Source organism: Aedes albopictus, chromosome 2 (genome assembly GCF_035046485.1).
Source record: "Aedes albopictus strain Foshan chromosome 2, AalbF5, whole genome shotgun sequence".
Lineage (NCBI taxonomy): Eukaryota > Metazoa > Arthropoda > Insecta > Diptera > Culicidae > Aedes > Aedes albopictus.
The window spans coordinates 7607401-7679489 of record NC_085137.1 but is presented as its reverse complement, the minus strand read 5'-3'; the positions used below and the strand labels follow the sequence as shown (position 1 = coordinate 7679489).

General features: G+C 41.2%; 3 protein-coding genes across 3 annotated transcripts; all 3 read right to left on the bottom strand.

The window, feature by feature from the left end:
• Positions 1-47567: 47567 nt before the first annotated feature.
• Positions 47568-52031, bottom strand: LOC134288827 (uncharacterized). Its single transcript, XM_062854715.1, has 2 exons — positions 48444-52031; positions 47568-48384 (listed from the first exon to the last, which is right to left on the bottom strand). The coding sequence occupies exon 1, from the start codon at positions 52012-52014 to the stop codon at positions 48961-48963; it is 3054 nt and encodes a 1017-aa protein (XP_062710699.1). The 5' UTR covers positions 52015-52031; the 3' UTR covers positions 47568-48384; positions 48444-48960.
• Positions 52032-52036: 5 nt separating this feature from the next.
• On the bottom strand, positions 52037-54368 carry LOC134285964 (uncharacterized). The gene is made up of 3 exons (XM_062847522.1): positions 54246-54368; positions 52141-54201; positions 52037-52087 (listed from the first exon to the last, which is right to left on the bottom strand). Exons 1-3 carry the CDS (start codon positions 54366-54368, stop codon positions 52037-52039), a joined length of 2235 nt encoding a protein of 744 aa, XP_062703506.1.
• A 508-nt stretch (positions 54369-54876) lies between these two features.
• Positions 54877-60473, bottom strand: LOC134285963 (uncharacterized). Its single transcript, XM_062847521.1, has 3 exons — positions 57217-60473; positions 55944-57160; positions 54877-55169 (listed from the first exon to the last, which is right to left on the bottom strand). Exons 1-3 carry the CDS (start codon positions 60471-60473, stop codon positions 54877-54879), a joined length of 4767 nt encoding a protein of 1588 aa, XP_062703505.1.
• Positions 60474-72089: the final 11616 nt, after the last annotated feature.

The following is a 72089-nucleotide window of genomic DNA, read 5'->3' as shown; positions in this document are numbered from 1 at the left end:
CCCCGGCTGTTGAGCCCGGCTCGTCGCATCACACCTTCCAGGGCGATGTTGAATAGTAGGCAGGAAAGTCCGTCACCTTGTCGTAGTCCCCGTCGAGATTCGAATGAACTGGATAGTTCACCCGAAATCCTTACGCTGTTCTGCACACCGTCCATCGTTGCTCTTATCAGTCTAGTTAGCTTCCCGGGAAAGCTGTTCTCGTCCATAATTTCCCATAGCTCTGTGCGGTCGATACTGCCGTATGCCGCTTTGAAGTCGATGAACAGGTGATGCGTTGGGACCTGGTATTCACGGCATTTCTGGAGGATTTGCCGTACGGTGAAGATCTGGTCCGTTGTCGACCGGCCGTCGATGAAACCGGCTTGGTAACTTCCCACGAACTCATTTACTTTAGGTGAGAGACGACGGAAGATGATCTGGGATAGCACTTTGTAGGTGGCATTCAAAATGGTGATCGATCGAAAGTTCTCACACATTAACTTGTCGCCTTTCTTGTGGATGGGACAGATTATCCCTTCCTTCCACTCCTCCGGTAGCTGTTCGGTTTCCCAGATCTTGACTACTAACTGGTGCAGACAGGCCGCCAACTTTTCCGGACCCATCTTGATGAGTTCTGCTGCGATACCGTCCTTACCAGCCGCTTTGTTGTTTTGAGTTGGTGGATGGCATCCTTATCTTCTCTCAGCGTGGGAGTTGGTTCGTTCCCGTCCTCTACTGCACCAACATAGTCATTTCCTCCGCTGCCTTGGTCCTCCGCGCCTACATTCTCTTCGCCATTCAGGTGCTCGTCGAAGTGCTGCTTCCACCTTTCGATCGCCTCACGTCCGTCCGTCAGGAGGCTCCCGTCCTTATCCCTGCAGATTTCGGCTTGCGGCGCGTAGCCTTTGCGGGATGCGTTGAGCTTCTGGTAGAACTTACGTGTTCTTGTGAACGGCACAGCAGTTCCATTTCCTCGCACTCCGCTTTTTCCAGGCGGCGCTTTTTCTCTCGGAAGAGACGGGTCTGCTGCTTCCGCTTCTGTCTGTATCGCTCCACATTCTGCCGGGTTCCATGCTGCAGCATTACCGCCCGCACTGCATCCTTTCCTCCAGAACCGCTCTGCACTCCTCGTCGAACCAATCGTTTCGTCGATTCCGTTCTACGTACCCGATAGTGCTCTCGGCTGCGTTGTTGATGGCTGCTTTGACTGTACTCTAGCAGTCCTCTAGAGGGGCTACATCGAGCACACCCTCGTCCGGCAACGCTGCCTCGAGATTCTGCGCGTATGCGGTGGCGACATCCGGTTGCTTCTGTCGCTCTAGATCGTACCGGGGCGGCCGCCGGTAACGTACGTTGTTCATAACGGAGAGTTTTGGAGGCAGTTTAACCATCACCAGGTAGTGATCAGAGTCGATATTAGCGCCACGATAGGTCCTGACGTCGATAATGTCGGAGAAGTGCCGCCCATCAATCAGAACGTGGTCGATTTGCGATTCCGTTTGTTGTGGTGATCTCCAGGTGTAACGATACGGGAGGCTGTGCTGGAAGAAGGTGCTACGAATGGCCATGTTCTTGGAGGCGGCGAAATCGATGAGCAAACAGCTCACAGTTCTTGCTCATTTCACCGAGACCGTGACGTCCCATGACGTGCTCATAGTTCGAGTTGTCGGAACCAACCTTCGCGTTGCACATGAGGATCATGATATCACCTTTTGGAATCATATCCCTGACAGTATTCAATTGACTGTAAAAGTTCTGTTTGTCTTGCAATTCGCCAGCATCGGTTGGTGCGTAACATTGGATCATGGTGGGGTTTCGAACCCGTGTTCTGAATCTGGCGAAAATTATCATCTCGTGTATAGGTACTTCATGAGCGCAGCGTGGGCGTGAGCGCTGACCAGGAAATCAACTCCACGGTGACGAGGAGCGTGTTCGTCTCGTATGCTAGAGTATAGCAGACTTTGGCCCGACGCCAATCTGTGTTCTCCAAAATTCGGCCAACGGACTTCGTTTAGTCCTTGTCAGTTTAGTCAGTTTACCCTGCTGAGTTAAGGTTAATACATTCCTGTCCGTTGTTTCGCTAAAAGCCATTGCTATATCTTTTTGCTTTCATCTAATAAACCATTGGATAAGGTAAGTTTGAATATTTTTAATTATTGGTCATTTTCCGTCTGACATGACGGAAATCAGCGCATATGACGAAGTAAATTTCCACCCTATATATGTTTGTACACACACTTGTTCTAATTTTTGTTATCGCTATATGGGTCTTTCTCCCATTCTACCATGCTACAGAACAATGATTGAACTTGAATTTTCAGTTTCACTTCAACTTCTCCCACTTCCTTTAGCTAATGCCAGAAGAAAACACTCAGTGCGTTAACTGTGTATTCTGATGTTGCCTTAACCCGGCTAGACAATCATCACCAAGAAGGCATCAGACAGAGAGTAATTTCAAGAGCCCTCAGTGAGAAAAGCATCTTCAACCCTAGGGCCGACACCATCCAGGTATGAAAAGCTGTTTTCTCTTTATCCCTTTTCATAAGGGTACTGCTAGTAGTGTCAAAGTGAAAGGGCTGTTCGCAGTAGGACTATCTTTCCATTTGAAGCCATATAATGAGCTCTAGTGAAGCTTACCTTGTAGTACATCATGAAACTAGTACGGTTCAGAAATGTATACAATATACATACTCTGCTTTGAATAGCGTGAGAACCTCATTGCATTAGAAAGAGCACACAGGCGTGTTTCGAAATTCTCATCATAATTTCCATCGAACGTGCCATTATTGCCAGCAACAGCATATCCTCATCCCAACCAAACACGCAAGATGGTGCAGCACTTCCCCACTGTGAAGAGTTTTGTAATCATTTGCACAACTTGCTAGAAAGTTAAAATAGCAAATTATGACCGCTCCAGTGCATCAGTAAATGTTCTGGTTTTTAACGCCCATTGTTAGCGGAATCGCGCGGGCGCCGAGGAAATGTTACAATGAACTGACTTTTTATGTGTGCTCGGTCTGTGTGTTTCTCATGGGCACTTGCACACACTTTTTTGCATTTTACTACAGATTTTTTTTTATTGCAAGCTTTTCCGCAACTCACTTCCGGTGATTGTACGATAGGGTGTGGCAATTTTGATAAATTCGAAAAAAAATGAAACAGCTTTTTCGTGTAGTAAATACTTTCCTTGTCACATTTTTAATTTAAGTTATTTACATAAACTTTACTTAAACAAATCTCTAACAAGACATTTTTCTAAAAGCTTTCTACGGAAACCATGCCGAGCTAATTTAATAGAGGCCTAAAATTTACATTGATACAACTCAAAATGAAACATTTTTGTATGTAATTTACATATCCAACAAAATAGTTAAGCTTGATCAAGAATAATTTGAAAACAAAGTGGCTGCACTCTAGACTTACTCCTATTCTCCAATGGAGATACAACCAGAGGAGAACAAAGTCTCACAAAAAAAAAAGTTGCATGCTATGCATTGTACTGTGCTTGCAACTGTTGAAAGCATTTACTAGTAGCCATTTTTTCCTGCTCTCTCATCATCGAACATTTTTTTCCGCCCCCGGTTTTTTCCCTCTCGTATCCCGACGCTGAACTGAAACTGAAAGCAAGCGAACCTGCAGCACGGTTTCCCGGAAACGAACGAGCTTTAAAGTGCATTCCACTTCATAGCCCCAGAAGAGTTTTTGTTGCTCCTTTCGCTGGAATACGCGCTTCGATGATGGCTCGGCTGTCCGAATTGAAGCGTTTCGGATACGTTCAATCAGCGCAGTGGGCGGGTGGGCCACTCCCAGTTGGTGGCAGTCACCGCCGTAATTAACTCACAAAAGTAAAATTTTACGCCCGGTTGAACGCCCTCTGACTCGTTTAACCACAGGAGGATACTGTTCTAGAGCCACCAGGACCCAGTTTTCCATTGAAGCGTAAAGTGGGCCTTTTCCCAAAAGAAGCTGGGATGAACTTTAACGGTCGTTTAACAGCGTTGATTAACCCATCAGATTACATTTAATTAATTTTGTCGGGGCATGTTGGGCCTAATTTAATTTCGTTCCATGTGTGGCAGCTTTTTGGAAAGAAACATATGAGCGAGAGTTCGGAAGGGTTAGTTGGATATGCTAAGTTTCCTCTTTTGAATTTGTGTGAATAATGTTCCCTAACATATCGACAGTATGAATTGCTTACACCCACGGGACACGATACACACTGGGGCAGGATGCCATTATCGACAGACAAAACCTCTAGCGCTCTGGATATGCATCCTAGAGGTTTGGCGTCTTCTACAAAAAGGCTTGGGGTAATGTGGACCAAATTTTGGTAACTCGATATTTGATCTAGATAAGTTAGAACTGATCTAGATCAGTTCTATCTTTTTACAGAAGCCTCGTATCAAAAAAAATTCTTCGACAAAGTTGTTTGTTGTTATGTTTTTGACATATCTTCCGAAGAAACTAATACTCCACAACTTACGTAGATGGCGCTATCTGATATTTAATCAAAAGTACTCAAAAAATAATAATTTTGACCATTTCTTCATGTGTTGATGTTTTATTAATCATTATTTGCATCGAATGTTCAAATATACATACTAATGGTTCTGGCTGATAAAAATTTTGAACATTTTTCAACTATTTTTCCATAAGTTTTCATCAAAGTAGTTGAAAAAGTATGTTCTATAAATCTATGAATAACTCATGAAGCAGCAGTTCCTGGCATGTGGTATTTTGTTCATGACTAGTCAAGAACCTGTATTATATCGTAAATAGCAAACGAAAGTGGGATAATGCTTATTTTGTTATTTGCACACTATTCAAATAATCCATGATTTTTAGAATAAAATGTAATTTCTATCCATTGTTTCTATAAAAGCCTTGTTTTCTAAATTATAATATTTAGTTGATACCTAAGAAGGGATATTACCATAAAAAATAAATATGTATGGATTGTATATACAGCTACATGTTTTTGTTAGAAGCATACTCTATGAGCCAATACATTGTTATGTTTCTCGCCATAACATTTCTGCAGTTCACATATTATGAACATTCGCCATGGTAGGGTACTGCAAGCACCTGATCTATTTCACTTTGTTCAGCGAGCTGTTTACAAGGTGTTAGTATCTGGAGCGACGAGAAAATAAATTCATGTTATCCGTTCCGGAATCATTGTGATATTCAAATATCGTTTATAGTCAACTTTACTAGCACAACATCAGTCGTCAAAATCACATTTCACTGAGATTCTACCGAAAAACAGTTTCGCCGGATCTCCACCACAGACTAAGTCTATGTAAACAGCTCGCCAAACTATCAGGTCACAGCGTTGTGATGTCATCTTGCAGTAATCATGTAAATATGGAATTTACTAAAATTTAAATATCTTGTGCTTTGTTCAATCAATTTCAAATATTTTTCCATAAATTAAAACCTAAATACAATACCATGCGATCATCTGAATGTAGGTTTTGCGTCAGATTGATAAAATTCAAGATATTGGCGAATTTTTGGGACGATCTCCTTGAATTTTAGCAATTTCCAAAAATATATGAAGAAATGTATTTATTTCAATAAGAAAAAAAAACAATTTACAAATTCTTCCTCAACGTTTATTTGACACATCATATGTAGGCGAGTTACAGTAAAAAAATCAGCTCAATCGGGGCATTGATAACAGAGAATGAGATGTGTGAAGTGAGCGACTTTGCTTAAAAATAGAACAAAAATCGATTTCAAATCATCAACCTTGTATGGAAAGTCGAAAAAATTACCGCTCTACTGTATTTTTTTTCCTTCACGTTTTCGAACTCAGGGCATGATTCTACACCAAAAATGATCATCAGCTTACCGAGTTCAGACATGCTGTAAACTAGTGTAATAATTATTCTAGAGATTTTTGGCTAAGGAATAGTATTAAAATCATCTTAAAAAAACATGCATTATTTGAATAGTGTGCAAATAACAAAATAAGCATTACCCCACTTTTGTTTGCTATTTACGATATAATACAGGTTCTCGACTAGTCATGAACAAAATACCACATGCCAGGACCTGCTGCTTCATGAGTTATTCATAAATTTGTAGAACATACTTTTTCAACTACTTTGATGAAAACTTATGAAAAAATTGTTGAAAAATGTTCAAAATTTTTATCAGCCAGAACCATTAGTATGTATATTTGAACATTCGATGCAAATCATGATTAATAAAACATCAACACATAGAGAAATGGTCAAAATTACTTTCTTGGAGTACTTTTGATTAAATATCAGATAGCGCACGGTGTCAAAATTTCGATTATTATCGAACATTCATGTACCTCGGATTTTTCTTCGAAAATGAATAGTATTTCAACTATATATTCATAATCGGAAAACTAGAAAATATTTCATCGGCGAAAATTTTTCCATACATTTTGTATGGGACGTTTTTTGGGCTAAAATAGTAATTATTGATTTTTAGTATGGAAAATACCCAAAAACTCATCTAACTCAAATTTTCCCCGATAGAATATTTTCAAATTTTGCATTTACACATTATAGCTGAAATTCTAACATTCTATGAAGAAAATTCCGAGGTACATGAAAGTTCGATAATAATCGAAATTTTGACACCGTGTAGCGCCATCTACGTAAGTTGTGGAGTATTAGTATCTTCGGAAGATATGTCAAAAACATAACAACAAACAACTTTGTCGAAGAAATTTTTTTGATACGAGGCTTCTGTAAAAAGATAGAACTGATCTAGATCAGTTCTAACTTATCTAGATCAAATATCGAGTTACCAAAATTTGGTCCACATTACCCCAAGCCTTTTTGTAGAAGACGCCAAACCTCTAGGATGCATATCCAGAGCGCTAGAGGTTTTGTCTGTCGATAATGGACACAACACGTATTGTTCTTACAAACGATTCAAAGGGTTTTTAATTTACCCTAAACTCTAAACCCGAAAAACCCTTTAAATGTGTGGCTTCGTGGTCGTGCGGCTAGTGTCACCAAGCATTTAGTCGTATCGTGCTGAGGAGCGCGGGTTCGATTCCCGCCGCAGCTGTCAGGAAAAGTTTTCGGCTGTGCCACTGGGCGTTGCATGCTAGTCCCGTTGTCTAGTGTCGTGCTTCCTTAAAAGAGCGAGTAGCTCACTGGAAGCATTGAACGTGTCCGCGTCTTTTTAAAAATCGATTGTAAGAACAATACGTGTTGTGTCCGTTCTCGTATCGTGTCCCGTGGGTGTAGTTAACAGTTACTGGAGCAATTTGAAGTCTACTAGCTTATTATGAACCCTTGGGACATTTAGGGTTGTCCAAACTGTTCTATAATGAAGTCCTTCATATCTACAAGAATAACTTTATGTATTTTCACCATAAATCATAGTATTGTATAATCCGCTGAGGTCCACGAAGCTCTTGAAATCTCAAATGTCATTTAGATACATTACAGAGATATTCCAGGTCAACCAAACTACTTTGGAGTTCAGGACTTCAGGACTCCTAACAACAGCGTGATTACTGGACCAACTTGACGTGTATTTTTTTTATTATAATCCTTTGGGACATTCAGGTTCGTCCAAGCTATTCTATAATGAAGTCCTTCATATCTACAAGAATAACTTTATGTATTTTCACCATAAATCAAAGTATTGTATAATCTGCTGGGATCCGCGAATCTCTTGAAATCTCAAATGTCATTCAGAGATACTACAATGATATTCCAGGTCAGCCAAACTACCTTGGAGTTTAGGACTTCAGGTCTACACTCATAACAGTGTCCATATCTGTTATACTGAGTAACGCTGCATAATCAGCCGCAGATACTGGAGCAATCTGAAGTCTACTAGCTTAGTATGAACCTTTGGGACATTCAGGGTCGTCCAAACTGTTCTATAATGAAGTCCTTCAAATCTACAAGAATAACTTTAAGTGTTTTCACTATTAATAATAGTATTGCGTAATCTGCTGGGATCCATGAAGATCTTAACATTTACAATGTCATTTATAGACACTATTGAAAAATTTCAGTTCAGCCAAACTATCTTGTAGTTCAGGACTTCAGGTCTACACATGTTACAGTAGCCATATCTGTTATACTGAGTAACGTTGCATAATCAACCGCAGTTACTAGAGCAATTTGAAGTCTACTAGCATATTATAAACCTTTGGGACATCTAGTGTTGTCCAAACTGTTCTATAATGATGTTCTCTAAATCAACAAGAAAAACTTTTTGTGTTTTCACCATGAATAATAGCACACAGATTTCTTTGTAGTATACAGATAAGATACAGAGTACAGAGAAAAACAGATTTTTAAAATCTGATACAGATTTCTCCAGAAATCATAAAATTTGAAATTATTTTCGATAAATTTAATACAACTTTATAAAGTAAAAATACACAAAAATAAAGATTGATATAAAACTTTATAAAGTGCTGCCTAAACTTTGAAGAATTTATGAAAATTTGTGTATTTTCACAGGTGTTTAAAAAATAATAATCAGTAAAATTAAAAAAAAAACCGTCAAATAGTAGTACATTTTTGTTAGATTTTATTGAAATCGAAGAGTCTTGGTGTCTGCTATACCCTCAAATACGGTGATACAGAAAAATCTGTATTGATACAGATTTTTGATAAAATAATCTGACATCTCTGTTATATCATAGCATAATCTGCTGAAATCCACGAAGCTCTTGAAATCTCAAATGTTATTTAGAGGCACTATGGAAATGTTCCAGGTCAGCCAAACTATCTATGAGTTCAGGTCTTCAGGTCTACACAGGTAACATCAGCTATATCTGACATGCTGAGTAACGTTTCATAATCAATCGCGGAGACTGGACCAACCTGAAGTCTACTATATATTATTATGAACCTTTGGGACATTTAAGGTTATCCAAACTATCCTGAAGTTTAGCTCTTGACAGTAACAGTAATTAGTCTCACAATGAACTTTAGACTGTAATCTGTAATCCTCCTGGCATATCATGAGTCATTTCAAGATAGTTTTGAGATATTCCAGATCAACCAAACTACTCCGGAGACCATAGCTTCAGTTCTACATTTGTGATAATAGCTTTTGCCACTACGTTAAGTAGTGTTACACCATCCACTGTACTAACCAAAGCAGTTAGAGGAATAATATGCGATGTTATATATTTTTGGGATATTATCCCGAGCAGAGGAAAAAAACTCATTAATAGCATATTTTGATATGGAGACCAAAAAGTGATATTTGTTTGTTTGAGATAAGAGGTAAAAGTACTGAAAATAATATCTCAATTTTACTCCTGGAACATTATCATCATAGCACATTTAGCTCTTGGTAAGATCTAGCCAATAGCAGTGAGCAATTTGATTGATTTTCAAATATCATATTTTGCTATTGGTTAGATGGTTCAAGAACAAATTTTTGCTATTATTTTCAGTACTTTTACCTCTTATCTCAAACAAACCAATATCACATTTTGATCGTCAGTACTTGAACTCTGCCCGGGATGGGCTTCTAATTGTTGTGAAGCTTAGTTGATAAAAGCAACCATTGTAACTTTCAGAAGACTAACTAGCTTTTAATTTAAGAAGTTACCGTTACACCCGTAGATTTTAGGATCTAAACTCAAGAACAGTTTGGATGGCCTAGGCTATTTCATCTGATCTGATACTATACACAAATCTTTCAGATGAATTACTGGACATGATAGATTACAAATCGTAGCTTTGTATAGTGAAAGAAGTTATCATGACACCCGTAGTCTTTAGGATCCAAACTCAAGACCAGTTTGAATTACCTAGGATATACCGACTGATCTAATACTGTCTATTGAACTTTCAGAAGACTTACTAGACATCACAGATTACAAATCGTAGCTTTGTATAATGAAAGAAGTTACCGTTACACCCATAGACTTAAGGAGCTAAACTCAAGAATAGTTTGGATGACCTAGGATATCCAGAAAACATATTCCGCATAATATTCTACCATTTTTAAAGTATTGACCACCAAAACTACAGAAAAACGTAGAAAAAAAAAACTCCAGAATAACGCTTGGAAAAATTCCGGCTTCAAAGGGTTAAATCTTTGTAGCCGTTTTAAAGCTAAAGAAGAAGCTCTATGCATAATCATTTAGTCATATTTCCTCGAAATACTGATTACCCTACATACGTAATTTGATGCACAGGAAATGCCATACCTGTCCAACCTTTCCACCTTCAACATAACTAAACGTTCATTTGTTGCAGCGAATGACCCCTCATTTAAACAAATACACTGCATTAAAAGCCACAAGTCAAACGATCTCACCCCGGAAACGTTATCGGTAGGTATCCAATCCATCGTAGGCCTAGAGGTACACACGGTCAGATCGACCGACGATGGTTCAATTTATGCCATCGAAATTCCCACCTGTTTACATGTCCCGAAACAGACGCCAACCGATGTGCAAACATTTTCCGCAATAGCAGCAGCATCCCCCTGGAGCTTTGCGCTGTCCACCGCACCGGAGTGAACGAACGGCCTGAAGAGCTCAGTTTTGCGCTTTCTAACCATTTATTTATATTCCAATTCATTTGAAGCAGAACGTGCGGCCGGCCTGGCCAATACGGACCTGATGGTTAAGCGGCGCGGCATAGTCGTCAAGGTCCGTCCCAAGCCTCGGTCACGCAACGCAAGGACGGCCAGAGATACATCACATCACACAGTTTGTACACACACATGGGCTAGGCTAGGCCGCGTGGAATGTACAATTTCCGCAGAGACGTGTGTGTTCATAAAAGCATCGAATGGTCGTCGGTCGGTCGACCAATCGTACTCCTTTCATCCGAGGAATGTTCATCACGAGTCCAGTCCGAGGGGACCAGCACATCATGGTCAGAAAGGATATATTTGTGCAGCGAATATCGTATTCGTGCAAAACGCGCTGGTTAACCACTTGGGGACATTTCGGAACCAACGATGACCACTAGGACTGGTACTGCTCTGCTGCTGCTGCTGCTGCTCATCCGTTTGGGCTTCTGCTGGATGCTGCGTTTGGTGCGGTTTGGTTAGTAGGTACTGGGGTAAATTTCAACACAACAGAAGGACTACGATGAACGGGGCTTCACGCTCGGCTGGAGATACGACTAACTAAGAGCGAATTAGAATTTCATTGAATTTATATTACCACCGGTTGTTGGAGGCAGCTTTTGCTTGTGAGCTGAGCGGGTTCTGTCGTGAGTTGTTTCGATTGTGTGTACATATTTTCGGTTCTGGTTGAGGTGCATTGCTCCGGTGCAGGCTTAGAATGTGTATACTATGTGTTATAAAAGCCACTATAGTTTATTTTTTGCAAATATGGACCAGACACGTGACTCATAAGAAATATGAAATTATTATCTTATTCTAAATTTTAAAAATCGCTCGATCCCGTGATGAATCTGTTAAGAAGTCTTGGAAGAAATCCTGGAGGGAATCCCAGGCAGAATTCTTAGAAGAATCGCCTCTGAGGAAACTTTGTGGAGTTTCCGGGTAGAATTTCTGAGGGAATCCCCGAAAGATTTCCGAAAAAAAAAACCTGAAAAAATACTAGATGCTATCACGACAGGAATTGCAATACTAGTCTTAGCATCCCTGAAAAAAAATCAGAAAGGAGTTCTGATAAATCCTTGGAGGATTCCCTGGAAGAATCAAAGAAGCCATCCCTGCTGGAGTTTGGATTGTTAGGAAATATAATTCAGGTTTATCTGAAGAAATCTAAGGTTTCCTTAAGGCGGGGATTTCATTGATGATTTTGGGACGATTTGGGGTTATTTATCGGGAACAAATTAACAGTTGGAAAATTTCAAGAATGAACTAGTGTATTCGTGGAATGCCGGGTAAAGATTCCTTCAGAGGTTTCTTTATTTTCCTGAAGACTGGGAATTCCTTTACAGTTTTAGGAATAAGTGAGAAAGTTTTCATTGGTAGAATTTTTCAAATGTTACCGTAAACCGGGGTAAATTTGATCTCCGGGTCGAAATTGATCAGTCGTTTTTCTGTTAGATAAAGCATACTTTAAATGATTTAATTTCAAATATCGTGCTGTTCGAATCTGATACTAAACGGTATTGGTAATGAAATCATTTAAAGAAAGCTTTGTCTAACAGAAAAACGTCTGATCAATTTCGACCCGGAGATCAATTTGACCCCGGTTTACGGTACTTCAAAAGTTTCTTTATGCTTCAAGAGTTCTAGGAAAATTCCACCAGGAGATATTAGGAAGTTCCACCAGGAGTTGCTAAGGAGTTCATCCCTACTTTTCCCAGGAATATCTCCAGGAGTTCTTTGGAATTCCTCCAGAAGTTCGCCGGGGATTTCTCCAGAAGTTCCAGGAGTTCCATGCGAAATCCTCAAGGAGTTCCTCCGGAATTTCTCCAGAAATTCCTCAAGATTCCTTTAGGAGTTGCTTGAAAATACCTCCAGGAGCTCCTCGGAAAATGGTACAGCAAATTCTTGTGAATTTTTTCCGGAAGTTGATCGAGAATTCCTCAAAGAGTTTCACGGGAGTTCCTAAAGAAGCTTATCGGAAATTCCTATAGTGTTCCTCGGGAGTACTTCCAGAATGTCCACATGAATTGCTCAAGGAGTTCCTTGGGATTTCCTCCTGAAGTTTCTTGGTAATTTCTTCAGGACTTCCACAGCATGTAATCCAGGAGTTCCCAGGAAATGCTTCCAGAAGTTGCACGGGTATTTCTGCAGAAGCTCCTCCAGGACTTCTGCTATAGAATATATCCAGGACTTCTAAAAATTCTCCCAGATGTTTTCTCAGAAGTACCTCCAGGAGTTTCATTTTTTTCAGAAGTTTCTTGGTAATTCCTCCAGGACTTCCTTGAAAATTCCTTCAGGAGTGCCCCGCAAACATCTGCAGAGTACCTTGGAAATTTCTACTGGAGTTCTTCGAAAATTTTTTCAGCAGTTCTACCAGAAATTCCTGCATAACTTCGAGTATTCTTTCAGGAGTAGTTTGGCAATTTTCCTATGAGATCCCGGTAGTTTTTAGGACTCACAGGAAATTCATTCAGGATTTCCATGAGTTTTTCTGCACGAGTTTTTTCGGGAATTAAACAAGGAGTTTCTGCAAGGTTTTTCTCAGAAATTTCTCCAGGAGTACCTCGTTAATACCTGAAGAAGTTCCACGAGAATTCCTTTAGCATTTCCTCGGAAATTTGCCCAAGATCTCCTTGGGAATTCCTCAAGGAGTTTCACGGTTCCTTGGCAATGTTCCCAGATGATCCCTGGCAATTTTGCAGAAGTTCATAGTAAATTGTTTCATAATTCCCTCCGGAATTCCTCTCCAAGATTTCCCTAGGAGGTTTTCTGAGAATAAGAGTTCATCGAGCGTACTTCGGAAATCCTGCAGAAGTTCTTCATGAATTCATTCAGAAGCTCCTTGGGAATATCTCCAGGAGTTCCTTAAAACTATTCTAGGAGAACTCTTGGAAGATTTTCTAAGGAATCTACGAGAAACTCTTGGAGAAATTCCCAGGGAACTTCTGGAGGAATTCCTGAGTAACTCCTGGAGGAATTACCGAGGGGTTCCTGGAGCAATTTTCGATGAACTTCTTGATGAATTTCCGAAGAACTCCTGGAGGAATTCCCGACGATCCCCTGGCTAGAATTCCCGGTGTCTTTCTGGAGGAATTCTCGAAGAACTTCTGGGGGAATTTCATGGGAACTTCTGGTGGATATTCCGGTTAACTCCTGGAGGTATTCTCGAAAAGTTTTTGGAAGAACTTTCGGGGAACTCTTGAAGAAATTCTTGGGAAATTACTACAGGAATTCCCGGGAAACTCTTGGAGAAATTCCTGGAGAAATCCTGGAGAAATTCGCGAGGAACTCCTGAAAGAATTTTCAGAGAGCTTTAAGAGGAATTTCTGGGGATCTCCTGGAGGTACTTTAGGGATGAATTCCTGGGGCACTCATGAAGTAGTTCTCGGAGAACTCTTGGAGAAATGCCCGGGGAACTACTGGAGGAATACCCGGAAAACTCCTTGAAAAAATCCCAGGGAACTCCTGGATGAATTCCCGGAGAATTCTTAGAGGAATTATCGGGGAGCTACTGGAGAAATTGCCGGGGAACTCCGGAAAGAATTCTCAGAACATTTCTGGAGGAGTTCTCGGGAAACACCTGGAGGAATTCCAGGGGAACTCTGGAGGATTTTTTCGTGAGAAACTTGTGTTAATAGTTTTGGGGAACTGCTGGATGAATTTCCGGGCATTAAAACTAGAGGATTTTGTGGCATTATTGTTGGAAGAATTCTTGAGGAATTTCTAGAAATATCCTATTTAATTTTTGGAAGTATTCCAGGGGAAGCCATGGAGGTATTCACAGGGGCTCCTGTAGGAATTTCTCAGGAACTCCTAAAGGAATTCTCGTGTAACTCCTGAAGGACTTCTCGGGGTACTTCTGAAACAGAAGTTCTGTGTAGATTCTGAAGAAATTTTCAAGCTTATTATGGAAGAAATTCCGGAAAACTCTTAGGAATTCTTGGAAAACTGCTTGAGACAATTTTAGAATCAATTCCATCATAGAAGGTATTCTGGGAGAACTCAAGGAGGAAACCCAAAAAGTGCATCTGGAAGAATCTCATAAGAAACTGTTGTAAAAATCCCTAAAGAAACGACTTGAGGAGCTCCTGAAGGAACTACTGGAAGAGTTGCAGAAACATAACAAAAAAACTGGGGCATTCCCAGAAGAAACTATTTAAGCAATTCCACAAGGATTAATCCCACAAAGAACTGCTGTAGGAATTGCCAATTTTATTATTCTTAATATCCTTCTTTTCTTACAGCATCGTTTTGTTAAAATGCTGTCAGTTAATCAAATGGTAAAATTACTAACGGAAAAAGGAGGAGTTTTACTAGGGCGGTCTACTTGGGCACAAGGAACTTACCATTAAACCCTCGGATATTCCGATCGCCGTTTTAGACTCCATATTGCATGGTTTTACAGCCTTAAACTCCATTAAACAGCCGCCATCTTGGATTTTAGAGTGCCATGTTGGATATTTTGGTCACCATTTTTGGACTTCAAACATCCTCTCCATGCTGTGTATACCCAAATTACATGGCTTTAGAACCTGAAACTCTATTAAACAGTCACCATCTTTAATTTTGAGCCGCCATCTTAGATTGTAGACTGCCATCTTGGATATTCTGGTCGTCGATTTTGAACTCCAGACATCATTCCTCATACCAAGTATATCTCAAACCATACCAAATATACAATATTGCATGTTGTAGAGCCACCATCTTGAATATTAGGCCGCCATATTGAATTTTGTGCCGATATCGTGGAATGGCGCAGTTTGATGAGCAAGCCTTTTTACACACATACACACAGACATCATCTTAATTCGTCGAACTGAATTGATTGGTATATGTGACTTGACCCTCCGAGCCTTCAATCGAATTTCGTTGTTTAAGTGAACACATACCTTTTCAGTACACTTTGGTGTACGAGAAAGGCAAAAATCAGAAAAAAAATCGGAATAAAATTCAGGAGGACTTCCTTGAGGAATCCCTGATAAATCCCTCGAAGATTCCCTAGAAGGAATCCCTGGAGGCATCTGCGGAACAATCCCAGAACAATTTATGTTTGGATTTCTGTAGAAATCCCAGTAGTATTTCCTGGAAAAATCTTTGAAGAATTTGCATTTCAAATATCAACGATTTAATATATTTTTAACATTCATTTAGTAGCCGTATGAAATGTTTCACTACAACAGTATCCGCCATGCAATTTATTTGGTGTTGCAATTGTAACTGACCTCGCCTGTTAACGGGAAATTAAATTATTTCAAAATTGAACATGATTCACATTGCTTTGATCTCCAGTTTGAAGTAAAGCTAGCTGAAGTGTTTTATTTCCAGTAAATCGAAAATGGAAATCAAATAAAGTGCGTTCCACTTATTGCCGAACTGCTTTCAGGAAATCGAACACACTGATACCGTGTCAATGGGAATAAGAATTCCCATTCTATAAAAAGCGCATGTTGAATGGACATTGGACAACTGGACAACAACAAGCATTGGAAGGAAGCCTGTCCTTGTTATTGGGCTGATTCAAATATTTGTTTTAATATTGTGTGACAATTCAGCAAAAAGCGAAAAAGCAACAATCGAGTATCGAATACCTTCGATTCTGATATGTTCTGGAGCTCAGTCATTACTAGCTAGCTGCCACAAGAGAAGTATTTTTTCATGAACAGTTATTGATGAATTACGACTGTTCTTGGTGTATTCTTAGGAGAATTTCTTGGCTTTTCAGTCCGATTGTGAGATCAAAAACACCTTATGTTCTCTTACTCCGACGTTTCGATCCGTATCGGATCTTTTTCAAGGAATCGAGTTTTTGGTTGTTTTTTCGTCATGTAGATTTTTCAATCTTTCAACCGTCATTCGATATTCTAGTTTCCCGTCCGTTTTCATCCGGAAAACCGTAACTTAAATCACTAGGGATCGGGATTCGGACCTCTTTCGCTACTGTATGTCTACGTTTTCGCTACGTAGACATACAGTAGCGAAAGAGGTCCGAATCCCGATCCCTAGTGATTTAAGTTACGGTTTTCCGGATGAAAACGGACGGGAAACTAGAATATCGAATGACGGTTAAAAGAATGAAAAATCTACATGACGAAAAAACGACCAAAAACTCGATTCCTTGAAAAAGATCCGATACGGATCGAAACGTCGAAGTAAGAGAACATAACTGCCCATAATCGCATAGTTGACGTAACCACCATTGACAATGACAGCACTCACAAGCTAATGTCTTTCAAATGTGTAGTTTTATTCAATAGAGCACAAGATCTAATCACTAGCTAGATATCAACGTGAAAAAAAATCATAGACATTTCATTAATCATTGTTAAAATTTCAAAAGTGTGTTGAAAACTACAGTGGCGCTTACGTTAACTATGCGATTATGGGCAGATAAGGTGTTTTTGATCTCACAATCGGACTGAAAAGCCAAGAAATTCTCCTAAGCATGAACAGTTATGTATCCCAAAGAGAGACACGCTTGTTCGTATTGAATCTAGTATTTTAAAGCATTGCTGATAATCCCACGTCCCGCCTGTGCACCCTCACCTTAGTTACATGTGATATTCCTGAGAAAAGTAAAATCCCAAAACCAAGACATTGTCTTCACTTCGGAACTAGTACAGCAGCAAGCAGGCAAAACTTTCTTTCAAGCCAATTCCAGCTCAAGCACGGCGCAGGCAAGCAGCCATCCACCACTGCACCAGCGGCGCAAGGCGAGTGTTGAATTTTAATAAGAAAAATGAAAAACTCTTTCCGTTCCGTAAGATTCATTTTCACCCGAGCTAGTTCGTTTTACAAGTTTTTACTTGCTACTTTTCTTCGGTGGCATGGTGGTAACTTTTCGCCGTCGCCCTTCGAGACGGGAAGGGCCCCCAGACGATCGAATCACGCCACACGGCGGCGCGCACGGGGCTCAAAGGGATGCAGCCCGAAGCACTCATATTTAATTTATGAACCATAAATCCTCATACTGGAAGCAATTAAAAAGTTTGCAATTTCAACTATGCAGTGCGCGTCGAGATTGTGCTTCCTCCGTTGCGATGCGATGCGATGGAAGAAGACGATGACGACGTGCGACGTGCAGCCGGAAAGATAGTTGACGTGTGCTAAAGGGGGGAAGAATACAAAAAAACTACCGAGTGTCGATTTCCGGCTTCCGTTTGAGCGAGAATTTCCACGGAGACGACGAACAGCTGCAGCAGAAGCTTCCGATTGATTTTCCTGTCGGGAAGATGGAAAAGTAATGTTAGTGATTCGGTTTCCATTCACCGTGAAACTGATAATGATTGAAGGAACAAATGTGTACACGGAATGGAGGTTTTCTTGTTCGTTGTATTTTTCAAATGTGTTGGTACGTTATAAATAGATTCGAAGAAGTTTATTGTAGAATTTGAAACGCTATACGAAATATTAAAGTTATCCAATTCCATTGAATTATGTTGACTTGTTAATGATTACAGTGGAACCAACTCCTGCAATGGCTGTAGTTCTTAACCACCGCCTTTAGACGGGGTATAGTTGGAGCATTTTTGTAATTTTTGTTTCGTGGAAAATCAAAATTTTTATATTTTTGGCTGATATTTAGGACTGTTTTGTATATCTCAAAATGGTTTTTGGTGTATTTTAAAGCGTATTTACATTTTTTTTTTTAAATCATTGAAAAATTGATGTTTTAGTCACCTTCTAGAAGTCATTGTTTATTTTGCATTTAATCACTGCAATTAACATATTTTAAATTTTTCCAAAATCATTCTATCCTAGTTTTATAGTTTAAGGGAATCGAATACACTCTAAAATTATTTTCCTTTAAATTACACGGAAAATAAAATTTTCTTTGAAAAAAAAAATAAAATAAAAATATTTTAACAACAATCATAATATCTCAAAATGTTTTCATCTCAAAAAATCCGTACCCCAAATAGGCTTCCAGGAAAAATATAAAACTTTGGGGATGTTCAAAAATAAAAATTAGAAAAATCAAAAACTGAAATTCACGAAATCGAGAATTAAAAAAATCATCTTCCAAAACATGTTTAAATCGATTTTAGATGACGAAAAATGATATTTAGTTCAAAATCAAAAATTTGGGTATTAGAGGGTTAAGATCTGAGTAAGTATGTTGTTTGGACAACCCCTTAAAAGTAGTAATTTTATAGGTGTTTGCAGCACTGTCATGGTAAAATCAGAGCTAAATACTCAAGGTTTTCAAATTTCAGCGCTCCCTAAGGAATGAAATCACTATTGACGAATTTCGCGCCAACCCTTCTATGGGGCTGGCAGCACCCTCTCAGAATCGAACGAAACTTTGTGGGCATAAACAATAGGTCTTTCTAAGCAACTTTGCATATTTTGTTTTTCGAAATTTTTCAAGAGTAACATTTGAAGAGGGCCTAATTTTTTTTCAAAGATTTTTTTCAAATCGATGTAACTCAAAAATGACAAGACCTACAAAAAAGTGTTGTATGGCGGACTATCGTGAAATTCCATGAAGTTTTTTAGAAAAATATCCAAAAAATACAAAATTAATTCCTACACTGAAAAATAAAGGTTTTAAAAATTTAAATCGATTTTACAAAAAACCCTATGTTTTTAAATCGATGATTTTTTTTCTGGAGAAAGGTATTTCAATTACCTACATTTTCTCCAAACAATGTTGCTGTGACATATTTAAGGGAAAAAAGTTTTTCTAACAAAAACTTTTTTCATGTCTACATTGAGCGAATATTTTTCATCGTGTTTCGTGCCAACATGGCCATATATAGGTTCAGCAGCCTCTCATCAACCAATGAAACTTTATGGATGTTTAAAAAATTGTTGAAGAAGCAACTTTGCATAATCTAACATTTATTTAGACTACCATTTGAAAAGGGCGTATTAGGGTGGCCCACACTTATATGAAAATCATAAAATTCGAAAAATGACAAGTCTTACCTCCTGTATCGATTGTTTTGGACACCCGGGAGCTACGTTCAGCATTTGAGCAAAAACGAGTTAGTCTAAGGGATGATACACAAATTATGTCACGCAAAATACGTCCTTTTTCAACCCCCCTCCTCTCCTCTCTATGTCACGCTTTTTATATAGGACCTCACCACTGTTTGTATTGGTCGTCACGTTCTGCAAAACCTCGCCTGCTCCCCTTCTAAAGCGTGACGTAATTTGTGCATGGCCCCTAATGGGGCGCTCAACGAGCTTGAAGTTTGTATGGGAAAACTTGGCCAAATGTATGCAGAAATCTTAAGCTTTTGATTTTTGCCGCTAGGTGGCGCTGCAAGTGTTCAATTAATAAAAAAATGATTAAATGTATTAAATGTAGGCCAAATGTTACTCTTGAAAAATTTCGAAAAACAAAATATGCAAAGTTGCTTAGAAAGACCTATTGTTTATGCCCACAAAGTTTCCTTCGATTCTGAGAGGGTGCTGCCAACTGTTGGTCGAGTTGGCGCGAAATTCGTCTATTGCGCCTTATGAAGAATTATTCCGGGAAACCCTCCCATGCTAAGCCAAAGATATCGCCCGAATGAGCTTCACAGAACCCTTAACCCCAGTCGTTTCCAAGCCACGAGTACCCTGGCCCCGACCCATACTAACTATGGTGTACAAGATTGCATTCAAGCTTGCTATTTGGTGAAAACATTCGCGAAATGATGCGATTCGTTTTCGACATCGAACACATTTTCACTCTACCTCGCTATATCAAAGCAACCTCCCGTACGAATAGCACACGAACAGACTCGACGCTGATCAGCATTGTTGGCTGCTCCTTTCCGCCGTTGAGCTGTTACGTTCCAGCCAAGCCTGTCTTTTCTTTTCAGTGCATGATCACATTTCGATCAAAGCGGACGCGAGTTGTTCACTCGGTGCGGTAGCTGTTTTTTTTTCGTTGCTTTGTTCTGTCGTGCACGGTATCCGTATCATCGATCGAAATGTGCAGTGAAGCGACGGTCAAAAATACATTGGCTTTTGTGTTCCCCGAGAATGCCGCTCAGCCAACTCTGGCTGATATGGCTGGCTTCATAAAGACGCTTATCGGAGATGTATCAACGATGGATACTGCGTATAAAATCTCTGATGAGAAATCAGTGTTTATACGTTTTCGTAGCGAAAAAGCAATGACATTTTGCTTGGAAAACAATCCCGAGACTCTTCCATTCCATTACACAAATGGGAAGGAAGTAATGGTTAACATGTCCATCGCAGGAGGAAATACCCGCTATGTGCGGATTTTCGATCTGCCCCCGGAGGTATCAGATCATGATTTAACCTCAGTGATGGCGAAGTATGGAGAGGTAAAGCGCACTGTGCGTGAACGTTTCCCGATTGAATTTCACCTGGATATGTTCACGGGAGTGCGCGGAGTGTATATGAATATCGAGCAGGATATCCCAGAAGTTCTTTATTTTCAATACCGGAAAGGAAGAATTTTCTACGAAGGAAGGAAGCCGAAATGTTTCGTATGTAGATCGGACACCCATTTGAAAAAATTGTGTCCAGCGCTACAAAAGCGTCGGAGTGAAGTACAACATCAACGACTACCAATGGCAGAACAGAAGCACAAGCAAGAAGAAACTGTGACTGCTGTTGATGATGACAAGGCCAACTGGGTTATACCGGTCAACAAAAACAGGAAATGTAAGAGGAAGAAGAAACCCAATCATCAGCTTTCTATTGTTCACGATAACCAGACACCCGAAACAAAGAACGCAACAGATCCATCTGCGAACGAGAGTGATAGCAGCAAAACCACGGGCTTCAATTCTCTTTTGACGAAGAGAAGATGCAGAATCCCGAGGTATGAGTGGTTTGAAGATGTCAACGAACGTCAGCAGCTGATTGAAGAGGATAAAATCAGATTAGCAGCAGCGTATAATATAACTGTGGAACAAATCGAAGTGTATCATGATTAGTTTTAAAGTAGTTTTTTTGTATAATGTTCTTGAAATATTAATTATTGTGTAAAACAAGTTGTCGGCTCCGTAAAATGTAATTCATGCCTGAGCCTTTCAAATAAACGAACTAGTAAAAAAAAAAAAAAAGCCTGTCTTTTCATCGTTTTCGATGCTTTTCGATTAGCTTATCGCAAAGCATCGTAGGCTGGAAACGGTGGTGTCGGTACATGCGAATATTGCATATGTGTGCGTGTCGAGCGTTCGTGCCATAGCTTAAAAAACAAACCCATTCGGTGTTGTTCGGTTGTTCGGGTGAGTATGTGGTGGCACTGACAGATGTGTGCAAAATCGTATGTGAGTTACATCATGTTCGTTTTGCCACCACTTTGCCTCTGGTCATCGCTGAGAAGTGTACAGTTCAATCGGAAGCGATAAAAATACAATTGATAAATTGATTGAGCATTCGTGAGGTGATAATTTGCAACATTGATTGCATTTGTACATATCATACAAAAATTGAACTTTGGCTCCGCAAAGCGTTAAATGTGATTGAGCCCCAAATAAATGAACTAGATAAAAAAAACCCTCCCATGCATTATTATATCAGGATTTTCCGTAATGATCGTGGAAGGGTCATCCTTGTTTGTATTCATATTATGAGTTCAGCTAGAATTCTTCTTAAAAATTAAAAAAAAAATCTCCAGGAATACCTCCAGGGACACAATCACAAATAGCAGACAATTAAACGTTCAATAATAAATAAGTAATTTCCCATGAATAATTCTAAAACTCCCAGTAGAGAAACGTGGTTGTAATCAGTAATAGATAACAAAAGTTCCACAAACAAATTAAAAAAAATAAAATGAATAGTTTAAAAAATAGATGATTCTTGAGTAATTAAAAACGACAAAAAAGCAAAAACATTTGAATGTTACATATTTTTTTTTATTAAAATTGAAATTTCAAAACAAAATAAACTAAAGAGCAATCAAAAATTATTAAAATGCGATATATTGACGACTAAATTGCCCATGAAATGAAAATGCAGGAAAGTAAGAGGCGACTGAATGCTGAATTGCACTTACATGACTTAAATTACTGAAAAGATGGCATAACTAGGTGTGCAGTTTATCGAGCAATTGCTCGCTGTCCGAGCAAAAATGATTATAGGTTAATCCTTAAATCCTTAAATCCTAATTCACCCACCTAGCGGTGATGGCGCCTTTCTCGTGCCTTCGGGAATCCATTTCAACAAAGCTCAAGTGACATGTTGATGAGTATTGCACTATCATACGTGTAACAAAAATCCATTTCATGGCACCAGAAATCTTATCGTTTATCTGGCTTTTGATGTTTGAGCCCTAAACTAAATTTTGAGCCACCATTTTTTGCATAATTCTACCATCTTGGAAATTCAGGTCACCGTTTTTGGACTCCAGACTTCTTTCCCATACCCGATCGATTACACAAGTTTACAAAATAAAATGAAAGTCGTGAACTTCTGTCAACGACCAAAATTTTTGAATAACAATTTAGTGCTGATTTCGAAACCGACATTCAAAAAATTTTAAGTAGAACAGTTTTTGAGTTTTAGCTCAATATCGAGTTTTACAACTTTTCAAAATATGTAATTTACTAAAATTCAAATATATTGCGTTTTGTTCAACCAATTTTAAATCTTTTTTCATCAATTGAAAGCTAAATACAATACCATTCAAACATCTGAATACAGGTTTTGCTTCAGATTGATGATATTCAAGATATTGGCGAGCTTTAGGGACGATCTTCTTAAATTTTGGCCAAATTCTCAAAATTTTTTGAAGAAATGTATTTTTTTCAATAAGAAAAAACCAACTTAAAAATTCTTTCTCGACGTTTAGTTGACACATCATATATAGGCGAGTTACAGTAAAAAATTCAGCTCAAACGAAGCATTGATTACGGAGAATGAGATGTGTGAAGTGAGCGACGTTGCTTAAAAATAGAACAAAAATCGATTTCAAATCATCAACCTTGTATGGAAAGTCGAAAAAATTTCCGCTCTACTGTAATTTTTTTCCTTCGCGTTTTCGAACTCAGGGCATAATTCTACACCAAAAATGATCATCAGCTTACCGAGTTCAAAAATGCTGTAAACTAGTGTTAGTTTCTTATCGATTTTGGCAACATCCGTTTTTTTGACAAAATTTGCTTCCCGATTTTGGCAACACCCTTTTTGTCAACAATTTCTTACAAATTTTGGCAACACCCGTTTTTAACACCACTTTTTTGTGGATTATGACAACATAAATTTTTGACAAAAAAATATTTACCGATAAATCGTTTTAAATAGACATTTTCAGCCTTATTCATCCTAAAAAATCAGAATGGTTTTAGAGCCCTAAACTCCTTAAAACAGTCGCCTTTTCTAGCCGTGGGTCGCCATCTTGGATTTGAGGTAGCCATCTTGAATTTTGGGCCGCCAACATCGTGGTTTGATGGTTTCCATTGATGATTTCCGCATCAATTTCGGCAACCATGCTAAAGTTTACAAAGTTCGGCACAACTTGATGTGTCACAAGATAGAATTTGGTCCAGTTTTATTTAGGACCAGTTCACCAGTGCTGGTCTGGATCACTAAAATGGCCATAACTCCGTAACATCTTGACCGATCCGCATCATTTTGAATAGCAAACAATGAGGTGAAATTGTAGTTCGATTCTAGTTATAATCCTTAAAATTGGCCAATAAGAAATGCCTTAAAAGTGAGTGAACTTTTTTGTGCACAGACATACATACATACACACATACATACACACATACATACACACAAAGATAGACAACATCTCTAATCTTCAAACAGAGTTGATTGGTATGTGTGGCTCGAATTTCCGAGCCTTCTATCGAAAATTCTTTTTTTGACTGAACATAATGTATTATCACAGCCATTCAGTACACTTCGGTGTACGAGAAAGGCAAAAAGGGATAATGATCTGCTGATATATTATAGAATTTTTATTTGCTTAAGGAACTTTTGTAATCTATTACTTATCATACCCCTGTTTCTTCGCTGGGTCTTTTGGAATTGTTTATTAGGAATAATCAAATTGTTATGTGTCGTAAACATTCTAGTCTTCAGAGTTTTCTTTGGGAAACCTTCCAGGCTTTATCCAGAATGTTATGTTTACAGAAAGTAGACTCCCATAGAATTTATCAGAATGATTTAAGCCAGAATATATCTAAAGATTCCTCTTGGTATCCCTTCCGAATGCATCCTAAATTTGTTCAGAGATTCCTCCAGAGATTCATTCAGGAATTCCGCTAAAAAATTTACTTGGATCTTCTTCAGGAAGAAATTAAAATAAATCTGAAAATTCCTTCTGGGAAACAATAGATAATTTCTTCCAAGATAATGTATGCTTGCATTCTTTCATGTAATTCTACATACATTTCTAAGGGTTCTTCTGCAGAAATATTGTCAGAATTTTGTTCAAAAGTTTTTTTTTATTTTCCAAAAATTCTTTTAGAAATGTCTCATGAAATTTTTCTGAGAATTTCTCCAAGGGTTTTTCCAGAAACTCCTCCAAACGCTTCTTCAAAATATGAATCTCCAGGAGAGATTTTGATTCGGATACTTCTTCAGCAATTCCTCTAGACATTAAGAAACTTTTTCAGCAAATTGCTTGAATGTCTCTAGAGCTTCTTTAAGAATTTTTATTAATTAATTTAGGGAATTTCTTGGGATGTTATTTGGAAATTCTTCTTATAATTGCCGAAGAGATAAACTCTGAAATTTCTTCTGGATTTTTTGTCTAAGAAGTTCCCCAAAAATCCAAAAATTTCCTCTTGTAGTTTTCAAAGGTATCTCCAGGAGTTTCATAAGAATTTTTTGAGACAATCTTTCTGGGATTTCTATATAGTTCATTCAGGGATATCTTAACGAATTCTTTAGTAATGGTTGTGCATTTTTTGGAAAAACTTTAAATAAATCCCAGGACGAAAATCTGAACAAATTATTCAGGTATCTCTGAAGACATTCCAGTAGATGGAAGCATAAAACCATATTCCAAAAAAAAACATTCTTGTAAGAATTTCCGAAGCAATCCTGGTATAATTTCTGTGCACTCTTTAGGATGAATTCCTGAAAAACTCCATGAAAGAAGTTTTGAAGAAATCTCTTGCTGAAATTCCGTAAGAAAATTTTGTAGAAGTCTCTGGATCAACTGGAATCCGTACACCCAAAGAGATGGTTCAATGTAAGTGAAATACCATGTACTGCTTTCTGAGCTGTGCAAACGGAGAACCTTATGCTCTTATTCCCCTCATATAACAGTGAGCTACAGTTGATCTAGGGTCCACTAAATCGAGGCGTACTTGTATATTTCTTGGGCAATCCCTCCTAGGAGTCTAAGTGAATCTTTCTCAGGATTCTGGAGAATTTTATTCTGTGGTTTAGAGAGTCCCTTTCAGGGTTCTACCGCATCCTTCTCAGTATTATAGGTCAGTCCATCTCTGGATTCTGAATATTTTTTTTTAATCTCCCTCGGGATTGTAGATGAATTTCTCTTAATAATGTGAAGGATCCTTCTCAGGGTTCTGGGACTATCTTTTTCAGGATTCTAATGGGATGTCTTTCAATACTACAAGAGAATTTCTTTCAGGATTCTAGGAGAATCCCTCCTAGTATTCTTGAAGAATCCGCCAGAGAGTTCTGGGGATATCCGTCTAAGCATTCTGGGAGAATCTCGAAAAACTTCTCTCAGGATTCTGAGGCAATCCGTCACAGAATTCAAGAAGAATCCATCTCGGGAACCTCAGGAAATCCCTCAGGATTCTGGAAGAATTCCTCTATAGATTCTGAGAGAATCCAACTCAGAAAACAGGATTTTGGAGAAATCCTTAATAGAATTCAGGGAGAATTCCTATTGAAAGAGTCTTTCTCTTTCCTGAGATAAGGTCTCTCATGCTGCTCTGATAATTTTCAAACTGAATTTTAAAAGGAATCCTCAGATTTATAGAAGAGTCCCTTTGAAAAAAATTCTCAGAGGTATTATAGGAAAATACATATCATAATCTCTGGATTCTAAGGAAATTCATGTCAGGATTTTGGGGTATTTCCTACCAGGGTTCCCTACCAAGGGTGAAACTCCAGTATTCTAAGAAATTTCTGTGTGATCCATGGGATGATCTGGGTTGATTCCTCTAAGGATTCTGGATGGATCCCATTCAGAATACTAAAAAATCTTTCTCAGCATTCTCAGGAACTCTTCTCAGACTTCTTGGAGAATCATACTCAGCTTTCTCAGAATTGTGGTGAAATTCCTCCCAGAATTCGGGGGGTGGGTAATAAATTTCTTAGGATTCTTTTTTTTTAAGATACTGGGGGTGTATCACTAAGGATTCTGTGGGTACTCTTCCCTAGATTCTTCAAAAATTCAGGTTTCAGGGGTAATCCCCGTCAGGATTTTGGGGAATTTTGGGGAAATTGGTCTCATGATTCTGAGGAATTCTTGGGATTCTGGGGCTATATTTTTCAAGATTCTGGGGCACTTTCTTTCAGAATTATCAATTATTGAAGAAAGTCTCACGAGATTCTGGGCAGAATTCTGTAGAGATATTTGGATTTTGGAGAATCCCTTGCATAGATTTTGTGATTTCTCATGGGGTTCGGATGAAATCCTTTTTAGCATTCTACGAGAATCCCAGTAGAATTCTGTTTTCTGTATTCTGGAGCAGTTGCTCTCAGAAATTCCTTTCAGGATTCTGGCAGAATCCGTCTCAGTAATCAGGGAAAGTTATTACCAAGAGTATGGAAAGATTCTCTTGAGATTCAGGTGTAATAATTTAAAGTATTCTGGAGGAATCACTCTCAGAGTTCTGGGACAATCTCTTTCAGGAGTTTAAGGGAGCCCTTTCAAAGATTCTGGTGGAATGTATTTCAGGAATCTGCGGTATTTTTCTTGTTTTATGTGGCAATACCTCTCAGAACTCAAGAGAACCCTTCTCAGGATGCTGGGGAAGTCCATTCTAGAAGTTTTGATAATCCCTTCCAGGGTTCCACATTGCCGCCTGCGAGTTATTATTGAACACTTCTCCATACAAGATTATGATATTATTTTTTTTACTTCTTATCTCAATCAAACCAATACATATTTTGCACTTCAGTACTACCGTGTGCAGCATAGTTGTCCCATGTACTATGGGAATCCCTATTAACATGGGACAACTATGCTGCACACGCCAGAGTAATTCAATTAGTAATAACTGAACATGTAATTCGTTAGATTTTTCCATCTACTTATAATCATATCTTGCACTCCTCTCGTTTTCGTTCAGAGATATTTTCCCCATTTTCACATATTGGTTTGTTGTCAGCAAGCATATCTATTGCCGACAACAAACGTTGCAACAAATTAAACATCCCAGAAACTGTACGAATGAACATATTAAGGTGAAGGTTGCTGGAGTACGGAAAAGAAAATGTGCCACCCGCTCGAATCACCCCCCAAATCACCCGCTCAAACCACCCACTATATAGCGCACAGTGCAGCGTACCATGGCCAAACAAATAAATAATCAACTTTGAAATCCAGCCGTATGAAAGATAATTTTATTTATACAGGCTTCAAATTGGATGCATATACATTTATTATAAAGATCGTAAGTTTATCGAACGCAATTGAAATTTTTTGCGCTAACAAATTGTGAAACTTGTAATTTGATTTCAATTTTGTCCGACCACAACCATTTGCATCGCACTGTGCGCCGTTTTATTTACTTTTGTGACAGCCCACTCCTCTCTTCTTTTTTGTCTCACTGGAAGAAATAGTTGCCAGCTGTGAACATCTTTCTTCGTAAAGCAATTCCGATACCTAATACTTCATATCCAGTTGTCGTGTTAAATTGATTTTTGAGTTTTTTTTAAACTTTGAATAGCAATTCCCGATAATGTAGAATAAGTGAGCTCATTTTGGTATACTTAATTCGTGGAATTAATGACACAAGAAGACGCTTAAATAAATTGCAAATTTTAAGCCCCTCGATGAAGTTGACATCACTTCCAACCAGTGAGCGTAGGGTAAACAATCTCTACTCAGCAAAATTACAACTGCAAGTGGTTTTAAAAGCACGAATCTAATAAAATCCGTGAAATATTGTAATAAAAAGTCTCGCGAGTGAAAATTTAGACTATTATCAGTGTTGGTATGGTTTCTCACAGTGGTGTGGTGAGTAAGAGTTGATTTTAAAGCAATCGGAAGAATCGGCAAATAAAAGTGGAAAGAACACTATCATGCGGCATGAAGAAGAAACACTTTTTGATAACATATATTTTAGCACCATTTAGAGTTTTGAAGTGGAATTCGGATCCAAAGTGTAGTTTAAAGTGAAGATTAGGAATAGCTACGCATCTAGTAGCAAAATCTTACTGCTGTAATCAGGTAATTTGGTTCAAATATTGATTTTTTCGAGCGCTCTTCGGAGTAAAGTGAAGATGTAGGGTAAGAGAGGGAGGGAAGAGAGTGGGAAAATCTGGAAAATCAGGGTGCCATGTTCGCTGCCATTTTTGTACTCTAGCAACTATGTCCTTAAAGTAGAAATAAAACACGAAACAGCTCACCACCCCCGGATGGTGAGTAACCATCACCACCGCCCGGTCGTAAAACCACCCCAATTCGGCCACTAGGAGAAAAATTCCATTGTTTATGCTGCCATTGTCGATGCTCATAACTTTGCGCATTCTGTTTGAAATACCATCGAGGATGTTCATCGGCTGCGATCTTACTTCATCCATCCGAGTGCCGAGAGTAGTTCCACACCGTCGTTACACCGCGGACCGACCGACCGGTGTGTGATCTGGAGTGTCCCAATAATAATCAAAGCTACGACCCTAAACGATAATGTTCAACCTTGCTCAGACATCCCATTCTTTAGTGGTCCACGGTGGTTTGTTCCTGGAAAAGAACCCGCACTAGGTATGACAAAGCACAACCGCCGGGTGGTTGCTGTGCCTTCGGTGGTGGTGCTTTCCAGTTTTATGAAGCCGTTGCCAGTACAATCTCTTCTTACAACTTGCCATCACAGAACTCTATTATTATGACGTCATCAACGAGCCAGATCTTCATTACCGTGTTGTTCTCCCATGGAGTAAAGCGTGTTTTGTACGATTACGATATGGCTCCGGGAGGGCAGCATGGAATCAGGTTGGTTATTATCGTAAAATTCGGAATTATTTCGTTACCGACGACTTTAATGATTTGCCATCCAAATTACAAATTCTCCGGAGACCATCATTTGTAGATATTCTTTCAACGGTGTCCGAGGCTGTCGTCTTCCGCCGTATGATTTATGGCTTCGTACCATGCAAATTTTTATAAATGCTCATCCCCGCCAAGAAGTGGTTAATGTGGGCCATACTGCTTGCATCATCACAATTCCCCTTGGAGATGGTTACCACCGACTGGCGTGAATATATGTGTGCTGCCGTCTTTCTTTTGTCGGCGGCGAATTTTCGGATACCAACCACATTCTTTTTGCTCTGCTCTGGGACCGAACTTCCTATAGGGAGAGTATATCATTTATCATCGGAACTGCAGCACTTCCGGGCGCAAGTGGGTGCAGCAAGCGGGAGAAACACGTTGAGTGTAATCATGTGTCAATGATAAATGTGAATTATTCCCACTTGGTTGGGGTGCAGACAAATGAATCATCTGGGGGGTTATCAGTACTTCAATTGAAAATTGATATTGGAGTTTATAGGGTTGCATTTTTTGGATGTTCTGCGAAAAGCTTAAATTGCTGAGAGCGACGAGTTATTGCCACTAGTGGGCTGTTGTGTAAATTTTTGGGTAATCTTCCGTAATTCGTGCGGTTGGCTACCACCACCAGCACCACCCTAATGCTGAGTTCAAAAAGCGATATTTTTTTCAACGTGTTGTGCAAAATACAACAGCGCAATCGCTCGAGGGTGTTAGTATATAGTTTCGTGATTAACCGAGGTGCTAGTTAACTTTGTTTTACGCAATTTTAGCAGCAGGATATTAACGTTATCGCTGAACATACCCTTGCTTCCGTGTAGCCAGCCAGAATGAATTGTTCCGAAGGTGTCCCTAATGTTTATCCAGTCACACCAACATTATTTCTTCTCATTGAGGTAATTTAACCAGGGAGCGGTCACGTTTTGTACTGAGTACACACACCATGGAAATAGCACGCTAGTGGTACACAGCATCAGCGTGGTGTCACTGAGTGTCGCTGAAGACGCGACTTCCTCGAGGGTTAAATTTTCAGTAACAACACAACGATTGTCATTTCATTTATTTAGTTCACATCAAATTCATGGTAATACTGAATCAACAATTTGCCGCCATAATACTCGATTTGCAGCTGCAGCTCTCCAACGTCGGTCACGCCCAACACTCGCCAGATCACGCTCCACCTGGTCCGCCCATCGTGCTCTCTGCGCTCCACGCCTTCTTGTACCAACCGGATGGTTAGCAAACACCAACTTTGCAGGGTTGTTGTCCGGCATTCTTGCAACATGCCCTGCCCACCGTATCCTTCCAGCTTTGGCCACTTTCTGGATACTGTGTTCGCCGTAAAGTGCAGCGAGCTCGTGGTTCATCCTTCTCCGCCACACACCGTTCTCCTGCACACCGCTGAAGATCGTCCTTAGCACCCGTCGCTCGAAAACTCCGAGTGCTTGCAGGTCCTCCTCGAGCATCGTCCATGTCTCGTGTCCGTAGAGAACCACCGGTCTTATTAACGTCTTGTACATGGTACATTTGGTGCGGGGGTGAATCTTTTTTGACCGCAGTTTCTTCTGGAGCCCATAGTAGGCACGACTTCCACTGATGATGCGCCTTCGTATTTCACGGCTCACGTTATTGTCAGCCATTTGCAAGGAACCGAGGTAGACGAATTCTTCTACCACCTCGAAAGTATCCCCGTCTATCGTAACATTGCTGCCAAGGCTTGTCCTGTCTCGCTCAGTCCCACCTACCAGCATGTACTTTGTCTTAGCCGCATTCACCACCAGTCCGACCTTTGCTGCTTCAGGCGGGTGTACAGTTCTGCCACCGTTCCAAATGTTCTGGCAATAATATCCATGTCATCCGCAAAACAGACAAATTGGCTGGATTTCGTGAAGATCGTACCCCGGCTGTTGAGCCCGACTCGTCGCATAACACCTTCCAGGGCGATGTTGAATAGTAGGCAGGAAAGTCCATCACCTTGTCGTAGTCCCCGTCGAGATTCAAATGAACTGGATAGCTCACCCGAAATCCTTACGCTGTTCTGCACACCGTCCATCGTTGCTCTTATCAGTCTAGTCAGCTTCCCGGGAAAGCTGTTCTCGTCCATAATTTTCCATAGCTCTGTGCGGTCGATACTGTCGTATGCCGCTTTGAAGTCGATGAACAGGTGATGCGTTGGGACCTGGTATTCACGGCATTTCTGGAGGATTTGCCGTACGGTGAAGATCTGGTCCGTTGTCGACCGGCCGTCGATGAAACCGGCTTGGTAACTTCCCACGAACTCATTTACTTTAGGTGAAAGACGACGGAAGATGATCTGGGATAGCACTTTGTAGGCGGCATTCAAAACGGTGATCGCTCGAAAGTTCTCACCCATTAACTTGTCGCCTTTCTTGTGGATGGGACAGATTATCCCTTCCTTCCACTCCTCCGGTAGCTGTTCAGTTTCCCAGATCTTGACTACTAACTGGTGCAGACAGGTGGCCAACTTTTCCGGGCCCATCTTGATGAGTTCTGCTGCGATACCGTCCTTACCAGCCGCTTTGTTGTTTTTGAGCTGGTGGATGGCATCCTTAACTTCCCTCAGCGTGGGAGTTGGTTCGTTCCCGTCCTCTGCTGCACCAACATAGTCATTTCCTCCGCTGCCTTGGTCCTCCGTGCCTACATTCTCTTCGCCATTCAGGTGCTCGTCGAAGTGCTGCTTCCACCTTTCGATCACCTCACGTTTGTCCGTCAGGAGGCTCCCTTCCTTATCCCTGCATATTTCGGCTTGCGGCACGTAGCCTTTGCGGGATGCGTTGAGCTTCTGGGAGAACTTGCGTGTTTCCTGTGAACGGCACAGCAGTTCCATTTCCTCGCACTCCGCTTCTTCCAGGCGGCGCTTTTTCTCCCGGAAGAGACGGGTCTGCTGCTTCCGCTTCTGTCTGTATCGCTCCACATTCTGTCGGGTTCCATGCTGCAGCATTACCGCCCGCGCTGCATCCTTCTCCTCCAGAACCGCTCTGCACTCCTCGTCAAACCAATCGTTTCGTCGACTCCGTTCTACGTACCCGATAGTGCTCTCGGCTGCGTTGTTGATGGCTGCTTTCACTGTACTCCAGCAGTCCTTTAGAGGGGCCACATCGAGCACACCCTCGTATGGCAATGCTGCCGCGAGATTCTGCGCGTATGCGGTGGCGACATCCGATTGCTTCAGTCGCTCTAGATTGTACCGGGGCGGACGCCGGTACTGTACATTGTAATAACGGAGAGTTTTGGGCGCAGTTTAACCATCACCAGGTAGTGATCAGAGTCGATATTAGCGCCACGATAGGTCCTGACGTCGATAATGTCGGAGAAGTGCCGTCCATCAATCAAAACGTGGTCGATTTGCGATTCCGTTTGTTGTGGTGATCTCCAGGTGTAACGATAAGGGAGGCTGTGTTGGAAAAGGGTGCTACGTATGGCCATATTTTTGGAGGCGGTGAAATCGATGAGGCGTAGGCCATTTTCGTTCGTCAGCTGGTGGGCGCTGAACTTTCCAATCGTCGGTCTGAATTCCTCCTCCTGGCCTACCTGAGCGTTTAGATCCCCTATGATGATCTTGACGTCGTGGTTTGGGCAGCGGTCGTACTCGCGTTCGAGCTGCGCGTAAAATGCGTCTTTGTCATCATCAGTGGTTCCGGAGTGAGGGCTGTGCACGTTTATTATGCTAATGTTGAAGAATCGGCCCTTGATCCTCAACCTGCACATTCTTTCGTCGATCGGCCACCAACCGATCACGCGCCTCTGCATGTCGCCCATCACTATAAAAGCTGTTCCCAGCTCACGTGTGTTGCCGCAACTCTGGTAGATGGTATGATTACCTCTAAACGTTCACACCATAGATCCTGTCCAACACACCTCCTGCAGCGCTACGATTCCGAACCCGCGGTCCTTCAGTATATCGGCGAGTATGCGGGTGCTCCCGATGAAGTTGAGAGATCTGCAGTTCCACGTACCGAGCTTCCAATCGCAAGTCCCTTTTCGTCACTGTGGTCGTCGCCATTGGTATCGGTTCGCATTCTTCTCTTGTTGATTTTCCGGTGCTAGTCTTTTTTACGGCTGGCTCGCAGGGCCTGGCACCAACCCACTAACCCAGGCAGCTGGGCTTACCTTCCCGGAAGCTACGGGTTCTGCATTGGCATTTCCTCCAACTACAGTGCTAAAAAGCTAGGCTCGAGCGCCAGTCTTCGCCGGGGGTGGTGTTTTTAATGGGCGCCCAGGAGATAATATTTTACCTGAGCTTCCACCCCCAACACAACGATTGTCTAAAAAAAAAAAAAAACATTTCGTCCTTCGGGATACGATTGTCTAAAAAACATTTCGTCCTTCGGGATACGGGATATACCACAATAGATCAAATATTGGTCGCAGTGGTTTATGTTCCGAACAGAGAAAAGAAAGATTGATGCTAAATGGGGTTGTCATATCTGAATCATTACAATTGCTTCTTCGTAGCTGATACACTTCTTTCTCCTACGAAACCTTCAAGGTAAGTAATGCAAAACCTGCAGTGATATATTTGAAAAAAAAACTCATAAGATGTATTCCAAAATATTTATTGAGATTTGTATAAAAAAAGCTTTCCAAAATGGATATTTTTCAGTTGAAGTTAAGAATATATCTGTGCGATCATACGGCTAGTGTCATCGGGAATTTTGCCACACTGAGGTTGGAAACGTGGGTTCGAGTCCCGCCACAGCTATTAGGGAAAATGGATGGCAGTGCCTCTCCCAAGTAACAATTCCATTGCTTATTGGTTTTGTTTGATTTTTATTACGGCTTTATTACAGCAATAATTAAAACTTACAGTTTTATGGGTTACTTTTATGAAAACCATTGATGAAATGTTTTATAGTATACTTGAAGATATCCATAAAGCCAGATTTCAAGAGTAAACAAAACTCTCCGATATGTAAACCTTCTGGCATTTATTATTACCACAATAAAACTAAAAAACCCTAATTAATCCACCTAGCGGTGATGGCGCCTTTCTCGTGCCTTCGAAACCCCATTTCAATAAAGCTTAAGCGGAATGTTGATGTATATCGCACTTTCATACAATTAACAGAAATCCATTTCATGATATCAGAAATCATCTGGCTTTTAATGCTTGAGCCTCAATTTCTTAAGAAAAAGACGCTATCTTGGATTTGAAGCTGCCATTTAGGATTTAAGATTGCCATCTTGGATATTCTGATCGCCATTTTTGGATTTTGGACCAACACACAGTGTTCGAAATCGATGATTTTGCGATCAAAATTAAATAACTTTTTTGAGGTTGGTTCTAGAGGTTTGGCGTGTTCTACAAAGTTTTTCTGCATGTTAAAAGGCGTCTTCTGATAAAATGTAATTAATGATTAATCCCCCTGGAAGTGAGATAAAAATTTTATTTTTTCAAAAAAATTTTTTAGAGGTTTGACGTCTTAGGCAAAGTTGTAGTTCATAATAAGAGAAAAAACTTCGTAGAACATTTCAAAGCTCCACCTCTTACGGTTTTCGAGATATGGAGCGTTTTGTGCGAAGTACCCCTAAAACTAGTTTTTTCAGTGTAGCTTTAACAGATAAAATCCTACAGTTTTGTGACCTTCTACAAACTTGTTCAGAACGTCAAAATACACATTTCTTCCGAAGATGACAAGTCATTATATCCTAAAACAAAAAAGTTATAGGCAAATTAATCATATTTAAGGTGTACTTTCACCTTAAGTAACTATTTCCGGCGCAAAATGGCGCAGATGGCTCAGTCGGTAGGTGAAAGATTAGACTTTTTGCTATCTCTTGAGGGTGGAAACCCTTGTGGGCAAAAGTGGGAAAGGTGTTTTAAATACAAGGCAAAAACTTATTATTTTGCCTGTAATAGGGTAAATGTACCAATAGTGGTGCTATTAGTAGCTCCTTGTAGTAAAATAATTTAATAAAATTGATAATACAACAAAATAAAAAGTCTAAATACGTTAATCGATAGTTTTTCACTGAAATTTGCTACGAAAAATGTAAAAACCATTGTTTATTTCAGTTTTTGCTAATAAATCACTTGCACCAACTATAGGTACACGGTTCCTATTATGGAGGTAAAATTTAACATTGGTTCCTATAGTGGCGCATCGCATTGAATTCTTATGGGACCCACCACTATAGGAACACTACCACCACTATAGGTGCAAAGGAGCAAAAAAGTTAAGCAAAATAATGATTTAAAATAGGTTTTCCGCCCAATCCTGAAAACAAAACTGAATTAATGTTATCAATTAGGTATGCTGTATCTATTAGAAATGCCATTTGCAAGCTATTTGGTCGAAATAGTGCTAAATTGCCACTACCACCACTATTGGTACTACCTCCACTAAGGGAGCATTTACCCTACTGTAAAAACATATAAAAAAATATAATTAAGATGCCCGCAGTAATTTTTAATGCACTATGTTGCTTCCGGCAGAATCTTTACAAAGTTTTTGCAGAAAACAGTGAGTTTTTATCAGTAAAAATTGAAAAATCAGTAGAAAATATTGTTATAATCCGAGAGTTATAACTAAAGATAGTTCTAAATAAAAGTATTTGAATTTCTTCAAACTTATGACAACATATGCTCAAACGATTGACTACTTACCCAATAGTCATACAATTGAATGGCTATAATGGTTAGAATAGTAAATGCGTTTTGATAAATACCTTCGCAGTTCTAATTGGTTTCTTTAGCGATGTTGAGACACTTCCATATTCTGAATCTGCATGCCAAAATGAGCCGAAATTCAAATTTTCATTAATTTTTGTGCCCGGGACCCTATTTAAAAATCAATTTCAAGTTTGTATGAGAGCGATTTGTCGAATCACCCCTTGTCGCATTTTGTACTGGGCGGAGCTGTCAAGCAGTTGCCTAGCTGTCAAAAATTGATCGAAAAATCTCTTTGAAGTTGATTTCAAGTACCGAAATAAAGTTATAAAAATCTGAAAAAAATATAATGGATCAGAAAATGGTGCTCTTTCGTATAAAATTAAAAAATCAATAAATTTTCCAATATTTAAAAACACTATTAAGATAGTTGTAAATTCGCACTCTTCAATTCACATTTTGACGATTTTCTGATGAAAACAAAGCAATATATATATTTCAATTGCTCCCCAGTTGAAAGTGAAAATCGTGAATTACCCAAAAAGCTGTTAATTCGCTATCGGGCGAATCAAAGCTTCTCCTGATATTTTCCGATACTGTGTCCGAAGTTGAAAAGTCAAACAACAACAAATATAAATACATGAAAAAATCTACTCTGTGTTTTGATGTACATCTTGAACTGTTTAATATTTCCTCTCTCCTATTCCTAGCGCTACATAACTTGAATATTGCCTCGAAAAAAAAAACTTCAAACAGTTAATTTTAAAGTAACTTTATCAGAAATTACCAGACCATCTGATAGTTAACAATATGAATTCAAAATCATCAAAAAATATTGTTTTCGGGTGGCTTTTCAGTCTAGCGTAAAATCAAGACAAGTGCTACTTGTTTAATTCCGACGTTTCGGCCATTGGACTCGGCCTTCCTCAGGGGATATAAACTTGCCTTCCCCTGAGGAAGGCCGAGTCCAATGGCCGAAACGTCGGAATTAAACAAGTAGCACTTGTCTTGATTTTACGCTAGACTGAAAAGCCACCCGAAAACAGTTCATTCTACAGTCGAACCTAATTCAAAAATCAAAAAATATTCTGTTTGGTAAGCACAATGCTCATAAATGTTGTAAAATATTTCCGGAAATTACGCAATGCAGTAAAAATTACTGCGAGCATCTTGATTATTATTATTTTTATTTATTTTTCTTGTATTACAGGCAAAATAATAAATTTTTGCCTTGTATTTAAAACACCTTTCCCACTATTGCCCACGAGGGTTCCTATTCTCAAGAGATAGTAAAAAGTCTAATCTTTCACCTACCGACTGAGCCATCTGCGCCATTTTGCGCCGGAAATAGTTACTTAAGGTGAAAGTACACCTTCAAATATGATAAATTTGCCTATAACTTTTTTGTTTTAAGATATAATGACTTGACATCTTCGGAAAAAATGTGTATTTTGACGTTCTGAACAAGTTTGTAGAAGGTCACAAAACTGTAGGATTTTATCTGTTAAAGCTACACTGAAAAAACTAGTTTTAGGGGTACTTCGCATAAAACGCTTTATATCTCGAAAACTGTAAGAGGTGGAGCTTTGACATGTTCTACGAAGTTTTTTCTCTTATTATTAGCTACAACTTTGCCGAAGACGTCAAACCTCTAAAATTTTTTTTTGAAAGAATAAAAATTTTATCTCCCTTCTAGGGGGATTAATCATTAATTACATTTTATCAGAAGACGCCTTTTAACATGCAGGAAAACTTTGTAGAACACGCCAAACCTCTAGAACCAACCTCAAAAAAGTTATTCAATTTTGATCGCAAAATCATCGATTTCGAACACTGTGCAACATCTTGAATAATCAAGTCGCCATTTTTGGAATCCAGACATCATCCCCATACCAAATATACCAAAAATGCATTGTTTCAGGCCCTAAAACTCCATTAACCTTCCAGGACGCGCGCCATCGATCAACCGGCAAAAATCGAAAACTTAAAATTTCTGCATACATTTGGCCAAGTTTTCCCATACAAACTTCAAGCGTTTTGAGCGCCCCCTTAGGCTCAACCGATTTTGCTCAAATTTTGAACGTAGCTTCTGGAAGTCCGAAACAACTGATTTAGGAGGTAAGACTTGGCATTTCTCGATTTTTTTGTTTTTCATATAAGTGTGGGCCACCCTAATCGCCATCTTGTACATTCTGGTCGCCATTTTTTGACTCCGGACATCTTTCCCATACCAAAAATACCCATATTGTATGGTTTTAGAGCCTTAAGCTTCTTTAAACAGACGCCATCTTCAATAGGCCCGTCCAGCTTTTCAAAAATGTTCTCTGATTCTCAAGTCCACCCCCATATTTTGATTGGCATCCTAAAAGAAGTAACTGGTCAAAATTTCAGCCAAATCCATTAAAATTAAGAGGTGCATCAAATCAATTTTGTGTTTTTCGACTATTTTTGATCTTCAAAAAATCATAACTACACTAAAACATGTCAAAACTTAATTCTTCCGGCAGAAATTGAAAGCTATACTTGTTTGCTACAACTTCTCCGAACAACGTGTGCCAATAAAATTGAAGGAAACATGTGTAATTATCACATTTGTAATCAGAAAAACCTTAAAAAGTTGATTTTTTGATAGATTTTGTTCTGGAATACCCTAATATACGTAATAAGTTGGATTTTTCAAAACGGCATCATATTCTCCAATGTTTTTTGATTATTTGCTTCTTTGGCACCAATGCTGTAGGAGTTGAGCAAAAATTACTAAAATTCGAGAAAGCCAAATGTGGCCTAAAAACTAGCTTTTCGGGTGCAATCACGCTTTGGCGCGCAAAAAGTGGCATCGCGTCAGCACTGATATGATAGCCAACACCTGTCATCGCGCTTGTTTGTTATCACCCGTGGTAGGGGGTAGCCAAGGCAAACTACTAGGAAGCAAAGCTACTACGTTCAGTACAATTTCGCGCCACAACGTGATTGCCTCCAAAAAGCTAGTTTTTAGGCCACATTTGGCTTTCACGAATTTTAGTAATTTTTGCTCAACTCCTACAGCATTGGTGTCAAAGAAGCAAATAACCAAAAAATATTGGAGAATATGATGCCGTTTTGAAAAATCCAACTTATTAAGTATATTAGGGTGTTCCAGAACGAAATCTATCAAAAAATCAACTTTTTAAGGTTTTTTTGATTACAAATGTGATAATTACACATGTTTCCTTCAATTTTATTGGCACACGGTGTTCGGAGAAGTTGTAGCAGACAAGTATAGCTTTCAATTTCTGCCGAAAGAATTAAGTTTTGACATGTTTTAGAGTAGTTATGATTTTTTGAAGTTCAAAAATAGTCGAAAAACACAAAATTGATTTGATGCACCTCTTAATTTCAATGGATTTGGCTGAAATTTTGACCAGTTACTTCTTTTAGGATGCCAATCAAAATATGGGGGTGGACTTGAGAATCAGAGAACATTTTTGAAAAGCTGGACAGGCCTAATCTTCAATTTGAAGCCACCATCTTGGATTTCAGACCGCCATCTTAGATATTCTAGTCGCCATTTTATGAGTCCAGACATCTTCCACATATCAAATATTCCCAAATAGCATGCTTTAAGAGCCTAAATCTCTAAACAGCCGCTATATAAAATTTTGAGCCGCCACCTTGGACATTTGGCTGCCATCTTGAATTTTGGGCCGACATCGTGGAGCTTCTGGTCTCCGTTGTAATTTCCGCACAAAACTCGCCAACCATGCTAAAGGTTACAAAAATCGCCGCAGCTTGATGTATCGCATGATGGGGCTAGTTCAGTTTTATATACGGCCAGTTCTACCAGTGCTGGTCCGGATCACTGAAATGGCCATAACTCCGGAACGCCTTGGCCGATCTGGACCATTATTGATAGCAAACAATTCCGGTTTTTTCAAGCTATAATCCGAAAAATCGGCCAATGGGAAGTGCCTTAAAAGTGAGTGAACTTAATTTGCGCACATACATACATACGTACATACATACACAAATACAGATATAATCTTAATTCGTTGAACTGTTAACTGTTACAACGATTTCCCTGAAGTAGAATATGAGAGGCGTAATCTTGCTACAATCTTTTGCATTTTCACATTTACAATACCTTATCTATTTTTAATTATACAATACTTGATTGAAGTGCTCTATACAGTTTCTTTTAAATGTTATAGGAGATATTACATGAGATAAATCATTGGGTAGCGAGTTCCAAAAAACTACTCCCCTAACGAAACATGAATTACCATACTTTGACGATTGAAAACACGGAACAATAAATTTATTTAATCTAGAACTTCTTGCACACTGGAGTTTGTTGTATAAATATCTTGGCACTTGGTGCTTAGCAAGTTTGTGTAAAAATAAACAGCTACGCATTCTTGCAAAGTTTTTGAGAGGACAACCAATTAGATTAGAATTCGCTTCCATTCTTTGTACGTCATATCTCGATCAATCATGGCTCTGCATATTTCAGAGTTGAACCAAGGATTTGCCTTCATTCTGTTGGATTTAGATTTAAAGGGAACATACTTTTCATGCAAATTCATCATTAATGAATTGAAGAAGTCCAACAAAAAATTAGAGTCCATGCTTCTATAAAAAAACAGCCCAATCAACTGAATTAAATTCATCTATGAGTCTGCTACCATCCATAGCATTATAATCAAACCAATAAATTTCAGAACGAGTAGGCGGATTAACATCGAAATCGAGCGCAGCAAAAATCAAGTCGTGGTTGGATAAAATTGGAACTTCTATTTGATTAAAACGTAAAACATTAGACACATCATTGGAAATTAACAAATCTAATTGTGATGCTCCAGTGCGGTGATGGAAAGTTGGCTCTATTCCATGACTAAGCAGCCCATAAGTACTCATAATATTATTCAATCTTTCAGTTCTAATCAACGTTTTGTCTAATAAATTGGTGTTGAAATCACCAAGAAAGAAAATGCGATCGTGTTTAAGAAACTGTCCAACAATTTTAACTAGGGTAACTAATCAATTTAACAAAAAATAGCTTTAATTCACTGTGTAACGTCCTAGCTTTAGAGAATTTTAACGTGTTCTGTGTGTGTAGTTATATAGGTAGGTTTATTACAATTCAATTCGCTGTCAAAAACAATGCATTGGCTCGTTCGCTGCTACTGTTTGCGGTGCGTGGATCGAGTGACCCTGTCGCACCGGGGTGCTGGTTTTTCGTCGTTCGGAACATCCCCCGACCCGTATTGCTCGAAGTCGACTTCAGCACTACCTCCGACTTCCAGAACTGCCAACTTCGCTACTGATCGAACCAGCACTCCTGCACTGGCTGTGTTAACTTCTGCATTCCGTACTCGACCATCCCGTCCTGGAAACACGCGTACGACTCGGCCCCTGAGCCAGCCATTCCGGACTCGATCTTCCACAACAATCACCAGATCTCCGACTTGAAGGGGTTTGTAGTCCTTGAACCACTTAGTGCGTTTGGTGATCGTTGGGAGGTATTCTTTGATCCACCCAGTGGCGTAGCTAGGGATTTGGGCGCCCGGTGCGGAACCAAATTTGTGGGCCCCATGAAAATAACAGATAAACATATTTTACAATGATAAATCCATTGTTCTAGTTTTTAAATAATCACCCCGTTGTATTTTGTACAAAGCGTTGAAAAAATCCTGACTTTTCTCTATTCCTCTATGAATTTCTTCGGGGATTTCTGCAGGGATACATCCCGGAGTTCCATCAATGAGCGTAAGATTTTATTCAATGAATTAGACATTTTTTTAACAAATTTATTTAGTAAATCCTTCAGGAATTCCTTCAAATATTGCTTTACCGTTTTCTTTGAAATCAACTTTCTTGAATAATAATTTGTCTTCAAGAATATTTAAAGTGATTAATGCAAGGCTGTCATTCAATAATTCTCTAAACACTCTTTCAGGTATTCTTACAGTGTTGTCTTCGAGGATATTTTCAAAAGCACTTCAGAGTACTTCAAAAGATTCTTGCAAAGGCTACATCGTATTTCTCGAAATATTTGTTCATTTTAATATGAAAGAATTAAGAAATTCTAGAAAAATTCGCTACAAAAAATGTTCCAATGATTTTTCTGTACCAAATATTTTTGCAAGAAATTACATCGGAATTCCGCCAGAGAAAGAGAAGTCCTCCTAGAATTACTTCAAACATTGCTCCATAGTTTCTTTCAGGAAATCCTTTAAATATCTCCTTAATTATTTTTCCACCTGAGTAAAGCATTTCTTCGTTGATTTATCCAAGAATTTATCTTGACATTTCCTCAAGCATTCATTACTCATCTTTTCGATCCTTTGAAGATGTTTTTCCAAGGACGCCTATAGAAATTCCTCCAAGGATTCTTTCAAGAATTGCTGCAGCGTTTTTCTTTTGAAAAATTTCTGCAAGGATTCTTCAAATAGTTTCTCTAAAATTTCATTAGGAGATTCATCCTAGAAATCCTCCAAGAAATTTCAAAAGAATCCATCGATAATAACTTTAAAAAATCCTCCAAGGATCCATACAGAAGTTCCTCTAAGAATTCGTAGAAGAACTTATGTAGGAATTCTTTCCAAAAATCCTTCTGGATTTCTTCAAACGAATTCATTAATATACATCTACTCTAGGAGTTTTCCCAAGGATTCCTTCAGGAATTTTTGCTAGTATTCCTCTAAGAACTCTTCTGAAAATTTTCAAAGCGACTTTTGATAAGACTCCTTAGAAATTCTTTGGAAAACCTTTTGAAAAATCATTCTAAGTTGCCATCAACCATCTTAGTCAAGCATTTCTTCAGGATTTATTATTGATTCCTTCAGAAAGTCCTCCGAAAATTCGTTCAAAAAATTTCTGAGAATTCCTGGTAGGGTCAACGTGCCTTAGTAACCCAACATCCTATTCGAAAACAAAGCGACTACCGCACCGATTGATTACGTAATTGTTGATATCATTTGTGCCCATTTCTATCAAAAATAAATAAAGCAGAGTATTGTGTTGTTCTTGACTGTGCATGCAACGCTCCTGTAAGGGGTGAGTATGGCAGCATAATCGATCGCGTTCGCTATTGTCTCGAGTGAAAATCAAAACAATAGATGCGCGGGTGTTTAGTGTTCAGTATTGTGTTGTTCTTTGCTGAGTATTGTGTTGTTCTTTACAGAGAAGAACATTAATCAAGACAATTAGATGATCGGCATTGAACCACAAAAACCCCACAACAATTGGTGAGATCTTTCCAATATTTTTTTATTTATAAATAATTCTACTTCAGTATATTTACTTTTTAACTGCATATAAGTTGAAAATTCGCTATTTTCAACATCCTTTCATCTATTGGAAGATGCTTCAGTTCTGGGCTCTTTCTAAGTTGATGAAGGGATTTATAAATGCTTGCAAGGACTTGGCCAGGTGTGTGGAGCTGAGTGAATCTATGACATTGTAGATAGTAGCGACATCAGCAATGTCAATGGAAATATTCAACTTTGCAACTCCATCCAAGATTTGTGCAAGTATTCATGCTATGCTATGCTATTTCTATCAAAAATAAAAAAAGCACTTCATTACTATGTTCTCAGTAGGATGAAAATAGGACCATATATGTTAAAATAGTAAGGGAACAGATGAATGATTTGATAAGATAAAATCAAATAATTTCTTTAAAAGTTTCTCCAAAAATTCCTCCTAAGACTATTTTGCCACATTCTTTAAGAATTCTTTAAGAATGCCTAGAAGCATATTTTAAGTGATTAATGCAAGTTTAAGATTTCAAATAGGATGCCCATCGAGAATTCTTCGGGAATCGCTTCAAAAACTCATACGGGATTTTTAAAATATTTCTTCAAAAAAATCTTTCGGAATTTCTTCAAAGATCTTGTTAGGGCCGTCTGTGAAGGTATTAATAAAGCATTATTTGCATTATTTATTCAATAATTTCTCCAAGAGGTCTACAGAGGTTTGGGCTTATTCCAGGGCTTGATTTGGGAATTCTACCAAGGATTTATTCAAAAATCTAAAGGAATTCCTTCAAAGAGGCCTTTAGAAATTCCTCCCAAACTTCCTTAAAGAATAGAATAAAATGCAAGAATTCTTTCAAGAATTTTCACAGAAATTTCCCCAAGAACAGTGGCAAATAAAAATCAAAAATTCTATTGGTATTCCTTCAAACATTTTTTTGTGATTTTTTTTAGGAAAGGGTTTGTGAACTTCCTTATATTTTTTGGGAAAAGCTAAGGTAATTCTTTGAGATTTTCTTCGGCCTTTCCATTGTAAATGCTTGTTTTTTCCAATTCCCAAGAGTGTATCTCATAGTTACAATAGACGGAATTCCGTAATTCCTTATCAAATGAAATTTTCAGAGGAATTACCAAAGGAATTTTCTGAGGAATTATTAAAACTGCCGCCTCAATTTACGAATCTGCCGAATAAATTTCTAAAGGAACTATTGAAAGAATTACAAAAGTAAGTGTCAGGTGAATATTAGCAAAGAGACTGCCGGTGAAACTTCCAAAGAAATTGCAGAAGGGAATCTCGCAGGGCTTTCCTGAAAAATTTCTAAAGCTATTGTCCAAAGAATTTCGAAAAGTAATGCCGAAGATATTTTCAAAAATAAAAACCTAAATCAATTTCGAATATTACTGCCCAGAAATTTCCGAATAAGTTTCCGAACCAAATTTCAAAGGAATTGTCGAAAAAGTTTTCAAAAAAATTGTCCAAGAAAACCCCAAAAATAATCTTATACGAATTTTAGGATCAAATCAAATAAAAATGGCTAATAGGATTTCCAAAGGATTTGCACAAAAAAAATCTCCGTCAATGGATATATAAAAGATTTTCATTGGGTAGCTCACAGGAAATTCGCCAAGTGCATTTCCAAACTAAGTTATTCCCATAGTAATTACCAGAGGATTTCTCAAACGAATTTTCCGTAGAAAAAATATTCTGGAGAAGTTTGCAAAGCCATTGCTGAAGCATTGCCGAAAACTGATCAAAGAAGTTGCCAAAGGAATTGCCTAACAATTTCTCAAAAGAACTGCCATAGAAATTTCCGATGAAACTGTAACAGAGTTCCCAAAAAAAATTCTTGATAATTTTTACCAAAGGAATTGCGTACACAATAGCTGTGACCATTTTTAAAAGAATTGCCAAAGAATTTCTTCAAAAATAATGAAGGAATAATTCAGAAAAAAAATATTTAAGGAATTTCCAAACCAATTCGAAATAACTTTTCAAAGATATTCCCTGACAAATTTCTGCACGGATTTCCAAAGTAATTACTGAAAAAGATCCAAAAGAAATTTCCAAAGGAAAATTATAATAAAAAATAAGGAAATCTTTCAACAATTCTTGCTGAAATTCCTCCAAGAAATGTTATTGGAATTTTTTCAATGAGTTCTTTAGGTATTCTTCCAAGGTTCCATCTATTGATACCATTAAAGATTTGCTTAGCGATAACACCAATTTCGTCCAGATTTTCTTCACTAAGCTTCTAAGTTTTTTTTCTAAGGATTTCATCAAGCATTTGTTACAAATGAGGAACTCCAAGAATTCTTTCTTAGATATCCTTAACGATTCATCTAGGAAATACTTCAAGGACTTCTTTGCAAACTCCTCCTAAATTTGCTTCGAAAGTTGTTACTTTGCGATTGCTTCGGGAACTCCTCCAAGTGTTTCTGAAGGTATCTCCTTCAGAATATGTATTCCCAAGAATGCCATAAAGAGTTTCTTAAATATTTCAACAAACAATTCCTTTGGGGCAACCCAATATGATCCCTTGAGCAAATTCCCCAGAGGAATCCTTAAGGAATTCTTTCAAGATTTGTGTTTAGAAATTTCAGCTAGAATTCTTTTTGCAATGCCTCAAATGGTTTTTCTTGAAGTCCTTTCAAGGATTTCTTACGAAGCATTGTTCAAGCATTTCAAAGATTTCTTCAAAAATTCTTCCAATCATTGCTGTGTAAAATCGTCCAAAGATTCTCAAGGCATTTTTTTTCAATTTCTCTTTCACGATTCGTTCATGAATCCTTTAAGAAATTCCAGTGAAGACTTAATCTTTTTCTTCAAGGATTTTCCAAGCTACGACACAAATAGTCATTCCGGGATTTCCAAAAGTTTCCTTCAGATAATCCTCCAAGGATGAACACATTCATCCCCAAAGAATTCCTGCACAAATTCCCTCAGGGGGTCTTAAAGAAATTCCCCCAAGGCTTTCAGCAAAAATTTCTTCATGGAAATCTATAGAAATTCTTTTGCAAATCAACATCAACGATTTTGAGGGAAATTCTTTGGGGTTTATGCGATTGATTTCTTTTAAAAATAATCAAGGCATTTGATAATTAATTCTTCCAAAAATCCAAAATTTCTTCAGGATACCTTTATTTAATTCCTCATAGTACTTCTAATACTTCTAGTAGTAGTAGTAGTAGTAGTAGTACTTCTACTACTACTCAAGAATGTGAATAAAGATATCTCCAAAATCAACCCAATGATTCTTTCCGAATACATCTTTGAATTCATCTAGAAGATTCTTCGAGGATTCCTTTAAAAAATCCTCTAAAACTTCTTGCAAGCATTTCTACAAATTCCTTTACAAAATCTCACAAGGATCCATTAAGTAGCCATACCTGATCAAGCATGATCTCATAAATTCATCATAGATATTTTCCATGAGGGACTCACGCAAGAGTCCTTCTTGAAGAAGTCTAAAAGAATCCTTGGAGATATTCCTTAAGGTTCATCTGAAGGATTCGTTGAAGGACTCCATGACATAATCCTTGAAGGGCTTTATGAAGGGATCCAAAGACGTATTCCTGAAGGAATTCGTAAAAAAGAATCCTTGAACGAATTTTTGTAGGATTCGTTGATAAATTTTTCAAGAAATTCCTGAATAAATTCTTGGAGTTGTTCCTGAAAGTATCAATTCAAGTATTTCAAAATAAATGCTTAGAAGAATTCTTGAAGCATTCCATGAAAAAAGTTCTAAAGTAAATCTTAAAGGATTTTTTTGTAGAAGTATTTGAAGTAACTGCTAGATAAATCGTAATACATATTCTCGATGGCAAGGTAAGTATTTACCTTGCCCGAAGGAATTCTCGCAGAAACCCTTTAAAAAATGCTTGAAAAGAAATACTTGATGAAATCGTTGGATACGTTGATTGCACTATTTTTTCATACGAAAGCAAAAAAAAAATGATAAACTATTTGTTCTGGACTGCACAAACTTTAGTGGACTGTATAATAAAAAAGCAAGTCCAGAGCCACACTTCACCCCTTCGACACTAGTTGCACTTGCACTTTCGGATGCGCTCGAGTAAAAACGTTTGGACTGCGGTTCGCGGTTAGAAAAAATCAACTATATTGGACCGAGCTTCGTGGTACACTAACTGGGGATCTGTATTTCAAATTTTCTCGTTGCGATCGATCTATCTATCACTCTATCTCCTGACTACCTGCGATCGTGTACGATCGGTGGGAATTAACTGAGAGGAGAGTACTCCTCGGAACTGTTATACAGTGTTTTAGCGCAAATTGGGGTAAACTTGACGGTTGTTCGCAAACATGCCGCCCCCTTTGAAACCGGCTGGTTTCAAATAAACTCTACTTCTAGCCATAGTTTATAATAATTGGAGTTCAAGTACTTAATTCTAACTAATAGTGGCAAATTAGAAGAATACAATTTTGTAATTCACTGTAGTTCACAAGATATTGGATCACGGAGTTGGGTATGTCGTCTTCGATGACGTCATCATTGCCGATGGGTTACCGGCTCTTCGGGTCTGGTCTCATCTGGGATGTGGTATCGTCGACCTCAGTCGACTCTCTTCGTGGATTTCTTCGTAGGCTTGCTCGGTTTCGTCGTCACACCGTGTTGTACTGCGGTTGCAGAGTACGCGTGCGACGGGATCCTGCGGGTGCAGCTTCTTCTCTTCATCTTGTGGGTTTGCTTCTTCGTCTCGTCGTGGTTCATTGGTGGTCGATCTTCTCGTCTGTCGGGTTGCATCGGTTGATGCACTTGCTTCAGTGGGGATCATCTTGGACGGCTTCGTCTTGTACGGGCCGCCGCCGGGGTGGTGGTTGAAGTGCATCGATTGGTGATTTCCTCGGGAAAGGAATTATGTAGATTCTGTGTGTAGTTTTTCCGAAACTGGAACAACTTACCCCACAAAGGCAGTAGTGGTGCCTGAGAGTTCTCCTTGGAGTAACGCCTTGCGGGTGTTGGTTCCAGTGGAAGGCTTCTAACTTGTCCTCGGTCGTAGCGATTGACGGTAGAGCTGGCCGGGCCTATTGCCAACCAAACGAGGGAGGTGACCTGGAGATGGTACCATGGCTGTCTCCAGGGGATGCGGTGGTAGCGAGTGTAGTGCTACCGAAGACACAGAAGAGATTAGAAATGGCTTTGCTTGGCGATGACCAAGTGGCCAACGCAGATGCCCAGTGCACCGGAGTGGGAGTAAATGCTATCTCCCATGCTGAACTGAATTGCTTCAGTGTTACCCTTTACCAAGACGAGGGACTTGGACAGACATACACAGACGATACTTGACGAGACTTGACCTTTCACCAATTGTAGACTGACGGATGATCTTTGGACTTCATCGAGGTGACCCATGGGGTCCGAGGCGAAGCACTCGTAGAGTGCTTATTGATTGGAGTTTTGTTGCAAATTTTCATTGTCTCAAATAGGCAAGGGACAGACCTTGGTGATGCCTCTGTCGAAGCTACCATCCTTGGTACGTACCGTGACAACACGAGCATGCCCGTCAGTACCAAGAAACACCTTTACCACTCTGCCAAGTGGCCACCTCAGTGGAGGTGTGTTCTCTTCTTTGAGAAGAACCATCGTACCCACAGCGATGTCGTCCTTCTTCTTCGTCCATTTGACACGATTCTGCAGATCAGAAAGGTACTGGGTGCTGTACTTCTTCCAGAACTGCTGGGTGAGAGACTGAGCTTGCTCCCACATCTTCAGGTGGTTGATGGAGACATCGTCGAAGGTTCGATCCGCTACAGCAGTTAGCGGACGCTGCACAAGAAAATGCCCCGGGGTTAGGGCCTCGTAGTCTGTAGGATCGCTGCTGATAGCAGTCATCGGTCTAGAGTTTAAGACCGCTTCGATTTGGGCAAGAGCCGTCAGCATTTCGTCGTTCTTCAACGTTCGGAGTCCTACTGATTTCTTGAAGTGGGTTTTGAAGGACTTTACTTGAGCCTCCCACAGACCACCGAAATTTGGCGTCCGGGGTGGGATGAACTTGAATTCGATGCCATCGTTCGCTGCTTCCTTGATAACGGAATCTTGGAATTTTCTGTCGTTCATCTGCTTGCAGAGCTCCTTCAACTCCCGATTTGCACCAACAAAGGTAGTTGCGTTGTCGCACATGATGGGCTGTGGTCGGCCTCGTCGAGCGACGAAGCGTCTTAGAGCCGCAATGAATGCCTGAGTCGTCAAATCCACAACGAGCTCTAGATGAATTGCCTTCACCGACAGGCAGACAAACACTGCAACGTAGCACTTCGCCGGGCTGGATTTCCGGTTGGGGTAGCTGATGTGGAAAGGTCCGCAGTAGTCCACGCCGACCTTCAAAAATGGAGCTGATGGAGTGACGCGCTCCACTGGTAAATCAGCCATAAGCTGATCGATGACCTTTGGTTTCCTTCGGAAACACGGAATGCATCCGTGGATGACCTTTCTCGCCAAGCTGTTCGCATTCGTTGGCCAGAATCTTTCGCGAAGGGTTGCTACTAGTAGTTGCTGTCCAGCGTGGTAGAACTTGTAGTGGTAGTGCCTAGCTAACGCTATTGCTAGCGGATGACGATGATCCAAAATGAACGGATGCTTTCGAGTTTCGGGCACTGGCGCATTGGCAAGACGACCACCGACGCATATGATGCCTGCCTTCAATACAGGGTACAACGATCTGATCCTGGACGATGATTTCACCTCTCCTTGTTTTCCAAGATCTGCCATTTCTTCCGGAAAGCTGTCTTGTTGAGCTTGACGCACTAGGACGATCAGTGCTTCCTCTAATTCTTCCAATGAGACAGGTCCAGTTCGCTTCGAACTTCGATTTGTAGTATTGTGCTTGAAGCGGATCAGAAGGGCTACAATGCGCTGCAGCTCCTGGTACGACCATCGTAGTCCAAACAGCTCATTCGGAGGAACTCCCTGTGCGGGAAACGCTTGAGATGCACGCTCTTCCAGAAGCGTGACGTCTTCTGGAACTTCGGAGATTTGGCTCGTTTGAGGCCAATAGCATTGATCCTGCAATAACCACTGGGGACCTTCGAACCAGCGCCTTTCGTATTGGAGTTGGGCTGGCGACATCCCACGAGAAATGAGGTCCGCAGGATTCTCGATTCCCGCTATGTGGCTCCACGTTCCGCCTTGGGTGAGATGTTGTATCTCCGATACTCGGTTGGCAACGAACACTTGCCAACGAGACGGAGGAGATCCGAGCCAGTGATTAACAATTGTGGAATCCGTCCAGAAAAACGCAGTAGGTACAGCCTTGACTTGGACGAACTTCTCGTAGAGGTGACTTAACAGGAGTGCAGCCGACAGCTCGAGCCGGGGAATTGTCATTTTCTTCTTCTTTTGCTCCAGATTCTCAAGAGGAGCCACTCGAGACTTCGATGTGATTAACCGCACAGTAACGGACCCGTCTGAAGCAACGCAACGAAGATAGAGACACGCTCCGTACGCTACTGTTGACGCATCGCTGAATCCGTGCAGTTGAACGGAAACGCAATCGTTGCTGAGTCCAACCCAGCGGGGAATAGTAAGCGTTTCGAGTGCCATCAAGTTCTGCCGATATTCTCTCCACATTTCCTGTATCGACTCATCCAGTGGGTCATCCCAGCCGCATTTCAGCCGCCACAGCTGCTGAATGAAGATTTTCGCCTGCACAACAACCGGACCGACTAGTCCTAACGGATCGAACAGGCACGCTGCGTCGGAGTGTATGCTTCGCTTGGTGATGGTCGAGGAATTGGACTTCCATTGAGGAAAGGAAAAGTGGAATTCGTCGGAGCTCACATTCCACCGTAGTCCCAGTGTTTTCACTGTTGCATTGGACGAATCAAGCTCAAGCATGGAGCGATCATCTCGCAGGTGCTTCGGGATGCTACGGAGAACTTCGCTTGAGTTTGAATTCCATTTCCGGAGACTGAATCCCGCCGAGTCCGACACGTCCTTGACTTGCTTCACCAACGTTTTGGCTTCCTCGACGCTATCGGCGCCCGACAGCATATCGTCGACGTAAAAGTCATGCTGGATCACTTCAGATGCCACTGGATGCGTGGCTGCACAATCTTCGCCCAGCTTCTTGAGGCATCTTGTCGCTAAATACGGCGCGCTAGCCGTTCCGTATGTGACAGTGGTGAGTTCGAAGAATTTCAGGGGTTGGTCTTTCGAATCACGCCACACAATTTTGTGGAGAGGATGATCGGTCGGTTGAGTGAGCACCATCCGGTACATTTTCGCCACATCCGACACTACCGCTATTCGATGGAGGCGAAACCGTAGTAGAATCGCCAGAAGAGGATCCTGGACCACAGGGCCCACCATTAATGCGTCGTTGAGCGACACTCCCGTTGATGTGCGGCACGAGGCATCAAAGACAACACGAAGTTTTGTGGTCGTGCTGTCAGGACGCAACACCGCATGATGCGGCAAGTAGTAGACTGGTGCTTCACTGTCGTTCTCCTCGGGGACTTGCTTCATGTGCCCCATCAGCTGATATTCATGAATGAACTCAGTGTACATCGCCTTCAATTCCTGGTCGCTGTCCAGCCGCCTTTCGAGGCTCAGGAACCGCTTGATAGCGATGTTTTTGGATTCGCCTAGTTTCTCCATTACGTGCTCCTTTCGTGGAAGGGCTACGACAAACTTCCCTTCTCCGTTTCGGGTGGTAGTTCTGTTGAAAATCTCCTCACACGCTGTTTCCTCCACTGAGTTCGTGCTGTTGATATGACACGTCTCCAGCTCCCAGAATTTGGCGATGAGTTCTTGCAGATCAACCATCGTGCTGACGAAAGTCGACGTTCTTGGAATGTTGGCAGGAACTTCTGGAACTCTACCAGACACAATCCATCCGAAAACGGTTTCCTGGAGAGTCGGACCACTATCCGAGAGCTTTCGTCGTCCCGCAGCAAGAAGATCGATGTAGAATTCAGCACCGATGATCATATCGATGGGACCAGGTTCTCCGAAGGTCGGATCCGCCAACACGATGTCGCTTGGTATCTCCAGTACCTTCACTTGGACAGGGCTGATCGGCAACGTCCGGGTGATCTTGGGCAGGACGTAGAACTGCATATCTTCGTCGAAGGCGGAGAGTGTTGCTTGTCGAGGTTGAATCCTTGCTTGCACCGATTTCGTCGATGTGACGCTTCCGCTGCCGATTCCTTCCACTTTCAAAAGGGCTGGAGTCTCCTTCAGCTTGAGCTTCTTGGAGAAGCTGGTAGTGACGTAGCAAAACTCTGAACAGGAGTCCAGCAACGTTCGAGCAAACGAAACGTTTCCGAACGGGTCTTGCACTCGAACAATTGCGGTTGACATTAGTACTTGTCGAGGGAGAGATTGCTTATTTTCTGATTGCTTAACAGCTTTCAGAGTAACAGTGGCGTGTGGGTCTGTAGTGGGTTGTGGGGGAGTGTGCGGAGAGCTTGATTGGATCACTGGGTAGGAGTTTGTGGTTTGTGTAGCTGGTTGAGTGGGTGTTTGTGTCTGACCTTTTGGTGGTGTTTGACTTGGTTGTGGCTGTGTCTGTCCTGCTGCGCGGGTTTGATCTTGCGTTTGTGGAACGGATAGTTTCGGTGCTCGCGGACTCGTTGGCGCGTTCTCGAAATGCAGCATTGTATGATGCTTTCTGCCGCACTTCGTACAGGAACCCTTGGAGCAACCTTCTGCGTAGTGACCTGCGGATAAGCAGTTGCGACACAGACGTTTCTTGTTGGCCTCTTCTACCCGCTGATTAATCGTCAAGCCCTTGAACTTGTTGCATTTGAAGGGAAGATGGAACGGCTCCGCACAGAACAGGCATTTTCGTGCAGATTCGGATGACGTGTGCGTCGTTGTGACTCGAGCACGCTTCTGCTCGGATTCGATGGGCTTGTAAGGCGCGATGGACTGCAAAACAAGACAGTGATCACGCAGAAACTCCAACAGCTCGTCGAATTCCGGAACATCTTTGGAGTTGTGATGTGATTCCCACAGCCGGAGGGTGGCTGAGTCCAGACGAGAGCAGAGCATGTACGCAAGGATCGTTGACCAATTCGCCGTGTTTTCCCCAATTTTGTTGAGCATTTGGAGGTTCCTGTCGAACTCGTTGATCAAGTGATTCAACGCATCGCAGTTTTCTCGTCGCAACGGCTCCACGGAAAAAATCGCATCCAGATGCGCCTTTACGATGAGCTTTTTGTTTTCAAACTTCTTCTCCAGGGCCTTCCAAGCAACTTCGTAATTCTCCGCCGAGAGCTCCACCGAGCAGATTTCTTGTAGGGCATCGCCGTGGACAGAGGATCGCAAATAAGTAAATTTGTCGATCGGCGCCAGCTGGCGATTGTTATGAATGAGGCTGCGAAACGTGTCCCGGAAAGTTATCCACTCCTTGATCTTGCCGCTGAAGGATGGCAGCTTTATGTCTGGCAGCTTGACTCTCGATATCCCGAAATCTACATGAGCTTGGACTCCAGCAGTCGACTGGGAAGAACTCGGCTTCGGCGGTCTTAACGATATTAGAGCAGCCTTAACTTCACAGTACTTCTCTTCCACTACACGGATCGCTTCATCGTACTGGGCTTCACGGGTAGCGGTTGCCTTTTCCAGGCGTTTCTTTCGTTCCTCTGCAGTTTCCTTGACGTCTTCATCATCTTCTTCGGGGTCTACTTCGTCCATGGCAATCTCGATCGGCGTACACTGTAGAACTTCTGCATCATATTCTCCAACGCTTCCAATCGCACCTCAATTTGGTTCTCCTGATTAGATCGCTGGAACTCGTTGACGAATTTCACAATTGCCTTCAGGGAATTCTTCAGCTGCCGTTCTTCACGACTCAGCTCCCGCAAACTTTCTTCTTCCGCCATGCTGAACACCACTTCACAAGCTAATCAAATCAAGTTTAAAGCACTGCTTGCACTTCGCACTGAATGTTCAGAGTTCAACGTTCCAAGTTCTACACTGTCACACTAGTTCGCAAATTCATTCACTTTGTGCAACTTAGCAGTGCAATAAGCTGATTATTGTTGTCCACTTTATCACTTTTTGTCACTCACTAATCGCCACACTCGACCGGAATACTCCTCGAAGATCCAACGCGACGTTCCACAGTGACGCGACCCGAATTGACTGGACAAGCGACCATAGACAGCCGATAAGGAGGACCAGCAGCGGACTAGCAACCAAAGGGACCAACCAAACCAGAGAATCCGTCAGATCAGGGACACATTGACTCAATCCAGACCACAAGTCCAGAACTGAAAACGCTCAAGCATTCAATTTGCACAATTTATTAAGGCTCTTTGTTCGCCCCACAATCACCCACAAAATGGAGACGCCACATGCAAGGAACGCCACCACAGAACATGCAATCAATTACTTCCCTGTGAAAAGTGTTTCTCCGGTTCGTTGGCCACACCGCATGCAATGACCGCCGACCAGCAGCAGCAACAGGATCTTCTTCGCCCCAGCAACAGCAAGCAACTCTTCCTCAGCTTCGAAATACTTCACCGCCGCAGTGGATTTCATCCACGTTTCAACATCACCAGCGCAGGAACAATGGTAAACGTGCAGAACAATGCCGCCGATATCTGCAGCTAGCAACGCCGATTCTTCTGTGGAATCTATCCACCACTCCGACCACGCGCGCACTTCGGCCGATCGCACAACTTAATTGTCCAATGTCCACCGGTTATGATCCGGCTCGAAGGACCATGTTCTGGACTGCAGCACACTAGTGGACTGTATTAAAAAGGTTGCAAAAAATGCAGTTCCAGAGCCACACTTCACTCCTTCGACACTAGGTACACTTGCACTTTCGGATGCACGAGAAATTCGGCACTGCGGTACGCGGTTTGGAAAAAATAAACTATATTCAACCGAGCTTCGTGGTACACTAACTGGGGATCTGTATTTCAAATTTTCTCGTTGCGATCGATCTATCTATCACTCTATCTCCTGACTACCTGCGATCGTGTACGATCGGTGGGAATTAACTGAGAGGAGAGTACTCCTCGGAACTGTTATACAGTGTTTTAGCGCAAATTGGGGTAAACTTGACGGTTGTTCGCAAACACTATTGTTAATACGGTTTTGACCTGACATGTGTTCAGATCTTAATTTTTATAAATGCGGCCCCTGAATTTCTGCTGCTACCTTAAGCTAAGTCATCAACTATGTTTGATCCTATTATTGGAATATCTCAATGCTCATGAATTTTACTTCCATATCGATACTGGATTTCGTAAAATTCAATTTTAATTCTAACACATTTTTCTTGTAATTTTGGGGCCATCTGTGTGCCCCATTCCAAAAAAAAAGCTCTTAATAATTACGAAGGGGCCCCCACATACCTATCAGCAATTCAAACTTGTATTAGATACCTTCCTTGATTTGGAGGCCCCCTGAAATCAGGGGCCCGGTGCGGACCGCACCCATCGCACCCCCCTTGCTACGCCACTGGATCCACCGCGCCCAGAATCTGTCCAACAGTTGGTTGCACAGGTCCCAGTTACACCTCGCTGTCGCCCTCTCTTCGATCGGCTCTCTGGCCGGCTGGTTGACGCCGCTGGTGCTCAGCATGAGGAAGCAGTTTGGCGTTAGAGCTTCCTGCTCCTCAGAGTCGATTGGGAGATACGTCAGCGGCCTCGAATTTACGATGGATTCCGCTTCCACCAGGAGCGTCCGAAGGGTCTCATCGTCCGGCTTACCTCCAGTAGACAGTGATGCCAGCGCGCCTTTCACCGACCGGACCATGCGCTCCCAAGATCCCCCCATATGCGGCGTGGAAGAAGGATTGAAACGCCACTGAGTATCCGTATTGGTGAAGGTACTAGCGAGGTTGCTGTTGATCTGCTGGAGTTCCATCTTGAGGTCACGGTTTGCACCCACAAAGTTCGTTCCTCTATCACTAAAGATTTCCCTCGGGGCCCCCCTCCGTGCAACGAAACGCCTTACCGCCATCTTGCAGGACTCCGTTGTGAGGTTGTGCACCACTTCAAGATGCACTGCGCGTATGGTCAAGCAGGTAAATAACGCGACCCAACGTTTCACCTCGCTGCGTCCCTGCTTCACCAACATCGGCCCAAAGTAGTCCACGCCGACGTAAGTGAATGGCCTAACGTGTGATACCGTCCTTGCTTGTGGCAATGGAGCCATTCTCGGGATTTCTGGAACTGCCTTGTAGACTTTGCACCACTGACACAGCTTTCCGGCCTGCTTGAAGACAACTCTCATCTCCGACACGTGGAACCTTTGACGCATTTCATTCACCGCAGTTTCCGCATTGCAGTGCTTGTACTGCCGATGGTACCAATCGACCAGAAGTGTAGTGCCGCCGTGTCGCTTGGGCAGAATAACTGGGAACTTAAAGTCGAACGAAACCTGCTGTGCACCTGCGATTCTACCGTCCATTCGCATGACGTCCTGCTCGTCCAGAAAAGGAGAAAGCTTGCGAATCTTGCTGGTCTTGTCCAGCTGCAGTTGTTCACCAGCAGGAAGTTGCTGATTGCGCTTGAGAATAACGATCTCGTCCCCGAAAGTTTCGTGCTGGATAAGCTTGAAAATAGTTGTCTCCGCTCGCTGCAGTTCATCTCGACTTAGCCATTCTGTACAGTTTGTAGGTTGCTTCTTAGCTTTGCAACGAATGTTGAACACGAACCTGTGCACGTAGGCTACAGCGTGGACCAGGCCTCCCATTTCGAGAACCGCCTAAACTGGAACAGTTGTTCCTGGGCTACGTCGTGATGAAGGTGAACCGGACGAAGCTCCTCAGACGACTCGTTGCCTTTCATTGTTTGCTGGGGCCACGAATCTGGGTGCTCGTAGAGGAACTTTGGAGCTTGAAACCAGCGACTGCCAGTAGTGATATCGGGGCCTTTTCCCCACTTTATAGCCTCGTCGGCCACATTCAAACGAGACGGCACCCAGCGCCATTCATCGACCTGCGTGAGATCGTGGATTTCAGTTAGCCTGAATGCGACAAATTGCCGATATTTTCGGGGATCTGCTCGCAACCAGGAGAGGAAGGTGCAGGAATCACTCCAAAACGTTTTGCGCCTAATCGGAATCGTGTGGTTCTCAACAACAGATTTTGAAAGCCTGGCTCCAAGAACAGCTGCTGACAACTCCAACCTGGGAATGGATAATAGCTTCAGAGGCGCAACCTTCGTTTTTGCCGACACCAACGAGCATCGAACTGTTGTTCCTTCGACAATCCGGAAATAAGCCACTGCTGCGAAGGCTTCCTCGGATGCGTCCACAAATATGTGCAGCTCCGCAGTCCCGTAATCTTCAGAGGAGTAGCCAGGGAAGTAGCAACGTGGGATTTCGATTCGGTCTAGCTGCTGCAGTAATTTGATCCATCGCTGCCATTGCTCCAGAAGTACGTCCGAGATGCGTTCGTCCCAACCGATTCCGGAGCGCCAGATGTGCTGCACAAGCACCTTTCCGTGGACTACGAAGATGGCTACCAGTCCGATGGGGTCGAAGATACTCATCACGGTTCGTAGAACTTCTCGTTTGGTCGGAACGACGTCACCAAGAAGAAGAGCCTGGATTTCTTCCCTGAACACACCTTGGAATACGAAAACATCCAGTTCCGGCTTCCAGATCATGCCGAGAACGCGTTCGTACGCGGCAGACTTATCGATCCAAACTTTCTTCGCAGATTCCGTTTTTTGTTCCCCGACCCGTGTACGAACGTGATTCGAGTTCGATAGCCAGTTTCGTATAACAAATCCAGCCTTCGAGTGCACTAACTTCACCTGTTCTGCAAGTTCCACTGCTTCCTGTTCGGTATCCACACTGCACAAAAAATCGTCGACATAATGGTGCTTCGTTATCGCCTCCGCTGCCTGCGGAAACTCGTCGGCAAACTCCTCGGCATTCCGATTTTTTACGTACTGGGCTGCAGAAGGAGAGCAGGTGGAGCCAAACGTCGCTACGTCCATGACGAACACCTCGAATTGCTTGGACGGATCGTCTCTCCATAGGAATAGTTGAGCCGACCAGTCCTCAGGGCGAATCAAGATCTGGTGGAACATCTCGCAGATATCGGCACTAATAGCTACCTCGAACTGGCGAAATGAAGACAGAACGGCCGGAAGCGGTGCGAGAAAATCCGGACCAGACAGAAGAGCAGAATTGAACGACTGGCCTTGAACTTTGGCGGCCGCATCCCACACTAGCCGCACCTTGTTAGGCTTCCTCGGGTTCGTGACAACGTTCAGTGGCAGAAACCAAGTCCGCTTAGGATCGAAGCTAGCTAGTTCGTCTGGACTCGCCTTATGAGCATACCCCTTGACTTGATATTGGCAGATTTGAGTCTTCGCGTTGTCGAATAGATCAGGCTTGGATGCTAGACGACGCTCGAGACAGCGGAATCGCTTTTCCGCCATGGGCCAGCTGTTCGGGAATTCCACATGATCGTATTTCCAAAGCAAGCCGGTTTGAAATCGACCTGACTCCGTCCGTACAGTAGTAGCTTCGAGGATCTGCCTGGCACGTTTATCGTCATCGTTTTCTATTGCAGAAGATGTAGCATTCACACTTTCCAATGCGAAGAACTCCTTCACGAGGTCGTGGAGCTCTTGTTCGGGCGAACGGACGGAAATGTGGAATAGCTGGTTAGCGGACTGCTCAACTTCTGTGGATGTGCTTCCATAGACTGTCCAGCCCAATCTACTTTTTGCTGCAATCGGGCTGCCTCTAGCTCCTTCTCTGCTTTTCCGGGTTGTCATCACGAAGGAATTGTCCAAACCGATCAGGATCGTAGGAACGGCGTCTGTGTAGCTGTGGACAGGTAGTCCTTGCAGATGCGGAAACTGTTCGGAAAGTTGGCTGAAATCCAACGACTGCACTGGAAGGTTGAGACTCTTAACGGTATGCGCTTCCTTCAAATCGAGCCTCGTTGAGTTCGTTGCACCGGAAATCTGCAGCTTTATCACTTGTGAATCGTCTTCCACTCGTTCAACACCACTGGTCCACTGCAAGCAGAGTGGATGTATGGCTCCGGTGACCCCAAGTTCTTCTGCTACCTGCGCTTCCACCAGAGTTTTGGATGAACCATCGTCGAGAAAGGCGTACGTTCTGATGGTTTTGCCATTTCCGTGTAGCGACACCGGAGTAATACGGAACAGAACAGCTTGCTGGAACTGCCGATGAACGGTAACCGTGCTTGTAGTCTTTGGAGTGTCGGTTGCTCGGGATAATTGTGGATTCCCTGGATGAAGAAGCTTGTGATGACGATCCTCGCAACCATTCTCCCCACAGTTGCTTGCCTTGCATGGGAACTTTCCGTGAGAGCCCAAACAGCGACGATAGAGAAATCGCTCTTGCACTAGTTTCCAGCGATCTGCAAGTTGCATCTTCCGGAAGGAGTGGCAGTCCTTTATTCTGTGTCCGTCCTTCTTGCAGGCCGCACAGGGTTTCGGCTTGTTCTCCTGACGGTTGGCGGAAACGCTTTCCACTGCCTTCTCCTCAGAGGTGTGCACGAACATTTTCTCCTTCGTCTTCGGTTTCTCCTGCTTGCCACGATGTCCATCTGCTTCGTTGAGAAACGTCACTTCACTGGCGGCTGTCACGATCTGGTCCATGTAGCTGCCAAACGTGGTGAGATCTGCGATGGCATATTGCCGCTTGAAGAGCGACCAGTTTAACTTGAGGGTAGCTGGCAGCTTACTCACCAACTCCTGAAGCAACAGAGGATTCGAAAGGTGGTCCTGTAGACCCGCTGCTTGGAGGTGGCTGCAAAGGTTTTTGCATGCCAAACCGAAACCGATCAGACTCTCCAGGTGTTCCGATTTTGAGGTCGGCGTCGCGCGAAGCTTGGAAAGTAGAGAGTTGATGATTTGCTCTGGACGTCCGTACAGCGTTTTCAACGTGTCGATGATTAACGGTACAGAAGATGGATGCATCAGATGGCTTCGAACTGCCTCCAACGCGTTTCCCTTTAGGCACCGCTGCAGCCGCATCAGGTTCTCGCCATCGGAATAGCCATCGTATTCTGGTAGCAGCTCAGGAACAACGGCCACTCGACTGGATCACCGGTGAAAGCAGGGAGCTCTCTGGGCACGACGTGTCTGGCGGCGAGTTGCTGTGAGGTTGGACCGAATAGCTGCCGCCGAGCAACATCGTTGGCAGCGGAGACGGGAGCGGTGATGGGGGCAGATGCGGGAACCATCGGCGACATTATTGGAGACAATCGAGAGGAAACTGTATGCACGGAGGGGGGAGTAGAATGGGCTTGAGGTGTACTCATATGCGCCGGCACGAATGGTAGAATGGGGGGAAGTAAGCATGGCCCGGTGGGCGGAGGGGGTGTTTTATTTATTTGTTCAACAGCTCGTGTCGGTAGCGACAGATCAACCGAGCTCAAAACATTCAATTGCGGTACAAATGCAGAAATAGTATTGGAGCACGTTTGACTTACCGAGCTGGTGACTTTGTTATTACCGTCGCTGGTAGGCAGATCGTACGCAACTTTGCGCGCTGGCTTTGGCACATTCACCGTCGATGATTGTGTCGGCTGGAAGTGTCGAGGTTCGTCCGGGTGTCGATCTAGGGTCTGGCCTTGACAAGGTGTCTTAGCCAACAACTGTTGCTGGAAACTGTCCACACGCTGTTGCAGCTCACTTAGCTGCTCCATCAAAGCCTTCGGGGTGCGTGTTGGCGAAATGGAGAAATTCACCGCAGTCGGCAACGCACGATGATCCGTCGAAATTGTTGTGCAACCACCTACTGCGCCTTCACAATCGGTTGCACAGTTTACTGCAGTCGTTTGGTCGGTGTTTTTAGCCAGCAGATGTGCGAGCCGATAACGGGTTGGAGCGAACGATGAACTAGCTGCACACTGTACCTTCGGCGCCACCTGATCCACTGTATTCGGGTTGATGGATAACGATCGCATATCCAGCACACTCGATTCATCCATGATCATGGCACTAGTTGTCACTGCGACCGCTGGAGGGAAATCCTTGGGTATTGTGCCGGTTCGAGACTGAGTACCCACGGGAATCACTTGGGGTTCGGTGGTTGTACTGGTAGTCGGGACAATCTGGCTCTTTACCCAATCGTGAGTCCTCTGCGAACTGCCATGGGACGATCGACGAGTCCTGCCGCTGCTGCTACTGCCTTCTCCATCCTCAAGCTGCGCCTGCAGGATTTCGTACTTCCTGGCGAGAAATTCCTTTTCTAGGCGCTTTTCCTCCTCGAGCCGCTGCAGATCGAGAGAAGCACGTAAAGCACGGGAACTAGTCTTCGATGATCTGCTCTTGCGGGAACGGGTGGTGGTCGATCCACTCGGAACATTCACACCCGCAGCGTTTTTGTTCGATCCTACTGGATGGGCGACAAAGCTGAGGTTAAGATCGCTCTCTCGCTGCTGACCAGTACCTTCTGTCTGCTGTTGTTCCGGTGGCACTCCTTGGCCAGGAATATTGGCGGAATTCGGCATCTCCGCGAGATTTCTCAAAGAAATCTATAAAGTTTGTTGGGACAGCACCATTGGGTGTTCGAACTTCTTATAGCATGACCCGTTTTTGCATGTGCATGAGTCAGCTTTATAGCTGTAAATTTATTAGATTTTATTTATGTTTAAGTTCATGTTTGTTTTATGTGTTTACTTACATTTCTTGTCCTGAATGTGTTTAAGAAACTGTCCAACAATTTTAACTAGGGTAACTAATCAATTTAACAAAAAATAGCTTTAATTCACTGTGTAACGTGTAAGAGAATTTTAACGTGTTCTGTGTGTGTAGTTATATAGGTAGGTTTATTACAATTCAATTCGCTGTCAAAAACAATGCATTGGCTCGTTCGCTGCTACTGTTTGCGGTGCGTGGATCGAGTGACCCTGTCGCACCGGGGTGCTGGTTTTTCGTCGTTCGGAACAGCCATTGATTTCCACCATAGAACTATTAATCTTCTCATTAAGCCAACTTTCGGTCACACAAACAACATCAACATTACTAACACACATTATCTGCCTCAACTCATCCAGCTTACACATCTTACGCGCACACATGCTTTGGCTATTTACGCAACAAACAGACAACTTATCTCTGACCAGAGCGGACTTTAACACAATACCAGGTATACACCAATTCGTAGGGTCGTAGTGATTTGAATCGCTAGCCATTAGACGAGTTTGATACCATAACATTCAAAAGAAACAAGTAGAGCACATCAATTTTTAATTTTCTGACAAACATCTTTACAAATATCTATCTATCTCGAATCAAAATAAATCATACAACTTAACGCAAAATAATCATTACAAATGTAGCAACAACAGCATGATATTAAGATCATCTACCAATATTATCGAACATCTACGCCGATCCCCAGACTAACAGCAACCAATAGTCCCAGCAACAGCAACAGCAACAGCAGCAACGATGTCCCGAACAGACTTTTAGGAGAGGAAGCATGGGAAAAAAGGACAGGAGTGCGAGGAGTAAACAAAAACTATTTAGGAAAAGGTTTAGCATGTAAAACCAGTTCACTCTCTGAAGACACAGCAATCTCCTGACCACCATTCGAGTCGCGCTTGATGAAGACAATTCCATTCTTCGTCGTTACTGTGTGTATCCTTCCTTCTTTCTTGAGTTTCAAAGCCTTCGTTCGCAGCTCCCTCGCCATAGGTGACAAGTTTTCATTGATGAAAACACGTTTCTTCACAGCAAATCCGACATCAGAAAGGCAAAGCGAACGAGAACGGATGTATCTCGAGAAAAACTCATTTCGTTGAATTGAGAACGCAAATTGGATGAAAACCATATAGACCGATCCAGCAGTCAACGGTCCTCTGGACAGCCGACGAATATCCACAGAAGGTAGCTGCTTCTCATCGTACCCTAGTTTAAGACGCCAGGTTCGGAAATAGGCCGATAGATCTTCACCGACGACGAAAGGAATTCCGCTTGCAATCAGGTCATTGGATCGTGCCATTCTATCCACGGTCTGTGAAGTGCTAGACCTGACATTTTCAATAGATGCAGAAAGGCCAGCAAATGTTTTCGCGTTCTCTTCCCGGAGATTGTTTATTTCGGCAGCAATATCAGCTTTCACTTTGCTCATTTCTGATACGAGAGACTCTCTCATCTGCTTTATGTCATCCCTCGTGGATTGTTGGAATGAGCAAAGCTGAGTTTGAACTAAATTAGCCAAATCAGAGATTGTCATCCCGCTCTCGGAATGGCTTCGGCTTGTGGATTTGTTTGCAGAGGTACACCGAAGCTTCATCGTTGTTTTACTGGAATCCATCTCAAGGCTGGTTTTGGTAACTCACAGCTCGAATGTCAAAACGTATGTGACGCCGATATGATGGCTGCAGCTCCCGATTTGTGGCACATAGATAAACTTGACACAATTTACATCACTTTTTAGCCGCGCCCATTAATATTGCACACCGATAACACAATCAATAGATTCTTCGTGGGTGGGTTTACTGATTTAGCTGCACATGGAGGTTTTTAGACTCGTTGGACAAACGTAGAAATGATTATATGCGGCAGTAGTACAGATCACGTACGCTCCATTCTACCACTCACTTACACTGGCGAGAATATTGCTGATAATCATTTTTGCAGGTAGAATGTCAAAAAGTTTCTAAAAGACTAAAAGATCCATTCGGCCAAAGGGCCAGACATCATCCTGAACAACTTTGCCAAAGATTTTCTTGCTGGTTTGAGGAAATAAACACACGGATGTGTTTAGTATTACTGTGAAGGCATATCGACGCGTTCTGTTCTGGTGAAATGAGATTATGGCTTCTGCTGTTTAATGGTGTTTTTTAACTACTTAACCCTCTAATACCCAACACCGCCTTTAGACGGGGTATAGTTTGAGCATTTTTGTAATTTTTGGTTCGTGGAAAATCATTTTTTTTATATTTTTGGCTGATATTTAGGACTGTTTTGTATATCTCAAAATGGTTTTTGGTGTATTTTAAGGACAAGGTATTTGGAGTACATAGCTCAAAATTTCTAGAGCACCGTTTTTTAGAACCGTTGAACGGATTTGGATTAAAATGCATCACGCTATAGACAACCACTGAACAATTGGCGTGATACATTTTCATTCAAATCCGTTCAACGGTCCTAAAAAGCGGTTCTCCTGAAATTTTGAGCTATGTACTCCAAATACCTTGTCCTTAAAGCGAATTTACATTTTTTGAAAATTATTGAAAAATTGATGTTTTAGTCACTTTTTAGAAGTTATTGTTTATTTGGTATTGAATCGCTACAATTAACATGTTTTAATGTTTTTCCAAACCATTCTATCCTTGTTTAAGGATCAAGCATCCGTCTTCATTTTTCGGAAAATAAAAAGCAGTTTTCTCGCTGCAAATCAAAACAAGGATCATGAAAATATATTCACTGCATTATATTCCTCATGTGGAGTACAGTGAATATATTTTCATAGCATAAACTTTTGTTTTGAACGAAAAAACTGCTTTCAAATGTTTGATGATGACGATGATTTCAATGACGAAAAGTTCAACGTTAATAGTTTAAGGGAATCGAATACACTCTAAAATTATTTTCCTTAAAAATACACGGAAAATAAAAATTTCTATGAAAAAAATTAAAACAAAAATATTTCAACAATAATCATAAAATCTCAAAATGTTTTCATCTCAAAAAATCCGTACCCCAAATTGGCTTCCAGGAAAAATATAAAAGTTTGGGGATGTTCAAAAATAAAAATTAGAAAAATCAAACACTGAAATTCACGAAATCGAGAATTAAAGAGAATCATCTTCCAAAACATGTTTAAATCGATTTTTGATGACGAAAAATGATATTTAGATCAAAATCAAAAATTTGGGTATTAGAGGGTTAACCTAATTCACGGCTCTTTTGTCCACTGGGGCACTGCGTGAGCGATTCCAATTGGCAGCTGCACTTACAATTTGTACAGCGCCTAAATGTATTCTATTCTAATTCTAATTCGAACATGGTTGGCATGGGGCTGCTGCCACTTTTCTACCCTGTCCATGGTAGAATGATGAGCACGCGAATGTTGATGTGTGGCTCTTGTTCTTGTGGCTCTCTTCTCCAGTCCGATTGGGGGCCCATTATGCGTTGCCGTTAGCCGATATCCAAGTTTCCGGGTCCGTTAGAGTTAGACATGGGCAATTCACTAGCGAATCGATTCAAAGAATCGACTCGCGAAACCGAGTGAGTGAACCATGATTCTTTTCAAAAGAGTTACGATTCAGTGAAGATCCTAACGAGTCCAACAATCTGTCGAAAAGAGTTGGCTGATTACGCACTTTCATAATAATTAGACGCAGAACAGTGCAATCTTTACCATTAAATCATTTTTTTGTTAGTATATTGTGTGGCTGACTCGCACCAGTGATTTGATTCTTTAGTGGCAGGAACAAAAATCTGTATTATCTTGCATTTTATCACGTCATGCTAAGCTTGTTAATTCAACGTTGATGTCCGTACCAAGAGAGCAGATTTTCTCAAAAACTGGACATATAAAAAGGACTCGGCTCGAAAAACGAAATTTTTCATCAAATTCCCGAAAAGAGTTATTGAATCGATCAAAAGAGTCGACTCTTTTTTTAGAGTGAATCGGGAGCGATTGGCTCTCAAAATTGAATCAGTTTTCCCATCTCTAGTTAGAGCATACGCCCAGAAGAGGGTCAGGTGTCAGCTGCTCTTGGGGGAAAAGCAACTGACGAAAAATTGCAAGTGCCGGGGCTGGGATCGAACCCATGACCATCCACTTATGAAGTGAATGTGTAGCCACTACGCCACGGGCCCCGGCATTTAATGGTGTTCGCACAAAGAATATTATTTTTAGGCACTCAGAAAAAATGGTCATCACATCCTGCCACACTAACAAAAATTGTACTCAAGACAGTTGTGGATCTCCAGTCCTTATTTTTAGCGTAAAGTACTCATACATATTATAATCGCCGCATAAGTCATTCAAATTCCTACATAAGCCACTCAGGACAACGTTCCTTTATCGCTCCTCCAAACTGTTGCTTTGATCAAAACAGGATTAACTGCTCGGAATCTAATACCCACTAATCATCGCTTCGGGAGTCATATCTCAACGCCTGTTCCGGCGACCTTTGGTTTACCTAGATACACCTCACTCTTAACTCCATTTGACTACGGAACCACGCCAAGTTTGTCTCCCGGCTGGGTAGTTATACCAATTTCAACGAAACAACTCGTTTATAACATGACCAACAGCTTAACCATGGCGATAATGCCTCTCTAAACATTCCCAAGGTGGAACATCACCGCTCTGTTTGTCCATAAATTTCCTCAGACAACTTCGAGCGCCCCAGTATGCTCCAGTATCTAGCATAGCGAGAGGTGACGATGAAGGCGCTGGCCAACACTCTCCATTCCAATGCTGCCGAACTTACTCAGCGGTCTCCTTTCGTTTCCGGAATCGAACAGCAGTCTTTTGCTCGGCTGTGCGGTAAATGGTAACACTACTCGGACAACCAGTGCCAGTGGTAGCTAGCCCTACCTTTTGCACCACCATCAGTAAGTACGGAGTGTGGCTAGGCAGAAGCGCAGTAAATATTTATGAGCATTGTGTCGTTTATCGTTCCCGTAGCCGGCAGAAAGCACCATATTTTGCACGAGCTGCCAGCCAACCATTGCATTGTAGGTACTGCTTCTGCTCTGCTGGAAAGTCTTCCGGCATTTTAATTGGCTTCATCGCCAAACTGCTTCCGGGGTGGGTTCTCAACGGTCAGGGCCACAACACAACAACGGTCGGTACCTAGGTTGAGTTGTTTCTGGGCATGCTGTGTTTTTCCAATGGAACCACTTCACCTTCACCGGCCCAGCAACATCGAAGTGCACGTGAGAAAATTGCTAGCAACAATAGACGGACACACTCCGGATGGGACACAGACAAAAAAAAACAAAACAAAAAATCACAAAACTACTTGGAAAATGTTTCATTGACTGACTGAATTTCCAACAATTATTTTCCAACTTCTAACTTTTACAGAACTTTATGAAAGAAATCCATCTATGAAATCCCAATAAGAGCACAACTTTTAACACATTTTGTACAATTTTCAAGAATAATTGCAGCAGAGACACGCATTTTAACATACTGATATGCCTTACAGGGGTGAAGAGCCCCTACTGCTTTAAAGTTGAGTGTCTATAATATATAATTTCACTTTAAAACGTGCCATATGACTTTCAATTTTTTCTCTGTGCCAAAGCACCACTGTACAATAGAAAGGTGTTTCCACTGCGGCTGCCCTCCCACGATCACCATAAACACATGGACACACGTGAATGTGAAAAGCTTTTAAAACCTGTCCGGCAACCTGGCCTGGCCTGGCCAACCACTCCGGAGAGCTTCGATTCAGGCAGATGCAGAAGAGCTGCACATCAGTTTGTGTGTCCTTACGAGGCGATAGGTATACCCATGTATGCAGAGGCCCTTGAATGGAGGTAGTTGGTACGATGCCGAAGCTGCTGCAGGTGCACTTAGGAGTTTGCCACTTGGTTTTAGTCACATTGTCTCGACTATTAGAAAGTGGTGGCCGAGCTGCGCTGGCTGGGATGATGTGAAGGTGTGCATTGTGCTGCTGTGTGCCTTCCGTTGCATTGTCACCATTTAGCGAAGTGGTTTTTGCTTCCGGCAGAGAAAAGACAGCTGAATAACTGTTTGCCAAACACTCCAACGGAAGCGAATTTTATAATTTGATCTTTCTCTGAAGTTATTTGTTTGTGAGAATGCATTGTAGGTGAGAAAAATTGCAATTTTTAACATTTTCCATCTTCTATTTCCTAAATTAATTTCTTTCTTTCTAATCTATCTTGTCTTCAGATTGTATTGAAAGTTCGTTGGTTTCAGATATTCGATTAGATTACTATTTCATTGAATTTTTAATAATATAGCATGATGCTTTACAGTTCCTCACTGCAACAACTTCAATGCACATCCATCCATTTGATCCAAATGCTTAAGCTAGAAAGCACCATTATTCGGGAACGCCAAATTATGGTGTTCGCCATGAAAGAAAACGCCCAGCGTCAACAAAATTGGCCATGACTCAGGATAGAAAAAAAAAGTGCATTGCAAAAATTTCAGCGATCAAAGCTTATTAAATTACCTTCTCTAAAATATTTTTTTTTAATTTTCCGTGAGTTTGAGCATAGTTTTTCCGGTTTTTCTTTACAAATTTTCTCAACTATGAAAAATTTTGTGGAAAACTTTTTCCAGTTTATATTTTTTGGATTCCTGAGAAAATTTGCTTCCATTTTCTACAAAAAACGTTGTTTCTAGGATGCTTCATTCTTGAGTTAGGATTTTTCAAAGTAAGTAGTGTCAAGGGAAATAAAAAAAATCCACCTGAGTTTTCCGGGAAAATAGGCGACCCTGAATTTTCTTGAGTTTTTTTGCTCATACAGGGTATAGAAATAAGGATTGGGACAGGCAAAATTTTCCATTCTCAAAAAATTTCAAATAGCTGTAACTTTTCGAAAAGTGCGTCAAATTTTCTCAAATTTTCACTGTAAGTTGATCAACTAGTTGTGTATCAGTGGACAAAATTTGAAAAAGATCGGACTATTCTGCACGAAGTTATAAAGATTCTTGAAAAAGGTATATTTATCCGATTGCCAACTTTGAGCTGATATATCTCCGGATTCAATGAACCGAATGCAATGAAATTTTGACCATTTATGACTTATATAATGAGCTTTGAAAAACTTTTGACCTTACTTAAAATTCTTAACATGGAAGAAAATTATAACAATTACATTATTTTTCTAATGAAGCATCGCGGCAATTAGGGGTAGGCGGGGCAATATGGACACCCGGGGCAGAATGGACACCCTCAATATTTTGAAATATGTGAACTTTTTTGAACTTTTAATGAATGGAGAATATAGTCCAGTGGTTCCCAACCTTTTCGAGGTGGCGACCCCCTTTAAGAATTGTCGAAACATCTGCGGCCCAATGAAAGTTTTTGGAAAAAAAAAATTGAATTAAATGAACCAAACCGATTTTTTGGGTACAGTGACGTAGCGAGAAATTTACTGTGGGAGGGGTTTTCAACGGTCAATGATACGTTTTTTTATTCGACACTCACATTTCGTAAACAATGATGTCATGTACATTCAACTTGAGTCATAGCTGAAAAATAGCGGCGCAGCCGAAAAAAAATTCTTCTGAAGGCGTTTTATACTGCAAAATTGTTCCTAAAATTGTGGCTTTTGGGGGTGACGGTATACAAAATTAAAAATTGGTATAATTTGCACAAAATAGAATAAAATTTTTACAATTTTTTGGTAACATTGCGGCCCCATTGGACTGGCTTCACGGCCCCCCAGGGGGCCACGGACCACCGGTTGGGAGCCCGTGATATAGTCCATTTGTCTAAAACGTAGTTTCAGGAAAGAAACATTCGAAATTAAAATTATACTTGATTTTACACAAAAAAGTTGCGTCCTCCGTTTTTTATGCATGGAAATTATAATTTTCACACCATCTAAAATAAGATTTAGTGATTAATTTATTGCAAATAAAATTATTTGTTATTATTTGGAAAAATATAACCTAAATCACAAACCAACCAAATTCTTCGATTTCAGTATATTTTCGGTTAAATGTTCACTATAGTAGACATAGGGTGGAACAAATTGCTCAAAAACGACAGAAGTGGAAAATAGTTGTTCTAGGCACAGCTGTACATGCCGACAAAAACGAAGCTTTATCCAAAACAGCCTGAATTTAAATTAACTGAACAAAAATGAACTACTTCGGCGTATTATTCATCCATAATAGTTGTTTTGTAATGAAATGACTTTATGGCTGTAAATAATGTACGAAATTCGTAAAAGTCTCATGGTGTCCATATTGCCCCATGGGGGTGTCCATTCTGCCCCGTATGCTTGAAGACGGTCATGAAAAACTAACATTTTTCAAAACATTTTTTGAAGTGGATAAATCATTTTTCTTCGTGAGCATTTTTATGCAATATATGCTAAATAGACTTTAAAAGGATACATGTATCAAAAAACTAAACTTTTTTGACATCTTGCCAGGTAAAGTTGTCAAAAACCTTAGGGTGTCCATTAGGGTGGCCCACACTTATATGAAAAACAAAAATTTCGAAAAATGCCAAGTCCTACCTCCTAAATCAGTTGTTTTGAACTCCCAGAAGCTACGTTCAAAATTTGAGCAAAATCGGTTGAGCCTAAGGGGGCGCTCAAAACGCTTGAAGTTTGTATGGGAAAAGTTGGCCAAATGTATGCAGAAATTTTAAGTTTTCGAATTTTGCCGCTAGGTGGCGCTGTAAGCGTTCAACAAATAAACCCTTTGGCATTTTTGTAGGTGACTATATACCAAACAACTTTGTCGAAGACCGCAAAGTAATCCAACGTCTGTGAAAAAAGTTATACCTTAGGCAAAGTGAGGCAAAGAATTGAGATTTCATTATTGATATTATTCCTTTACATGTACTAGAAAAATATTAATAATGTTTCACCTCACCTTACCTAGGGTATAACTTTTTTCACAGACGTCGGATCACTTTGCGGTCTTTGACAAAGTTGTTTGGCATATAGTCACTTACAATAATACGTAAGGGTTTGATTATTGAACACTTACAGCGCCACCTAGCGGCAAAATTCGAAAACTTAAATTTTCTGCATTTGGCCAACTTTTCTCATACAAACTTCAAGCGTTTTGAGCGCCCCCTTAGGCTCAACCGATTTTGCTCAAATTTTGAACGTAGCTTCTGGGAGTCCAAAACAACTTATTTAGGAGGTAAGACTTGGCATTTTTCGAAATTTTTGTTTTTCATATAAGTGTGGGCCACCTTAGTGTCCATATTGCCCCGCCTACCCCTAATTGAAAAAGTAATGGGATGCATTTTAGAAATAGACCAATTTACTAAAAAATCATAAAATTAATGATATCGCAATAACTTTTTCTCTTGTTAATAATTTCATGTTGAGTCAAACGTTTTTCAGAGCTCATTATAAAAGTCAAAAATGGACAAAATTTCATTGCATTCGGTTCATTGAATCCGGAGATATAACAGCTCAAAGTTGGCTATCGGAAAATTCTACCTTTTTCGAAAATGCATATAACTTCGTGCAGAATAGCCTGATCTTTTCCAAATTTTGTCCACTGATACACAACTACTTAATCAACTTACAGTGAAAATTGGAGAATATTTGGTTCACTTTTCGGAAAGTTACAGTTACTTGAAATTTTTTTGAGAAGTGAAAATTTTGCCTGTCCCGATCATTTTGTCTATCCCCTGTATATCCATGAGCCCTGCCTGTGGAAAAAGTTTCATGAAAATCTGAGACCCATCGGCCCAATTTGTAGGATAATAAAAAAAATCCCTCTGTAATTCCTTTGAGGATTACTCAAGTTTTCGCCAAAGTTTGCTATCAAAATTTTATCACGGATTCCTTCCGTGATTTCTATCACGCGAGAATTTTTATAGTTATCTTTTGGCATTTTTTTTTCGAGATACCATCGGTGATTTCCCACGGCATTGTTTGCGGTACTTATTTATTGATACTTCTCGGTTTTTTTTTTGACTTTTGAGAACCGATTGT

What these genes read in the sequence shown, in the direction of transcription:
- LOC134288827 (XM_062854715.1), bottom strand. Translation starts at nt 52,014, where the DNA reads ATGGGGCACATGAAGCAAGTCCCCGAGGAGAACGACAGTGAAGCACCA.
- LOC134285963 (XM_062847521.1), bottom strand. Translation starts at nt 60,473, where the DNA reads ATGCGGCTGCAGCGGTGCCTAAAGGGAAACGCGTTGGAGGCAGTTCGA. An exon ending in GCCCAGGAACAACTGTTCCA is followed by an intron (nt 57,161 to 57,216) that starts GTTTAGGCGGTT and finishes CTACGTGCACAG; the next exon opens with GTTCGTGTTCAACATTCGTT. An exon ending in CCAGTGGCGTAGCAAGGGGG is followed by an intron (nt 55,170 to 55,943) that starts GTGCGATGGGTG and finishes TGGACAATTAAG; the next exon opens with TTGTGCGATCGGCCGAAGTG.
- LOC134285964 (XM_062847522.1), bottom strand. Translation starts at nt 54,368, where the DNA reads ATGGCGGAAGAAGAAAGTTTGCGGGAGCTGAGTCGTGAAGAACGGCAG. An exon ending in ATCAGGAGAACCAAATTGAG is followed by an intron (nt 54,202 to 54,245) that starts GTGCGATTGGAA and finishes GAAGTTCTACAG; the next exon opens with TGTACGCCGATCGAGATTGC. An exon ending in CCCTTCCACGAAAGGAGCAC is followed by an intron (nt 52,088 to 52,140) that starts GTAATGGAGAAA and finishes GCGGTTCCTGAG; the next exon opens with CCTCGAAAGGCGGCTGGACA.